This window comes from Lontra canadensis, unplaced genomic scaffold (assembly GCF_010015895.1).
Source record: "Lontra canadensis isolate GAN:19392208 unplaced genomic scaffold, GSC_riverotter_1.0 scaffold56, whole genome shotgun sequence".
Taxonomy (NCBI): Eukaryota; Metazoa; Chordata; class Mammalia; order Carnivora; family Mustelidae; genus Lontra; species Lontra canadensis.
The window spans coordinates 4,412,980-4,485,068 of record NW_022631050.1 but is presented as its reverse complement, the minus strand read 5'-3'; positions in this window follow the sequence as shown (position 1 = coordinate 4,485,068).

The window sequence follows — 72,089 nt, the reverse complement described above, 5'->3', positions numbered from 1 at the left end:
GTGAGCGTGTTGTATTACACAGCAAATGGGAATTAAGGTTGCAGATATAATTAAGATTGCTATTCAGCTGACCTTGAGATGGAGAGATTATCCTGGATTATCCACATAGGCCCAATGTAATCACAAGGGTCCTTATAAGTGGAAGAAGGAGGTAGAGGAGAGAAAACCAGACAGACTGAGTATGGGAAGGTCTTGACCTAAGATGGCTAACTTCAAAGATGGAGGACAGCCATGTGCCAAAGACTATGGGTAGTCTCTAGAAGCTGGAAAAAGCAAGAATATGGGTTCTCACTTAGAAACTCCAAAAAGATTTATAGCTCTACCAACACCTTTATTTTAGCCCAGTGAAACACATTTCAGACTTCTGATCTCCAGAAAAATAAATGTGTTGTTTTAAGCCACCAAGTTTGTGGTAATGTGTTACAGCAGCAAGTGAAAACAGATATACCCTAGGAGAAATTGACAGCCTTCTTACCATTGTAGTAGAGAAAGAAGAGCAGAGATATTAAAAAAAAAAAAAAATTAGGCCTTTGGTGTTGTGTTTAGTCACTGAAGCTTACCATATTTCTGGGGGAAAAGGAATTAATATTCCCTACAGAAGGATTCCAAATAATAAATGCAGAAGCAATGAGGGAAATAGAAAATCAACTTTAAAACACCATAGTAATAATGGCTACAAACAAGATCAAGTGATGAATGCTAAAATTAGTTAGTAAACTTTAATGAGAAAGAGGATATTTAGATAGATTTAAAGTATCCATACCCCAAAATATTTATTAATGTAGTGGTTTTAACATATGTCCTCAAATTCTATAGATACTCCTCTCTCTGGGTGGTGGAGATTAGCCTACCTACCACTCGAGTCAAGACTGGCCTTAGTGACTTCTCTGTAAAAATGGAGTAAAAAAAGAGGAAAAATGTAACTTTAGAGTGGGGAAACCCCAACTGAGTAACATTCTACAAAATACCTGACTAGTACTCTTTAAAAGTGTCAAGATCATGAAAATAAGGAAAGCCTAAAACCATTACAGATTGGAGGAGTCTAAGGAGACATGAAAATTTATGCAGTGTGGAATCCTAGATGAGGTACTGGAACAGAAAATACTATTAGTGGAAAAACTAGCAAAATCTGAATAAAGTCTATTCTAAATAAAATACTAGTTAATTGTATTGTACCAGTGTTAATTTCCTAATTTTGAAAACTGTACTGTAGTTATGAAGTAAGAAGGAGAAACTGGTTAAAGAGTAATAGGAATTCACTGTACTCCTTTGTAACTCTCCAATAAATCTAAAATTATTTAAACATAAAAACTTAAAAATAAGACAAACAATTCAAAGGCAAAGAGTGAACTAAGGAAAATATTTAATATAGCTGACAGAAAAATGGTTGACAACCTAACTACAAATGGGCTTTTACTAACACATTTTAAAGTAGGCAAAAAAAAAAAAATAAGTAAGCAATTTATAGTGAGAAACACAAATAAACATATGAGAATAATCAAACTTACTAAGAATCAAAGACACGTAAAATAAAATCTTGTCCCTTTTTTCAGCCTATCGAATTAAGTTGAATATCGAATATTTAAAGAGGGTTCTTTGAGGCTATGAAAAGAATAGATATTCTCATATAGTCCTGTTAAAATATAAACTGATAGAACTTCTGCGGATAAATTGTCAACACATAAATAAAACTTTTAAAACACACAAATCTTTGAGGCAGAGATTCTGCCTTGTGTGATAAGACTGAGTATATACATTATTATTTTTTTATTTCCTTCTTTTTTGTGTGTCTGATTTGTTTTTAAACAATCAGCATGTGTTACCTTTAAAATTTTTTTTAAAGTTATTTATAGGCTTACTTCATTTTATTGTACTTCACTCCATTGAACTTCACAGATACTGACTTTTTGTACAAATAGAAGATTTATGGCAACTCTGCATCAGGTAAGTCTCTAGTCCCCATTTTTCCAACAACATTTGCTCATTTCGTGTCTCTGTGTCACATTTTGGGAATTGTTACAATATTTTAAACTTTTTCATTATTCGTATATTTGTTATGGTGATCTGTAATAAGGGATCTTTGGTATTACCATTGTAATTATGTTAGGGCACCACAAACTTCACCCACATAAGATGGTGAACTTAATAAATACTATGTGTGTTCTGGCTATTTCCCCATCTCTCTCCCTCTCCTTTGCCCTGATTATTTCCTCATACACAATAATATTAAAATTAGGCCAGCTAATAACCCTTTAATGGCCTCAAAGTGTTCAAGTGAAAGGAAGAATTTTATGTCTCTCACCTTAAATCAAAAGCTAGAACTGATTTAAGCTCAGTGAGAAAGACACACTGAAAGCTGAGTTAGATCTCTTGAACCAAACAGGTAGGTAAGTTGAGAATGCAAGGGAAAAGTTCTTGAAGGAAATAAAAAGCCCAACTCCAGTGAACACACAAATGATGAAAGCAAACCAGCCTTATTGCTGATGTGGAGAAAGTCTGAGTGGTCTGGATAGATTATCAAATCAGCCACAGCACCCCCTTAAGCTAAAGCCTAATCCAGAGCAAAGTCCCAACTCTTCTCAGTTCTGTGAAGGCTGGGAGAGGCGAGGAAGCTGCAAAAGAGAAGGAGAAGTCTGAAGCTAGCAGAGGTTGGTTCATGAGGTTTAAGGAAAAGAAGCCGTCTCCATAACATAAATGTACAAGGTGAAGCAGCAAAGTCCTGATGCAGAAGATGCAGCAAGTTATCCAGAAGATCTAGCTAAGATAATTCATGAAGGTGTCTATGCTAAATAATAGATTTTCAGTGTAGGTGAAACAGCCTTCTATTAGGAAAAGATACCATCCAGGGCATTCATAGTTGAAGAGGAGAAGACATTGCCTGGTTTCAAACTTCAAAGGACAGGCTGACCCAATTGTTAGGGGCTAATGCAGCTGGGTGACTTAAAGTTGGAGCCAATGCTCATTCACCATTTCAAAAATCCTAGAACCCTTAAAATTTATGTTTAATCAACTCTGCCTCTGCTCTTGAAATGAAACAACAAATCCTGGATGACAGCACATATCTTTACAATGTGATTTACTGAATATTTTAGGCCCACTCTTGAGACCTGCTGCTCAGAAATATCCCTTTCAAAATATGACTGTACATTGACAATACACCCAAGAGCTCTGTGGAGATGCACAGTGAGATTCATGTTATTTTCATGCCTGCTAACACAACATCCATTCTGCAACCCAAGCCTCAAGGAGTAATTTCAATTTTTAAGCCTTATTATTTAAGAAATGCATTTCATAAGGTTGTAGCTGCCATAGATAGTGATTCCTCTGGTGGATCTGGGCAAAGTAAATTAAAATTTTCTGGAAAAAATTCACCATTCTATATGCCATTAAGAACAGTTTTGATTTATCATAAGGGGTCAAAATGTTAGCATTAACAGCAAGAAGTTGATTCCAGCCCTTATGGATGACAGGGAGAGGTTCAAGACTTCAGTGGGGGAAGTAACTGCAAGTGTAGTGGAGATAGCAGGAGAACTGGAATTAGAAGTAGACCTGAAGATGGGACTGGATTCCTGCGATCTCATGATAAAACTAACAGATGAGGAGAGCCTTCTTATGGATGAGCAGAGAAAGTGGTTTCTTGTGATGGAATCTACTCCTGATGAAGATACTGTGAAGATTGTTGAAGTGACAACAAAGGATTTAGAATATTAATAAATATTCTAAATATTTATTTAGATAGAGCAGCGTCAGGGTTTGAGAGGACGGACTCCAATTTTCAAAGTTCTATTGTGGATAAAATGCTGTCAAACAGCATCACATGCTACCAAAACATTGTTCATTAAAGGAAGAGTCAGTCAATGCAACAAATTTCATTGTTATCTTATTTTAAGAAATTGCCTCAGCCACCCCAACCTTCAGCTACCACCACCCTGAGAGGTCAGCAGCCATCAACACTGAGGCAAGACCCTTCGCCAGCAAAAAGACTACAAGTCACTGAAAGCTCAGATAATGGTTTGCATTTTTTAATAATAAAGTATTCTTAAAATATGAATATTTTTAAAGACATAATGTTATTGCACACTTATGGGCTACAGAATAATATAAACATAACTTTTATATGCACTTGAAACCAAAAAATTCATTGGACTTGTTTTTTTGAGGTATGTGCATTATTGTGGCAGTCCAAAACTGAACCCACAATATTTCTGAGGTATGCCTGTACTTGAAAATAAATAAATACATTGCATTTAAGAGACTGAAAGGTCAGGGTTCCTGGGTGTCACAGTCAGTTGAGTGGCCAACTCTTCATTTAGGCTCAGGTTGTGAACTCAGGGTCCTGAGATCGAGTCCTACATAAGGCTAAGTGCCCAGCACAGAGTCTGCTTGAGATTTTCTCTTGCTTTCCCTCTGCCCCTCCCACTTGTGATCATGCACAGGCTTGCTCTCGCTCTCGATCTCTCCCTCAAATAATTAATAAAATTAAAAAAAAAAAAAGAGAGACTGAAAGGTTATATTCCAAAATGTTAACTGTGTTTACTTTTTGTATGGTAGGATTATGTGATTATCATATTTTTCTTCTTCTTTGTATTTTATGTAAGAAACATAGATTGCTTTTTGCATTAAGTTCTTCCATAAATAAATGAAAAGTGGAAAAAGAGAATTACAGTTAGTATATCTAACTAGTATTAGTTACTTATCATAAAGATCATTTCCAGATTACCCATCTATATGTGCTGCCCTGCTTGTCTTCAAGTTTACAGCACCATCAACCTCTATGTCTCATAGTCTTTGGTGATCTGCTTTTGAAAAGAACATCTTTGATCCAGGCCCACAGCCATAGGGAGTGGACTTTGAGTTGATGTTGGTTATGGTTAGAACAAAAATAAATCTTTTTTGGAAACACCACTATTTTTATTGACATAGAGAAGACCTTAAAAAGATAATAAGCAAAAGATTCATATCAAGATTAACGGGCGAGTGGAGACACCTGTTTCATTTTTCAGAAACATTTCAAGAACCATTGTTCCGTCGCTCCTTGTAAAAGAGCTCAGCCTTAGCTGATGAAATACAAGGCAGACCAATTCATTTGGATACAGGGGAACATTCCGCCAAAGAACTCTCTTGCTAATGCAGGCCTGGGTACCTATCTCAGCATTTTGGTGGCACATCTGACTTTTACCTTGGCCTCGGTGTTCTTACAGACACATGTCACAGAAGCAGGGGCTGGAGGAGAGATATTCTAAGACTATCTGCACATAAATGTCTAACTCTTGATCGGATCCTGTTAAATCCCGCATCTTTTAAAATTACATCCAGCCTTTTCCTCTATCCCTTACAATTTTTAAAGTACTATGTAAAAGACAAAAATTGTAACTGAGGGTTTTAATTACATAATCTTCTGTAGTAGTGTTTGAAAACAGTGTGTTTACCTTTTCTCTTAAACAATTACTGAAGCTGCCTCTGGCAATGATCAGTCAGGTAAAACATGCACAAATTCAGGCCCAAACCTACAGTCTCCAAAAGGAAAACGTGGGAAAGATGATATTTACATTACATAAATGATGCTAAGGCAAGCCCTGTTCATCTAGGTGGAAAATATGAATAAAACCCTTGGAACAGGCCAGCAGCAAAGATGTGTTTCAGAAACAAGGACAAATGCTGTGTGCCAAGCACACATTCCTACTTTAGGGTCTCGTCCTGAGTTTCCTCCCAGAGACAGGTGAGGGCGCCCCTCTTCCCAACTTCTCCCCACTTGGGTAAGGCAGAGCTGTCTAAAGGAAAACAGGTAAGCTTCAAAGTCCACCACAACTGTGTTGGAAACCTGTCACCATTAGCCACGTGGCCTCAGGCAAGTTAGTAATTACCATTTTGGTTCTCAGTTTTCTTATCTGTAGAATGAGGAACAGTAATAAATTCTTAAAATGTTCTAAGGATTCACTGTAGTCCCTATGTAAAATGACAGGCACCCTTGAAATGGTAGTGATTATCATCATGACCTTCACACCCAAAGACTGTCTCTCCATCTGAAAATATGGTTCTTGATACCTTGCCCTGAAATATTTAAAAGGAACCAGTACAGAGCTGAGGACAAGTATCTTTTTCTCTATTATATAAGCAGAAAGAAACACCAGAATATAAACAGTGTCAGCAGCACTAACACATCCTAATGATCTAGTGTTGTCTGGCTAAAGATATGGAAAATTCTTAGTAATGAATTTTTAAATTGAAATCTGACTTACCTCTTGTGTTCTGCTGCCTTAAATCCATTTTGGAAACAGGCAGGGCATAAATAAATAAACAGTCAACTCTTCCCTGGATGTTTGGGTAGAAGCAGGTGGCAGTTGAGAAGCCCTGGGTCAATGTGTGTGTGAAAGTTAGAAACAAACGTCTTATGAGATGAATAACTTGAGCACTAAGAATGAAGATCTTTCTTGAATGGGAACCAAGGTCACTTGGGTATCTTTGCTCTGGAAGCCTCTTTGTTCTGTTGTCAACATTAAAAGTAAGTTGCGAAGCATTCCTCCTGGCTTAGTGACCTTCTCTGTCCTTCCTTCAACCATTTCCCACCCCATTCCTTTATTGTGCATCAGGATTTTCTCTCACATATGTCTTTTCCTGCCACAATCTTTGCTCTTCCCTTCCTTTGCTGGCCCCCCGGGTTGCACGTAAGCTCTCACCCTAACTTGGCCCTAATTCTCACCATCTTTTGTTGGAAAACAGGACAGAGTATCCAATGTTACCCAAATGTCTTCCCTTTCTGCTCTCCACACCAGCCTTACATGTATCCTTCCCAACTGTTAGCCTGAGGGGTTGTTGAGGGCACCCTAGAAGATATCGTCTGTTAACTAAGGGTCATTCCCTCTCCTTAACATCGCTGAAGTTTTGAGCTCAAAACTTGTATTTGGATGACTGTGTTGAGATGAAACTTTCTTCCCCAAGTCATCTGCTCTGTACTCCCAGATAGTTACAGAGTTCATGGTATCCTGTATGGTAATAAATGTGTTTCAAGAGCTGTGCCTCCCTCTAGATCAGTGCTGGATTATCCACAGGCAAATTAAATATACAGTTAGGGTTCTGGCCAAACAGAGGCATTAACAACTAATTATAACTCTTGTTATGAACAATAACAAACAAACAACTAAAAACACCAACACCAAAAACAAACAAAAGGCTACCATATAGAAATGGCCATTAGAAATCCTAGAAAGAGGCAATTTTAACTTATAGAACCTCATTTCTGTTTCTTTAAAACATTTAAATCATATTATGAATTAGCTGGACACTGCAAACATTTCAGGATTTAGAATCTGCTCAATTCATACTGCATTTGGACTTGATGAGGACTGGGATTTCCTTCAGTCACCTGAAACCTTTGTTTGTGCATATGGACATTTTTTCATGGATGAAGCCAAAGGCTCTTAGAGCTAGAACTGTTTAAGAACCACTACTGGTGTGAGCTAGAGAGAAGGAATGAGTTTGCTTTGTCTTTGTACATCTGGGGCAATGGCAGTGTTTGCCAAATGGGCACACAGTCCTGGTTGATATGCAATGGGTCTTTCTCAGCACTGAAGATTATTATTTTTTGACATTTTATGTATCAAGGAGATGTAATTAGTGGTTTTGTGATCCTACTCTGTCGTGGTTATTTAACATTTTGGTCTACCTGGATCACACACACACACACACACACACACACACACACACCTTTTTTATTTTTAAATTATTAGTTTCTAATACTTTGCAAGCATAGAATACCCCTAGCATTGAACTTGGTAAAAGGGTCATTTGCTGTGCTTTAACATTGGGGTTTTCTATTCCTTAAGTCAAAAGTGTTTTTAAGTACTACATCTACTCATTTGTCAATTTAAAATCAACCTGTTATTGTTTTGCTTTTAAAATTGGCAGATATTGCCCAAAAGCAAAATAAATTCAGAGAATTTCCCCCCTGTTTATCAGAGGTTCTCCCATATCTGTGTTAAACCCGTGGATTCCAGAGCCCCACCCACAAAGATAACTGGTCTGGAATCTACTTTTATTTTTTTAATTTATTTTTTAAAAGATTTCTATTTATTTATTTATTTATTTATTTATTTATTTGACAGACAGAGATCACAAGTAGGCAGAGAGGCAGGCAGAAAGAGAGAGGGAAGCAGGCTCCCCTGCTTAGCAGAGAGCCTAATGTGGGCTCAATCTCAGAACCCTGGGATCATGACCTGAGCCAAAGGCAGAGGCTTTAACCCACTGAGCCACCCAGGTGCCCCTGGAATCTACTTTTTGACAAGGGCCTCAGATGATTCTGAGGAGGGTGCTCTGACTCTATGTTCTATATTAGCTCACTCTCCCTATTAATATTTATTGAGGTTTAAATACAAAGTTGTGGGGAGTAATGAGCCTGTATCACTCTTGAAACTTTCCTTTGAGTCTGCATTTCCATGAGACTAAGTGAATGTGGAAAACTGCTCTAGGGGAGAAGCAACCAGCCATGTTTGAGACTTGCAGGGTTTTGTTTTGTTTTCTTTTGAGCATGTGGGTAATTTCTAAATGAATCAGTGAAAACCTAAGGAACACAGTGGAAAAGCTTCTCACTTTATTATCTGCTTCATCTTTGGTGCTACAGCCTACTAAATTTTAACACGGAAACTTAGAAGACCCATAGCCAGTGGATTCCTGAGGATGATAATAGAGGTTTATGGCACTCAGCCACTCTGTTTGTTTGTTTGTTTGTTTGTTTTCACTTCATGCAGCTACATCCTAAGTGTATTATAGCTATTTATGGAGCTCTGACCTGTTGTTACAGATAAACATGTTGATAGTATACAGCCTTTCTTCTCACACACACTCCTGACAAAGGCAGACTGTGCTGGGTTTCATTTTGTTTGTTTTGAGAACATTTATCAAGTACTTGCATGTGAAAACTACAGATAGTTGATTTTTAATGTTTCATGTAGTTCCCAGAATGTCTGCAAGCTAGGGCTGTTGCTGTTACATCTATGGTATGTTATTAAGATGACATACCACTTACTTGTGGAAGGAGAGGAGAAGGGAGCTGGGGGAAATCGGAGGAGGAGACAAACCATGAGAGACTGTGGACTCTGAGAAACAAACTGAGGGTTTTGGAGGGGAGAGGGGTGGGGGGTTGGGTGAGCCTGCTGGTGGGTATTAAAAAGGGCACGTATTGCATAGAGCACTGGGTGTGGTACAGAAACAATGAATTTTGGAACACTGAAAAAAAATAAAATTAAATTAAAAAAAAAAAAAGATGACAAACCTAGTACCCACTTGATCCAAGGACTGTAGTCCCAATGTTCTGCAGAGCTGTCTCCTTGTTTCCTGCTGGAGCACCACTCGAAGGTGTGAGGTGAACACCATTTCTTATATGCAATAATAATAAATACACTAATTTTTTTTTATTGAGGCATAATTGACATACAGCATTATATTAGTAACATATACATGTATATTATGTATGACATAATATTTCAGTATTTGTATATATTGCAAAATGATTACCACAGTAAGTTTAGTTAATACCTGTCATCGTACAAAATGTCAAAATTCTTTATCTTGTGAAACTAACTTCCAAGATTTACTCTCTTAGCAATTTTCCAGTAAGCAGTACAATGTTATTAACTATAGTCACCATGCTGTACATTAGATCCACAAGAATTGTTTATTTTATAAATGGAAGTTTGTACCTTTTGGCCTTCTACACCCATTTTGCCTATCTGCGCCTCCTCCCAATGTCTGGCAACCACCAATCTCTTGTCTCTAAGTTGGGTTTTTTATTTTTATTTTATTTTTTTTAGATTTTACACATAAGTGAGATCAAATAGTATTTGTCTTTTTTTCTGTTTGACTTATTTCACTTAGCAAATTGCCTTCAAGATCCATCCATGTGGTTGTCAATTTCATTCTTTTTTATGGTTGAAGAATAGTTCATCATGTGTATGTGTGTGTATCACATCTTTTTTTATCCATGGACACTTAGATTGTTTTAATATATTGGCCATTATAAGTAATGGTTCAATGAACATGAGGTACATATATCTTTTCAAGTTAGTGTTTTCATCTTCTTTGGATAAATACCCAGAAGTGGAATTGCTGGATCACACAGTAGTTGTATTTTTGATTTTTGAGGAACATTCATCCTGTTGGCCATAGTGGCTGCACCAATTTACGTTCCCACCAGCAGTGCACAATACACATTAATATTTTAATTTTTTTTTTATTTGACAGAGAGAGAGAGATCACAAGTAGGCAGAGAGGCAGGCAGAGAGAGAGGGGGAAGCAGGCTCCCTGCAGAGCAGAGAGCCTGATGCGGGGCTCTATCCCAGGACCCTGAGACCATGACCTGAGCTGAAGGCAGAGGCTTAACCCACTGAGCCACCCAGGCACCCCTCACGTTAATATTTTTAAACAAACAAATAAACAAATGATTCCACAGAGGAGAAAGTTGAACTGAATGGGGTTAAGTGACTTGCCCAGAGTTGGAGTCAGTAACTGCCATAGTCAGTATTTGGAAGCCTCCACCCTGAGGTTTGCAGAGTTGCTCAGCAGATAGTGTCCCAGGCCTGTTATAGATGTTTGTCCATGGCTGGTCACCTCCCCTGCAAGACAGAGGAGAGGGTATCTTCTAGAGAAGTTTCCTCCTCTGCTCAGGAGGAGAGGGTATCTTCTAGAGAAGTTTCTTCCAAGTGGCATAGGAGACCAGGAGCTCCTTGGAGGATGCAGCCTTACCTGTCTTCTTTGTCCCTTATGTGTGTGACCCAGTATCTAGGATAATAAAAGCTGGTTTCTCTACATTCATCTAAATGGATAAACAGGTGCATTTTATTTTTTTTAAGATTTTATTTATTTATTTGATAGAGAGAGCAGAAGCAGGGGGAGCAGCACAGGGAGAGGGAGAAGCAAAGCTCCTCACTCAGCAGGGAGCCCGATGTGGGGTTTGATCCCAGGATCCTAAGATCATGATCTGAGTCGAAGACAGACACTTACCTGACCAAGCCACCTTGCACCCCTAAACAGGTGCATTTTAATATATTTCATGTGTTTCCTTAATTTTAGAACCTGAGTTAGTGATGGCTGATTTTCCTGGAGTGCTTGTCAGTTGCTTAGAGACAGCACCTGTTAGGGGCTAAATGTTTGTGTCCTCCCTCTCCACCAAACCAATTCATATGTTGAAGCCTAACCCCCTTGTGATGGTATCTGGAGGGGGAGCATTTGGGAGATGGTTAGGGTTAGATGAGGTTGTGAGGGTGGGGTCTTCACCCTGAGATTAGTGTCTTTGTAAGAAGAGACCAGGGAACTTGCTCTGGTTCCCTGTCTACCATGTGAAGACACAGCAGGAAGATAGCTGTCTGCAAACCAGGAAGAGGGTTCTCTCCAGGAACCTAAGTAACTGGCACTTTGATCTTAGACTTCCCAGGCTCCAAAACTGTGAGAAATAAATTTCTGTTCCTTAAACTGTGCAGTCTATGGTATTTTGTTATGGCAACCCAAGCTGACTAAGACAGTGCCCTATGAGCCAATACTGAGCTGTAGAGAGCTGAGAGAGTTTCTTAAAGTCCCACAGCTGGGATTTGGACCAGGCTAGTCTGACTCCCTGAGGGAATGTTTGTTTCCCTGTGCTAACCTGTTTTCCTACCCCTTGAAGTCTGAAGAGGCACTGAAATATAAAGCAACAGCCTGTTTGAGAAGTATCTGAGTAAACAAAGGTCATAAATGTGTTAGTTATAATGGGAGGGTAAATTAAGGTACCAAAATATGGCCAATGCTACTGTGAAAGGAAGCTCACAGGCAGAACTGAAGACCTCATATTGATTCATGGATATGCATTGATGCTACCATTTTCCATCCCTCCCTCCCCAATTCTGATCACCAATTTTGGGGAATTGTTGTAAGATAAAACTGCTTTCAAGAAACAGCAGATTCTGAGACATGGACAAGAACCCTGGCTACCAAAATGTCTTGCCTGGTCACCATCTGGTCACAGATGACTAGTGACCAAATCGCAGACTTGAAATTTAATAGCTCTGAATGCATGTCCACCCATCTGCCTTGTTTTCTGTGTTTTTTTGGAAAGCTATAGTGTCTATCGCAGATTGCTTATTTTCAAATAAGAAATAATACTAGGAGCCTGCCTCAAGGAAATAGCCAAGATGAGCTCCTAGAAATGACTGGAATCGAGGTGCAGTTGCAGAGTCCTGTAGCCACTAGAGAATGAATGTCAGACAGAAGAGCTCTCGGGTAGGAAGGGTCCAGTGTCAGACCTGGCCTCTCCCACTCTGTTCTGCCACTTCCCAGCCTTGTGACTCAGGGCCCATTGCTTAATTGCATCTGTGCCTCAACTTTCTTGCGCATAAACCAGGAATATGAAAACCTGCCCTTAAGCATTGTCATAAGGGTTAAATGAGATAACTTTTACCTGGCACATACCAAGGCACAAATAAACTTTTCAAAGGCTGTTTTGTTTTTTAACTAGACAAAGATGATTCTTCCCCACTGACATATTTTTCTATAGAAAGATAACAGTATATGTTTTTAACGTAAATCTATATCTGGCTTTTATATAATAATGCACAAGATAAGACACCAGAAATCTTTTAGAGTTTTTTTAAGTGAGCTCTACAAGTCTGCATTAAATAAGCAAAAACCTTTCACTACAAACTGAGAAGGAAAAGGAAAACAAAAAAAACCTGGCCCATTTAAACAATGAGGGATATATGTATATAAATTTTTGTCAGTATCTTAAAGAGGCCTCTCTTATACAAACAGGAGTATTTGCTGGTCAGTACCCAGATTTTTTTTTCTTTTGATGTATATTAAAAAAATTAAAAGGAATATTCTTAGAAAGACATCTGTGCCTGGGGTGACTCACATTTGATCAATCCCTGTGAACCGAGCTTTTCAGGGGATGTGCAATTATTTGCTCAGTTAGGCTTAAACTTTTTATTTATCTAATCACCCCCCTGTTATGCTTTGATCTGAACTTCCAAGGCTTATTTTTCAACCACTTTAGCTACATATTTTAAGTCTTATGGTCTAATCAACCCCAGCCCATAAAACATGCAATGTCCTGTTTAATGCATCCTATTAGGAAATCAGCTGCCACATGGATTTTGAAATCTCCCACTTTGTGACTGGGTGAGCTGTTTGGAAGTGTCATTAATGTCATTATTCTGGGAGAGCAGGAGAGAACCGGCAGCCAACTTGCACCCTCTGCATCCCGGTGGCTTCTCTCTGCTAACACTTGCTGAGTGACTCAGAGGTGAATCACCCATTTCTGCAGGTGTATGCTTGGGAGTCCTGGAAGCCCTCCACAGCCCAGCGGGGGCACATGTTTGCTTCATTAGTTCACGAGGTTACTCAGTACTTCCAGCTAACTTAGTTTGACTGTACAATCACATAAGAAATATATGTGTCTGTATATTTGTGTGTGTATTTACTTATATACCAAGAACACACTGCAACTTAGAAATTGGAAAGTAAAACCTGTCATTAATTAGAAAGTGTGTTCACTTGAAAGCTTTGGAAAGAAAAAATAATTCCTGTGTATGTAATTTTTTTTTTTTTTTTTTTTTTTTTTTTGCACAGCACACTTTTGGTGATGATACTCCTGCTTTTTCTGTCTCCCTAGTTGGGCCATGGTAGGGGACTAGGGCCCATCAAGGACTAGGGAATTAGCAGACTCTCATTTCTTCTTCCTCAGCCTCAAGGCTTATTTAGTTGAATATCCTCACTTTAGCAGATCAGAGACTTTTTCTTTTTAAGGAAATAACACTTGGGTTTTTTCTGTGACAACAAAAATATAAGCATAAATACAAAGACAAATATATTTCTTTACTTTGTTAACCTCTGAGCGAACCTTACTTTCATATGGTAGCTGTGCCTAATGAAGATACCACCATCAGTTAAATAAAGAAACTAAGTTGAAGAATATTGCAGCACAGCCACAATGCATAAACTGGCCAAACACCAATGGTCATTAATCGAGTCCTATGACTCAATATAGTACACAATGATGATACCTAATGTTTCAGTCCTTCCTGTGTTCCAACACCATTTAAAATATGCTACATAGGGACACTTGGGTGGCTCAGTCAGTTAAGTGACTGACCCTTAATTTTGGCAAGTCATGATCTCAAGGCCTTGAGATTGAGCCCTGCATGGGGGATGGGGGGAGGGGGTGGAGGGTGGGGAGGGCTGTCCTTGCTCAGCGGGGAGTCTGCTGAGATTCTCTCTTTCTCCCTCTCCCTCTCTCCTGGCTTGAGTGTGTTCTCTCTCTCTCTCAAACAAACAAATAAATAAAATCTTTAAAGGGCTAATTCTTTTAATTACAAGAGAAACGCTGTGATGTTGGTGCTATTATTGTCTCCATGTTACAGGTGAGAAATGCTAGGCTGAGAGAGTTAGGAACTTGACTAAGGTCGCACACAGATAATAAAGAATGAAGCCAAAACTAAAAATATATATAAAAAGTGAAGAGTATTTAGAGCTCTAAATCCCCCCCTCCCCTTGCCTTGGCTTGGCAGATGGATGCCATGTCCAATCATGCCCAAGCAGAAATCCAAGGTTTTATTCTCTGGAGAGGTCTCTGAACTCTAGGATACCAGGCACATACCCCAGCCCTAACACTAACACTAACACTAACACTAACACTAACACTAACACTAACACTAACCATAACCTTAAACCATAAACCCCAAACGTCTAAGCCCTAATGCTAATTCTAACCATAATCTTAACCCTAACTTTTTATAGAGTTCTCTGAACTGCAGTATACAAGACACATACCTTCATCTTGACTCTAATCTGACTACTTACCCTTTCCCTATGCCAAACCCAAACCCTAGTCCTGGTGCTGAGGAGAATACAAAAGGAAGATGTGGTATATATACATATATAAAGTGGAATATTAAATATTACTCAGCCATAAAAAATACGAAATCTTGGCATTTGTAATGAAATGGACAGAGCTAGACAATATTATGCTAAATGAAATAAATTAGAAAAACACACCATATGATTTCACTCTTATGTGGAATATGAGAAACAAAACAAATGAACAAAGGGACAAAAAGGGAGAGGCAAAACATGAAACAGACTTTTAACTGTAAAGAACAAAGTGATGGTTACCAGGGGGAAAGAGGTAGGGGGATGGGGAGAAACAGGTAATGAGGATTAAAGAGTGCACTTATGATGAGCTCTGGGTGTTTTATGGAGGTGTCAAATCACTATACTGTACAACTGAAACTAATATTACACTGTATGATAACTGGAATATAAAGAAAAACTTAAAAAACAAAAATAAAACTAGCCAGTCAATCCCAGAGTCTGCATCATAGAGCACTGTGCTATTATGATCTAATGACAGGTTTTTAAACAAACACAGCAGAATCTATATATCCAAATGGATCCTTCCCACTTAAAAGTTGTTAACTTATGTGTACTTTGAGTTATTCCAATGTTGCCATGGCTCAAGAAATCTGGATCTTTCCCTCTTTCTCTCTCCTTAAAAATATTTTTAACAAACAAAAAAATTCTCTCAGAGTCTATGACTTGCTGTTCTAAATATCACCAGTAAAACCTTTACTCTTTGACATCAGATTTGTGTTTTAGAAACCGGTCAAAAGAAATTCAGAAACCAGGTTGGCAAAGAGAGGAGAAATCAAGTTTGGTAAGGAGACTATTATAAGCTCTCTCCAAAGATGATTTTCAAAACATAGGTTCTAAAATTACAAACATATTTTGTATAGTGGCAACATAATTTTAAAAAATTTGCAAAGGTCATCTGAAAAACATTCAGTGAAGAATGAAAATGAAATGAATGAAAAACATTCAGTGAAGAGAGAGCAGTAGCATAGATCTGTCTGATACAGTATTCATCTGTACAGTATGTACAGTATTCTGAACATATGAAACCACAGTAGTATGTCATGATTCACTAGTTAATACTTGGTCACCTGATCTGTCATAAGCCCTTTAGATTTATTTCTGTATCTAAGTATGCATATCTGTATCTATGTATATAGATACAGATATACATATCCATATGTCTGTGTGTATATATATATATATATATATATACACACATATATATACATATATTTCAAGATCATATTGAGAAAGCAACAACCACTCAAAATGGATAAAGGGACGATGTACAAAGTTACTCTCTTGCTCAGTTAACTCCTGCTGATGCCCCATTGACCAAACCCCCATGAATCTAGACAGCAAAGAATCTGTTAGACCATAGAGTTCACCTTTTTGGGGCACAGGACATGACAGAGATTTCAGAAGGGCAAAGGACAGGTAGCACTTTTACTCAGGGGACTGTCCCCGAATATTTTAGCAACAGTCCAAACTTCCTCTTTATTCTCAACCCTGCCTTTCATCTGGATCACACCTTTCCTAGAAAAGAGGACATGGAACATGGTAAAGGAGTTTCATGTACAGATAATTTTCTGGTTCCTAAACTGGCCCGAAGGATGGGAAAAGAAGAATCTGTGTTTTATTGAGTGGCTGTTATGTGCCAGGAATTTAACCTATGTTAAAAAAAGAAGACTCGGGGCGCCTGGGTGGCTCAGTGGGTTAAGCCTCTGCCTTCGGCTCAGGTCATGATCTCAGGGTCCTGGGATCAAGCCCCACATCGGGCTCTCTGCTCAGGGGGGAGCCTGCTTCCTCCTCCCTCTCTGCCTGTCTCTCTGCCTACTTGTGATCTCTGTCAAATAAATAAATAAAATTAAATTAAATTAAATTAAAAAAAGAAGACTCATTATTAGAAGATAGTGTCACTTTACCTGTGTGTGGTCTTCCTCCCACAAACCCACACCTACAGTTGAATTATGAAAAAAACTTCAGACAGGTATCTCTTGAGGGACAACCCTCAAAATATGTAAGCTATCTTCACAATATGTCTAAACTCTCAGGGTCTTCAAATACAAAGATGTCTTGAGAAACTGTCCAGGTTTCCTGGAAGAGAAAAAGGAAAAAACTATGGGAATCCCAAGAAAGGGTAGACTTTGGCCCATAATAATGTATGTATATTGGTTCATTAATTGTGACAACTGTACCATACAATGTAAGTTGTTAATAATAGGGGAACTGGGAGCTGAGCAATAAGAATTCTCTGTAATAGCTTCACAGTTTTTCAGTAAATCTAAAGTTCTTCTAAAATAAAAATTGTATTAAAAAAGAAAAAAAAAACTAGCTCTTTGCTTTACTTGGGGAGTTAGAATGGGGGGTGGGGCAGGATAAGGGAGAGGAAAGACTCCATTTCTTGGCCTCCTTCATGGCCATTGCTCTGCACAGCCAGCATGGGGCAGTTGGGGAGTCCTGCCATTTCTTGAGTAGGCATTCTAAGCAAATGCTTAATTAAATGTTTTCACCTTATGGTGTGAAATGTTATATTTTATTACCGAGCCTAAAATTTCTGAGACCATAAGGCCTCAAAATTTAATATGAAGGACACCAATAATATCTCTTAAAAACTCATCTCTCCCTCTAAAAGAGGCAAAAAAGAAAAATAAAGGGGGCATATACATGGTAAAAATAAAGTAAAAGCACTTAAACAAGTATTATATCAACTTATATCAATTACAACATATATCTGATTTTAATAGAAATAATAAATTATACTCCTGAGAAATAGTAAATTCTACTCTTGAAGATTTACCAGAAGAGTGTTCTCTGTCTTCTAGTGATGCCAATCACTCATGTCTCTAAAAAACATATAGGACATATGTGTGTATATCAACATACACTATACCATGAGTCATATGCTATGAGGTGGGTGCACGTAAGATATAAGAGAACCACCATTTGGTGTGCAGGTCTCTGGCCCACCATCGTAGTCCAGTGGTCCTGTGAAGGCACCCTATATCTTATTTTACTTTGCTCTGAATCTGAGTCTCTCTCGAGACTGAGCAACATGTGTTTGGAAGGTCCAAGGCAGAGGGAGTACCTGTTACCCATCAAGCTTGCCTATACAAGGCAAAGTCCCTGACAGATAAGGATGCTCTACAAGGCCTGCCAGTACCTTCTCAGCCAAGCTGGGATCTCTCTCTTATCTTTAACACCTTCACACTGTCCACCTTGCTCTGTCTTGTGGCACTTTGTGCCTGGGCCCTCTCTCACTTTGAATGGTGCCCTGTGGAGACCTGTGAGAAGGCGGGGCAACACTGGGTGGAGTGAAACGCGCGTAAGGACTTTGCAGCCTGCAGAACTGGGTGTGGATCTGCAGCGCATCCTTGGGTCAGCCCCCTAATGTCAATTTTCTCATCTCAGAAATAGGGATGTGAACCAGAGATAATGCCTATAAGGTGTCTGACCCATGAGGAGAGTTCATTAGATGGCAGTTATTACTGGCAACTGCAGACATGGTCTCTTGTGTGAGGCCATAAGGATTGTCATTTTTCTTTCTAGAATCCTGAGCACGTATTTGCCCTAGAGTAATGAGTAGCCCTTTTCAGTTAGGTATTTAGCATTTCACTTTTCTCAGGCTTCTTTCCTTTTACTAGACTGAATCTGAGGATTCTTTGAATCCCCTACAGTTGTCTAGAAGAGATGCACATGAGGTATGCTAGGAAATATTTGTTCAATAAATGAATCAATGAAGCTTTTGAAGGCAATTTCACAGCACATGTACATGTGAATGCAAATGTGTGTGTGTGTGTGTGTGTATGCACACATGTACACAAACAGACCCACACCCACAGCATCATTCTACACTCACACACACACACGCACACACACACACATACACAGCTCAACAAATACATCCTTATGAAAAGCAATACAGGCATATTTATAACTTAGTGAGCCAAGCCACAAGCTCTCTGATTTCAAATGGTTCTTTGCACCAACTTAAATTAATTTTTAAAATGTGTGAGTGAATGAATGCTCTGAAACTGAATATTAAAGCATTCTACCAAAAAAAAAAGTGCCAAAGAATAGCTACATATATCCATGCACAAATTTCCAACAATAAGTGGGCTTTTGAAGTTGTTAGGAGAACATTGTTTCCAATGCCTACTTCAAACATGAAAGGGAAGATGTGCCAAATTCTGAAGTACTCTTCCTACTTCCATTAATGGGAATTCAATTCTGTCAAGATAATGCTATTCTAATTGCTCACCAAAAATAATGGCCACATCATATTTATTATTAGTCCTTTTGAATTCTAAAGATTCCATTTTAAAACATTAGGTTCACGTTACATTTCCCAGCACAGACTTGATCAGCATTTTCCTTCTTCAGTTTGGGGCATTTTTTCTGGGTGCAACAAAGATATACACATGAAGTATGTCTCTGATACACCTCTCCATGTCCAGAAAGTTCCCCGAAAGGCATGTAATGTGAAAAAGGAGGAATATAGAATTATGTGGTTTGCTTTTTAAATTAATAATTGACATACGATATTGTATTAGTTTCAGGTATACAACATAGTGATTCAATATTTATATACATTATGAGATGCTCACCATGATAAGTCTAGCTACCAACTGTCATGGTAAAAATGTGTTACAATATTGTTGACTATATTCCCTATGCTGTACATTATATCCCCTGTCTTATTTATTTTATAACTAGAAGATTTGTACCTCTTATTCCCCTTTACCTACTTCATCCATCCCTCACTTTTGGAAATCATCAATTTGTTCTCTGATTCTATGAGTCTGTCTCTGTTTTGTTTTGTTTGTTCATTTGTTTTGTTTTTCAGATTCCACATGTAAGTAAAATCGTATAGTATTTGTCTTTCTTGTTCTGACTTACTTCACTTAACATGATGTCCTCTAGGCTCATCCATATTACAAGTAGCAAGATTTCATTCTTTTTAAGGCTGATTTAATATTTCATTGTGTATATACATCTACCACATCTTTTTTATCTTTATCCGTTCACCCATTGATGGACATTTAGTTCACTTCTATATCTTGGCTATTATAAATAATGTTGCAATGAATAATGTAAGATATTATTTCAAACTACTGTTTTAGTTTTCCTTAGGTAAATATCTAGAAGTAGAATTGCTAGATGACATTGTAGTTGTATTTTTTATTTTAATACTTTTTTCATAATTTTAATAATGTTAATGCACCACTTTATATTCCCACAAACAATGCATGAGGGTTCCCTTCCCTTCATATATTCACCAATATTTGTTATTTCTTGTCTTTTTGATATCAGCCATTCTGACAGGTATGAGGAGTTTAATTATTGTGGTTTTGATTTGCATCTCCCTGATGGTGAATGATGTTGAACATTTTTTCATGTCATCTGTACATCTTCTTTGGAAAACGTCTTTTCAGATCCCCTGCTCATTTTTCATCAGATTTTTATTTTTTTGTTATTGAGTTTTATGAATTCTTTATATATTGTGGATGTTATCATCTTATTGGGTATATCATTTGTGAAAATCTTCTCCCATTCAGTAGGTGGCCTTGTCATTTTGTTGACTGTTTCCTTCACTGTGAGAAAGCTTTTTAATTTGATATAGTCCCAATTACTTCTTTTTGCTTTTTTTGTCCTTGCCTGAAAAGAAAAACCCACAAAATATTCTTTAGACAGATGTCAAAGAACTTATTGCCCATGTTTTCCTTTAAGAGTTTTAAGGTTTCAGGTCTTACATTGAAGTCTTTAATCCCTTTTGAGTTTATTTTTGTGTGTGGTGTTAGAAAGTAGTCCAGTTTCATTGTTTTGCATGTAGCTGTCCAGTTTTCCCAACACCATTTACTGAAGAGACTGTCTTTTCCCCATTGTATATTCTTGCCTCCTTTATTAAAAATTAATTTGACCACATAAGTGTGTGGTTTTATTTCTAGGCTCTCTATTCTGTCCCATTGATCTATATGTCTGTTTTTGCCTCAGTACCATACTGAGTTTGTAGTATGCTGAAGTTTTGTAGTAGAGTTTGAAATCCAAAAGCATGATACCTCTAGCTTTGTTCTTTCTCAAGATTGTTTTGGCTATTTGGGGGTATTTTGGGGTTCCATATTAACTTTAAGTTTATTTGTTCTAGTTCTGTGAAAAATGACCTTGGTATTTTGTTAAGGATTGCAGTGAATCTTTATATCCTTTTGGGTACTATGGACATTTTAACAATATTAATTCATCCAATCCATGAGCATGGTTTTAAGGAAAGCAAAGCAAAGACCACTGACTTTGCAACCTAAACATGGCTTCATTATTTAACAAGCTGTGTGGCCTTGGGGAAGCTATTAACTTCTCTTGTTTTATTCCCTCAGTGGCAAAACATATCTCATATGGGTCATAGACCCATATCTCATAGGGTCATTAAGCAATTTAATTGAGATGATAAACAAAAAGCTGTGCATAGTTGGAACAGTTGGAACACAAGAAGTTGGGGTTACAAAAATGGATAATTAAAGACCCAAAAAAAAAAAAAAAGCTTATAAGAAAGAGTCTTTCCTTCTTTGGAGAAGGTAAAGCTGCCTGCCATAGGTGCTGTGTGTGAGGCTAATAGCTACAGTGACCATTAACCTCCATAATTTCCCTATATTCTGAGTCACCAAGAGATGAAAGGTCTGATTGTGTCACATGTGAGTATTTATTGACAAGAGACACATGGTCTGCTCAGGAAGACCATCCTCCTTCCAAAAAAAAAAAAAAGAAAGCATTTGACAGACTTCCACAAGCCAGAATTCCCACATCACTGATGTCCTTACTATGGGTTAGAGACACAACTATACCCTTACTATCTCAATAATTCTCACATTATTCTTTCAACCTCCATTATCTGTGTTTATACAGATAATGCCCGGCACAGAAGAGATCTTCAATAAAGAGGAAGAATCTGATGGAAGAAGGAAATGAAGGAATGAATGGATGAACTCTCTGTCCTGGTCTTCTCTTTGTGTCATTCTCTATGTTTAGTACTATACCTATCATTCCTGCTCCATTCAGGTCATCACTCCTGGCATTTACTTATCCTTTGGCAATACTCACCTCCTTTAGGAAGCCTTCCATGATATATCATACCCTCACTCCCAGCCCATTGAGAATCCACTGCTTAATCCTTCTTTGCAGCTCAGAATATGGCATTTGGATAATGCTTTTGCACTTGTGCTGTCCCATGTTTTTATTTATCATCTCCCCATCAAACCTTTTTAGGGCAAGAATTATCTTCAACATCTTGAAAAATGATTTGTTTGTTTGCTTGTTTTTAGTGAATTTTTAGTGTGTTTAGGTAAGGGCCTAAATACTATGAGTTTTATTGATACAAAGTCAAAGTAGACAATCGTCTTACCCTCAGAATGTTTAGTTGGCAGGGAAGGTGAGACCTAGAGCTGTAAAGTAGGAAATGAAGAGTGCTGAAAGCCAGATGGATGAAAAGTGGCAGGAAGGAAAGTGTCAGGTACATCTCCCAGATGTCAGAGTCAGGGTGGACTGCTGGAGAAGGCACCACTGGAGTCAGGCCAGGAAATATAAGAGGAAAGCCACTCCTGGCAGAAGAGAAAATGTGCACACAGGCATAGAGGAGATGTGTGGCAAATATTGAAATCATACGTCACAGTTTTCAAAGGGCCTATTCTTCTCTTAAGGGTTCTGCACAACAGCCAGGTGAAGACGACAAGACAGAGGTCACCTGGCTGCTTCCACAGTGGTGGGTGGAAGGGTTGCAGAGAGGCTACAGAACTTGCCTAGACCAGTGACTGAACTAGGATATGACGTAACTGTCAGTAGGACAGCAGACTGACTCCAGGTCCACAGGGAAAACTCCCTCTTTGGAAAAGCAATGACCCCCATGAACATCAGTCAGTTCTTGTTATTGGTGACCAGGGGTTTGGAGGGATGCAAATAAATGATGCACCTCTTACTTCTGGGAGGGCAACTACCCAAGAGGCCTAGAAGGACCTGAAGGCACTGGGTCTTAGATCACAAATACTCATCTGGGCCAACTCTGAACAACAGAGAATTATGTGAGGCAGATGACACCATTGGGGATGGAAAGCATCCTAATAAAAATAAGGAATAGCACTAGTGAGCCTTCACTGTGAGCTGAGCATGATGCTCTGTGTCTCAGATGATCTCATATGATTCTCCACAACAAACTTATGAGGTTCTCATTCCACCTTTAGAGACTGGAGAAATTAAGGCTTGGAAAAGCAAGGAAATGTTTCCTAAGTACTCAGCTGGTAAAGCATGGAGTTAGAATTCAGATACGAGGGGCGCCTGGGTGGCTCAGTGGGTTAAGCCTCTGCCTTCGGCTCAGGTCATGATCTCAGGGTCCTGGGATCGAGCCCCACATCAGGCTCTCTGCTCAGTGGAGAGCCTGCTTCCCCCTCTCTCTCTGCCTGCCTCTCTGCCTCCTTGTGATCTCTGTCTGTCAAATAAATAAATAAAATCTTTAAAAAAAAAAAGAGTTCAGATACGATGGAACTGACTTCTGGGGGTTCTTAACTCTGTGCCGTGGACCCTTTGGGCCATCAGGGAAGCCCATTAACCCATTCCTAGAATAATGCCTTTAAATGTATATAATAAAATATGTAGGTTTACAAAGACCAATTGTGTTAAAATTTACTGAAATATTAAAAAGCAACTTTGTATGTAGTAATATTATGTGATTCTTTGTCAGTAGATAAGTGATAAGAGATTGCAGCAGGTCATGATTTAGAAGTCACGCTGAGTGCAAACAGCATGTTGAGATAAGAGCAACTGTAATGGGATATGAAAATATCTGTGATATCACCTGATTTCACAAAGGCCTGAGTATCCCTAATACCACACTTCTGTTCCATTCAAAATGGAAGAAAATGCTATATTTCAGTTAAAAGTTAGTGAAAATTAAAGTATGTTGTTTCCATTCCAAGTTTATAAGCTCCCTGAATTCTCTTCAGTAATCTTGGTTAAGAACTTCTGGGCCAGGTTACATACACTGTCTTGTGCCCTCGACATTGACTGGCAGGGTCCTTGAAGCTCCAGTTCTGCCTCGATTGATGGGGTGAGGGCTCTAAAACATCTCCTGTGAAGGTGTGATGCCTAGGGTGTCACAGGGTCACTCTCTAGAGGAGGGCAGGGAAATGCACAGGTGGGGATGATAGGGCCAAACCAGACTGAAGAGCTGAAAAGGTAGACACAGGAGAGTGATGGAGGGGGGGGAGCGGAGCGGGCAGAAGGAAAAGAGGCTCCAAGGATGGTGGAGGGTTAAGGAGCTCTGCAAGAATCCTGTGCACCATGAGTATCTGGTGCCCAGAGGGCAGGGGCTAAGGGGAGGGGAGGAGGGGAGAAGTGAATGGCAAGAATATCCCCCCTTTTCCTCCACTGGAGGCAACATGAAAGAACAGGGAATACGAATCAGAATCAAGCGGGCCAAATCCTGTTGTCCTCACTTTGTAGTTCTTTGGCCTATAAGGAAATCATATCCCTGCTCAGAGCCCCCATTGCCTTATTTGTATGGGAGGAGCAGAGACATCAAACCCTCTGGTCATTTAAAGAGTTCATGCACAGATTGGCACTGGGGAAAGATCCTGGCACATGGTTACTGCTTAATAAAATTAGGGTGAACTATATGAGATTGCTGGTTTTGTAGGTCAAAAAATGGTTGAAAATAGGTAGATTCATATGGTTCCAATTATAGTGTGGTGATTTACTAGTAAACAGGGGAGCTGATGTGAACATACCCAGGTCCCTTTGGTGTGTTCAGTCTTAATATGGGATTAAGGGATTCCAATCACCCATACTCCTACTCCATCTCCTTCAGGGATGGGTGTTATTGAGAAGTTCCTTCCCCACCTTCCTCCCATGATCCAGAGTAAATTTTGTTAAAGGATGCTTATGGCAGCTGTCTCCTTGGTATCCTAGGAAGTGATAAATCGCGAATCACAGGACGGCATAAGAGGACTCCTGTGATCTGTTAGTGGATGTAGACACAGACAGAAAAGGAGAAAAAAGGACTTTGCATTCCTTAGACTAGACTTTTTTTTTGGTATGACTTTTAAAAAAGCTCAGAGTGAAAAATCCTGTGGGCTGGACTTGGGCTGTAACCATGTTCCCTACTTACCACTTACCTGCTTATATGACTTGGGCCCATCAGAGCCACCTTGAATCTCAATCTTCTCATCTGTAATAAGGGAATATTAGACCAAACCATCTCCAAGATCCCATTCAAGGGTAACTTTGACAATGGAAGGTTTGATTTGCTCCTCAGCTCTGTACTAGGAAGCCACAAGTTCATTCAGTATCTGTTCAGCCAACAGCTCAGCAGAGTAATAATAATTCAACCTGTAAAATAGGGCTTAGAGAACCCAAGTTTAGAGGTGCATATGCAGACCTGAGTGGATGTCTGGAGAGCCATGTGGAGGGGTCTTGCCATGAAGCAAAATGAGACCCATTAGAAGCATCCAGGTTCAGTGAGGTCAGGCAGAGGAATAACTATTGAGGTTTATTTCAGAGTATAGTTTTTCTGAAAGCTCAATTCATATTAAATTATAAGAACCTCATGGAAAAGTGATTACTAGCTCCTTCTGCAGTAATAAAACAGCCCGTGGGGCAAAGAAGCACTAAGGCTTAATACAGCTAAAAATATCTTATTTTTCTGCAGCTTGATTGAAACTGATGTAGGTGTGCTCGGCATTTGACTTGGGGAGGTCGTGCCTTTTTTCTTCTTTTAATAATACTCTTTGGCAGCTTTTCGCTCTATCTTACCACGATCTTTGCCAAAACTTGAATTTACTTCCGTCAGATTAACTGTCTCCAAAAACAAACTGGCATTTCTTCTAAGGGCTCCGATTAAAAGGATAAGCTTGAGTGACACTCCCTTAAATGGCTGGATGTTCTCACAGAGCTAGGAAATCAGAACTGGAAAAGTAAAAGGGCTGAATTTAGTCACAGGACAGCAAAGGCCTCTGGATGGTGAGAGGGGCTGCCATTCAGAAACAATGGGTGAATTATGATTTTGAATGCATACCTCTCAGAAAACTGTGACAAGAAATTCTTTCAAATCTCTCCACCACTGCTCTACTCTAGGTCTCAAACTTTCAGCATTTTATTTGATTTAAATATCACCTTCAATAATTTTTATTGACTACATTATGCTGGCTTCTTTAAACCACCAATGAAATAAAGTTTCTTCTAGTTGCACAGCTGACTGCATATGGAATTTGAATGAGTCAACCATGTAGGGGCCAAAGAACTTTCTTTCTTCAACATTCCAGTGGACGGGGAGGAGAGACCAGGAAAAGGAAAAGCAAGAAAAGATGAAGGAAACATTCTCCAGTTTTCTCCTCACTCTTGTCTATAATTTGGTCCCTCAAAGATAAGAATAAGAGCCAAATAATTTCCCAAGCAGATATTTTTCTATTTTTAGTTCGTTGTTGCTTATTCACTTCCTATTAAATGTACATGTGTTGAGGAAAAAATAGGGAATGGCAAGGGGAGAAAGAAACCCGGTTACTGATTTTCTTTACAAGCTACACATATGAATACCTAATAAATACAAAACTCAAGTGAGATAGCCTTTCAAGAATTGAGTTGAAATGTGGCTCCTGACCATTCTCTGGCCTCCCTTCCCCTTTCACAAGAATCTGCGTTCATCAAAGTCACAGTATATTGAACGAACAGGTCCCATGAGAAAGCTGTGGGAAACCCCAAGTCAAATGTTAACTTCTTTAATCCTGTATAGATACTAACCATCCAAAAATGTAGGAAAATAACTATTATTGTTTTTTTTCCCTTACATTCATTACGCAGCCTAAGAAGATGTAAGATCTGTAAATAAGACATTTAATTCATTCTGAGAAAAGACATTTTGCTCAGATTGCTATATATACTTAAACTTTTTTTTTTTTTTGCCAACATCAAAATTTCTCTGTTAGAACATTTTTGGCTTAAAAAAGCAAGGTATGTTGTATTTCTATTTTATCTTCTCTCTCTCTTTGGATCCTGAAAATGAGATTGCTCTCATTAACTTAGATAAGTTTTGCTGAGCAGAAGTCAGAAATGGACGGTCACCAGCCTCAAAATCATTAAGTTACTAAGACTTCACCCATTTTCGATATGAGGACAAAAGACAGTGTTAGCCCAAGGATCACTGGATAACTCCTCAAGTGCCCTTGGTTGTGATATAAATATCCCATTAAGAATAGAGTTGTTCTACTGGGTGTTTACCCCAAAGATACAGATGTAGTGAAAAGAAGGGCCATCTGGGTCCCAGTGTTCATAGCAGCAATGGCCACAGTCGCCAAACTGTGGAAAGAGCCAAGATGCCCTTCAACAATGGATAAAGAAGATGTGGTCCATATATACAATGGAGTATTATGCCTCCATCAGAAAGGATGAATACCCAACTTTTATATCAACATGGATGGGACTGGAGGAGATTATGCTGAGTGAAATAAGTGAAGCAGAGAGAGTCAATTATCGTATGGTTTCACTTCCTTGTGGTGCATAAGGAATAACATGGAGGACATTGGGTGAAGGAGAGGAGAAGTGAGATGGGGGAAATTGGAGGGAGACACAAACCATGAGAGACTGTGGACTCTGAGAAACAAACTGAGGGGAGGGGGTTGGGGGGATGGGTGAGTCTGGTGGTGGGTATTAAGGAGGGCAGGTATTGCATGGAGAACTGCTTGAGGTGCATGAACAATGAATTTTGGAACACACACACACAATTAAATTAAATTAAATTAAATTATTTTTAAAAGAATGGAGTTGTTTGTAAAGACCTGTATACACTGAAATGAATAAAAAATATATCTCAGTCCCCACTGACAGTTATCTCATTAAAAGCCACTTAGTGTATTAGATTGACAACCAGTGGTTACAAGTGCTTTTCCTGGGACTTCCCATGTATTTTTATATCTGATCCTTGAAACAAGTGGTTGCCAAACTTTTTTGATCATATATCCCCCAAGTATCATAATTTGGAACATAGAGCCCTCAAAATATGCATATTGCCTTTTTATTATGTACATTTACTACACTACCATATTGCATACATTATGAAATATGCACAAAAATGGAAATTGTAAAAGACTCAGACGAACATGAAACAAACATTATTTTAAATAATACCTTTAGTTCTTTTTTTAAAAAGATTTTTATTAATTTATTTGACAGAGTGAGAGACACAGTGAGAGAGGGAACACGAACAGGAGGAGTGGGAGAGGGAGAAGTAGGCTTCCAGCTGAGCAGGGAGCCCCATGCGGGGCTCAATCCCAGGACCCTGGGATCATGACATGAGCCAAAGGCGGACGCTTGACAACTGAGCCACCCAGCTCCCCTAATTACTTTAGCTCTTAATGGCACAATTTTATTTTGCTCTCAATAAAAATATAATCATATTTTAATGAAAGCAATGTAATTTAATGTTTCATGTTCTATGAAAATTTTGACTTAACAATTTCTGATTCAAAGAACTGACTCTAAGTTGGCCTTATTTTTATGCTTGTTATTAATGATGTCAAAGCTTAAACATATTGTCATTTTTTTAGCTAAATGTGGTTACTAATGATTCATAGTAGGGGAAGAAGAAGTGTCAGCTTTTCCATTTCTTGTTCATTAGTATTCACATTATAAAATTAATTTCAATTTATGGTTTCATTGGAGGGAACTTCCAAAGGCATTAGTCCATTTTGTGAGGGATCCTGCAGTTAAAACTAGATAATGTAATTCACAATTCCATTTAGCTAGCATGTGATAACTTCACTGTCTTAAAATATGCTGAAAGCAAACTAATGGGTGAAGAAGGTGTCTGGCCAGCCCTCTGGGATGTGGTCCTTCCATCAGGATCTCTCCTGAGCTGTGTGAGACTGATGGACATCTCACACAGGAGACAAGCAATCCATGCATTGGGCATTAAGGTCAGCAGAGTTGTAAATAAATTAATATATTTGTATATAAAATTGTAATGCATAACATATATATATATACATATACATACACACGTACATAATGGAAGTGCATCATTTTTTTTTTCTCTTTCACCTGCTAGGATGAGCATATCTGATTTGGAGGCCATTTCTCAAAGTAGTTTACATTGTAAAATATATATTATTAATCCTTATTTTACTGATGAGAAAAATTACACTGCTAAAGGTCACAAGTCAGTAACACTTTTCTGCAGCCTGTATTTTCCCAGGAGTACTGGGGGTGGGGCGGGGAGGAATAATAGCAGTCAAATAGTTTAGTCACCACTGTTTTTGTCTTTCTTTTTATTTTTTATTTATTTGTTAAATTAACATATAATGCATTTTTTGCCCCAGGAGTACTGGTCTGTGAATCATCAGCCTTACACATACTTAAAAATAAAATCTTTAAAAAATGATAATAATCAATGCTTCATTATTCTTATTGTCTGGTTATTCTGAGTCTTCTCCCTTCCCCCCCCTTTTTCCTTCCCATCCATCAGTTATTTTATATTCAAATGATCCTCCTCACAAGCACACCTACCAACTAAGGGTCAGCCTTCTTTTTTGGCACAGGCTCAGAATGTTCATGTCTACGTGTAAACTAACTTCAGCAAAATGGAGGAATGATTTTAAACATTATCTGAAAATATGACTCAAACTCACACTTTTCATTTTACATGAAGCTTTTTATCTTATTAAAATAATTTATATTTGGTATATACAAATTTGGAGAATATAGAAAATGAAGAAAAATTACTCATAACTCAGTCACCCAAAATAATTATTGTTACTATTTTGATGTATTAACCTTCTGATATTTTCTCCTAGTTTTCTTTTACATAGTTGTAATCATACTGAATATACAATTTTGTACCCTGCCTTTTTTTTGCCTTAACATAAATATGATAAATATTATCCATGTTTATCAATTCTTATAAATAAATGTAAGTTTCTGTGGAGGCATAATAACCTAGCAGGTGGACAGCAGCACACTTTTGCTTATATAACAATCCTTAAGGTAGGAAAGATAAGTACATGTTGCAGGCAAGTACTGTCAGCCCATGATTCTGACTCTAATGGGAAATATAAATAGGCTAAATAATTGAAAACCAATTGTATTTTCCTTTCTTTTGGTGACTAATTTTGTTGAGACCAGTTGAAAGATATTTTGTGTTCCTCAAACGTTTGTCTTCATATAGGAAAAGGAAAGTGAGCCAAGAATATAGTAACTGGCAGAGGAAAACCAAATTAATAAAAAAATAAAGATCATATATAAATTGTATATTATTTCACATTATATTAAGTATTATGTAAGAAGATTAATGAAAGTTAATTGTCTGTACAATATTTGACTTAAGTTGAAGTTTTTCAACACCTCTAATAATATTAGTGTTGGTTACCAACATGAAAGGTTGGCCACTATTTTATAAATACATTTTTGTACCAGTGAAGATGATGTTAAAAAGAAAAGGCTGGGGTGCCTGGATGGCTCAGTCAGCTAAGTGTCTGACTCTTGATTGTGGCTCAGGTCATGATCTTAGGGTCATGAGATGTAGCCCTGAATCCGACTCCACACTCAGTGCAGAGTCTGCTTGAGATTCTCTCCCTCTGCTCTTTTGCCCCTCCCCCCACTCCTACATGCTTTCTAAATAAAAAGTAAAATCCTTTTTAAAAAAAGGCTAACTTTTACATGACAATTTCCACTTTTTAAAATCATAAATGCTGTAAGTAATGAAAAAAGAAACAGGAAGCATTCATGAAACTATTCTTGACATGGACAATAACCATGTAAGAACATGGCATGATGATCAGCTATGGAAAGAGTATTACTAATACAATTTCTGTTTTCTCCTATGTACATGTTTAATAAAGGTGCCTGTTTTATGATAAGGTTATAATTATTTTAAACCAGATAACAAAAAAAAATTTGAAGAGGTGTTTTTCTATGTATATATATGTGCGTGTATATATATGTATATGTGCATATGTCTATTTGTTGTGTTTAATACAAAGGCTTATTTTATGAAACACATTTTATGAACCAAATTTGATTACCTCTATATATGAAAATAAAAACTACAAAAACTTTTAAAACTTAGTCAACTAGATATATAGTTCCATTTAGACAAAGATGTTTTGATAATTTCACTGCATTTGTTTTAACTTTCCAGAAAATGCTTTCAAATGTTTCTGGCTTTTGAATAAAACCAGTCCTCTGCCTTTCAACAACAGAATATATTAAGATCTGAGATTTTGTGTGGCTGCAAACTGTTTAAGCCATTTGAGGCCTTCTGTACAGTGCCACTTCAAGTACTTGAAAAAAAGTGAAAAATTTCATCAACCAGGTGTTAGTTTAATTATTTCTTTTCTTTTTCTCCCTCCCTCCCTCCTTTCCTTCCTTCCTTCAAAGTCACAGTGTATGACCTTCCTTCCTTCCTTCCTTCCTTCCCCTTGTTTTGAACTGAGTTTATGGAATTTCAGACTATTCCAGGGTCCTGTAGTCAAACTATAGACAAATTGTTCATACTTTTGTCTTCTGGAAATTTCTCTAAGTATATTTAACAGAGATTTTAAGACAAGCTTTTGAACATTTACCACTGGATTGGTAATAAAGCAATCACTTCCTAATCAAAGAACTTTTGAATCCCAGAAACGATAGTGTCCTTCCTCCGGAATTAAAGAGAGCATCAGTTCTCAGGTGCTTTGGTATCTGACAAACAGTTGTAACCCAATTAACTTCACTGAGCCTCAGTGCCCTCATCTACAGAATCAGAAAGCAAACAGTACCTGCATCAGAAGGTTGATGTACAGATGAAGTGAAAGGGCATTTCAATAGCACTTGGCAGAGTGCTTGGCATATAGCAAGTGCTCAATAAACAGTAGCTGTCATTTATTTAATGTATCATTTCCTTATGTGTGCGGTACAAATTGTACTGTATGTGGAGTGATTGCCCAAATGCTCAATTATGTTGCTCTAGGTAACCAAAAGACTATTAGAGAACTCAGGGTAAATACATTTAATTCTCAGATGGCATATTTGTTGATATTAACCATTATATATAAATTACAGAAATAGGAAGACAAGCAATTATGTCTAGAAAATACTAGAGCTGACTACAAAGACTCAATTTATGAGACATATTTTATTTGTTGAATGTGGTCAGGAACTAAACAAGAATCAAAGACCTGATAAAAGATAAAGAAAATTAAAATGAGCTGTGAAAAGGAAGCCCACACAAACACTCAAAAAACACTTTACCAAATATTGTAAGCCCTGGCATGATAGCATCTGAGTTTTTCCATGTGCTTTGAGGGCATTTTAATGATCTAACAGAATTTCACTTATACCCTTAAAAAAATAGCATAACACCTGCTGTATGTTCAATCATTTTTGGAAATCAGTTAAAAGGGCCATATGCAAAACAGAAAGCAGATATTAAAACAGTGCTATACTACAACTTAAAATTATAGTAAGAAAAGCTCTGCCAGATAGGTTGGAAACAGAAAAAAACAGGGATATTTCATATGGGCCTGTTTATCTTGTTACCTGACTTTAAAAAAAAAAAAAAAAGGTAAAATGAAACAGTAACAACCACCAGTACAACCACCACCCCAGCAGTATAACCCCAAATTGTTATCCCATAAACTGTTGAATTTATTTGATGACTACTGAGTGACATGGAATCCACCAATGTAATTCATCAAAATAGAAGCCAAGGAAGATTGGAAAACAAATTGAAATTCTAGGTTAGACTGACTATAATTTCTTTAGAACCATCTAAAACCATAAATTTCATTTTATTAAAAATGAATTTTTTTAGTCCGCTTTTCTTAAGGGGAAACTACTCCCTCAACCTTCCTAATTTTTCCACCTTTTGTTTTATGGCAGAGCTTCATGTTTTAATATAGTAAATAAGGATGTGATTGGGAGTGAGGGAAGGTCAAGGCACACAGCTCGCTCTTTCTTTCCCTAAAGATCTTCTGGGGGTTCCAATCAATTCAGTCAAGGGCAAAATGAATTAATTAGTCAAAAGTGATATTTCAAATAAAACAATTAACACTTTAATCCAATTTTGTAGGGGGTGGGGACGTCACCAAATCTCCTGCCTTTTATTGAAATGAATTCCATTTCAAAGTTAATTTTAAAAATTGAAAGTGTGCACAACCTTGAACCCCAACAGAAATATTTAACTATTTGCAGTGTGTGCAATTTTAAACTACCCCTGCTGAGTGAATGGGAGAGTTTAAATAGATTTCCTCCACCACTTTATTTAGGAAAGAATGGTTATAGAGAAACAAACAAAAATGGGGAAGGGTATGACCTATCCTGCTGCAGTCTTCAGAACCATTCTGAAAACCTTCTTGGTATTCTATAAAAAGCAGAAATTATAGATTAGATCTACATACATAATCAAAATGAGATGCACGAGAAAGACAAATCAATACGGTTTCAGGTATATGTGGAATCTAAATAAAAAACAGAACAATCAATCAAACAAACAACAATAACAACAACTAAAAAGAATCAGAGAAACAGACTCATAAATACAGAGATCAAACTGGTGGTTGCCAAAGGCAGGGATGGTGGTGGAGGTTGATTATCAAGTTGGGTTAAGGGAAAGGGGTTAAGAGGCACAACCTCCTGTTATAAAATAAATAAGTCACTGAGATGAAAAGTACAGTATAGGGAATATAGTCAATAATACTGTAATACACTAATTGTGGTGAGTATTTGTAATGTATATAATTGCTGAATCATTATGTTGTACATTTGAAACTAATTTAATATCATATATCAATTATACTTCAATTAAAAATAAAAATATACTATAACTGATTAACAAAAAATGAGTAGCCATCTTTCCTATCCCATATGGAACATAAACATTCTACCTTTATGTTGTAATTTTATGAAATTACATATAATATATATTCAATAAATTGAAAAAAGCATGAATAATAATGTTATTTATGCAGTGATGCTGAGCTGTGGGAATTTTTTTCTTAATCTATAAAAAAGTAAATACAATTAGCACAATAAGGTATTTGCTTTTATAAAAAAGAGAAGAAATAAAATGGATTTTTAAAATAGCATTTCCTAGACAAAAATTACTTCATCTTTGATATCTGGGAAAGCTAAATACTATTAAATTTTTAATATATATGGTGTAATTTAGCAGAGCACTTAAAAAGTGCTAAGAGAAGTTTAATGGAGGCAAACCAGGGCACTTGTGTGCTGGGCGGCTCAGTTTGTTAAGGCCCCAACTCTTGATTTTGGCTCAGCTCATGATCTAAGAGGTGTGAGACTGAGCCCCACGTGGGATTCTACACTAGGCGGGGAGCCCGCTTAAAATTCTCTTCCTCTCCTTCTGCTTCTCCTCCCATTTGGCACATGTGTGTGTGCGTGTGTATCCACACACACACTGTCTCTCTCTCTCTCAAATAAATAAGTAAATAAATAAATAAATAAATAATTGAGGGATACCATTGAGTATTATTGATCTGCCCAAGAAAATGAATCCTGTGACTAAACAAAACTAAACAGCGAGTACCAACTATAGGTTAAAACTGAGCTTTCCAATGTTATATCCCATGAGCTCCCGCTGAGACAGAACAGCAGGGAGACCAATGTATGTCAATAGGAGGGAGCAGACAAGTTTGATTTTAAATCCGATTGGCACCTGTATCTTGGACAGCCATTTTCAACCATGCTTCCACTTGAAAATGCCAAAAATCTGTCCCACACAAACTTCAGTAATGATCCTACCCACCACCACCACCATCACATACACACACAATAATTAAGAAATGAGTAAAGAACAAATAACTTTTCAGGGAATGGAAACTTTCTTACTTGAGAGCCATTTCTAACACTGCTTGTCCTACACATTCCCTGATGAACAACTTTGATAAGAGCATTTTTAGCCACATCCCTAATTGGTCTACTCTTACTCTTTGCTTTAATTTAAAACCAAAGGGGGAAAACATGATTTCAAAAGCACCTACAATCTGACATGTGTGAGCAGAACTAAAAGTATTTTTTCCCAAAGTTGGACTAATTAGCATTATCAGAAAAACAAAAGGAACAAAGCCACCAGTAAGTAGTGCATTAATCATATTGCTAGTAATTAGTGCCACAATAGAAATACAAGACAAAGCAAAGAAGCTGGAAATAGTTCTGAAACTAGTCATATTTTGTAGGTATCACTAGCTAAGAAATAGACGCACTTAGACATGCAGAGAGGACAAGAATAAAATAGAATCTCAAAGATCACATAAAGTTGAAAGACTAGACTGCACAAATCCTGAGCCCCAAAGAAACTGAGAAATTGATATATTTATAGTGTCTAATACGCAGAGTTATAAAAAATAGGAAAGAAGGGGATGGAGGAGGATGGGAAAGAATTGGAGAAACAGACTGTATTTCCATTTTTAAAAGAGAGTGAGCTTATGCTATTGTAACAAAGCTGATGCTAGGTATAGCCAAACCTCAAATATGCAGGATCATTTTGAAACACAGAAATAGTGAGATTACTTTTCACTTTAAATATATGATTAAATGACATTGGGGAAGGCAAAACCTTCCTCTGAATGCTAAAATATTAAATTAATTATAACTTTTTAAAGAATGGAACAAATCATAGGGTGATTTTCTTGGCCTTTGATTTTTCTATATCAGAGTTTATTCCAAGAATCCTTTATAAAAAAAAGTTTCATATGAAAATACTGATTTGTGTTGATTCATTCTACAAATGAAAATTGGGCCCAGTGATGTCCAGAAGAATACAGATGAGAGGAAGAGTAAAATTTTTCTTCTGGTTCTGAAAAGCCAATATTAATTCATTCACTTTTCTGTGCTCCAATTTCCTTACCTAGAAAAAGAAAATTGGCAAGATAATCATCTAATCCAAGTGTTACCTCCTTGAAGATGGCCTTCCGGGGGGCATGTAGGACAAAGGACTTTGTTTCTCCTATTAAAAAAAAAAAAAAAAAAAAAGAGCTCTGCATCCGAAGATGACATAGCGACAGGTAATGCTGACTGGAGTTGATTTTCATCTCAAGCCCTGAACAGCCATAGAGATGGGAAAGAAGTCTCCTAGGAAAAACTAAAGTGAAGAGTGAGATTTGACTGGCAGCTTCCCCTTTTATACTTCTTCTGGACCTTCACTACATATCTTTCTAAGTCTCTGTGCTTTTCTTTTCAACATTCCCATCCTTCCTTCTCACTATGTCTCTCTTTCCTGTTGGATTATCTCCTTCCATTCCTTACTTATTCCTTGTTTTTTCTTCATGAATCTCTTCTACTTTCATATTTTATGTTAATGCCTTCTCCAAGTGAGTCTGGGAGTCAGTCACCAGCCAAGTCCCACTTTCTGTCACCTCTAGTAAGTTAGTTTTCAGGGGCACCTAGATGGCTTAGTCAGATAAGTGTCTGAGTTTTTATTTCAGCTCAGGTCATGATCTCAGGGCCTTGTGATCCACATCAGGTTCTGGGCTTAACAGGGAATCTTCTTCTCTCTCCCTCTTCCTCTGCCCCTACTCTCTCTATCTCTCAAGTGAATAAATAAATAAATTTCTTTAAGAAGTTAGTTTTCAATACTTCTCTATGTATATGAAGAGGATAGCAGCACTTATTATCTTAAGCATCCTCAACCATGCAGATAGAAGAAAATATATTCAATAAAATTAATTGTTGCTTGATTTTGTTAATTAAGTAGCTAATATATTAATTTAATTGAGTTGCAATGTTGAAAAGAAAGCCTGTAGAAAAATTTTTTTTAAAGATTTTTTAAAATTTATTTATTTGACAGATCACAAACAGGCAGAGAGGCAGGCAGAGAGAGAGGAGGAAGCAGACTCCCCACTGAGCAGAGACCCACCCCCCCCAAGACCATGACCTGAGCTGAAGACTGAGGCTTTAACCCACTGAGCCACCCAGGTGCCTCAAGCCTGTAGAAATTTATCTTCACGAAGTGTCCCTGTGTAAAGTATAAATATGGCATCAAATATCTAGAAATTATAAAAGAAAAGGTTGATAACTCTGATCACATTAAAATAATTGATGCTTGTATAGGCAAAAAATAAAGTTAAAAAATAAGAATATAGTGGGAGGAAATTTCTCCAATATAAATGCCAGAAAAAGAGCCAATTTAATAAATATGCAATCCTTATAAATTTAATAAGAAAAATATAAATCATGCAATATAATATGGACAAAGTACACAAATAGGTAATTTTTAGACAATAAAATACAATGACCAATAAATAAATAAGTGTTCATCTTCTCTAATTATTGTAGATATTCAAATTAAAGTAATAACGTACAACTTTTCATCTACCAGATAAAGATTCAAAAAATTCAACAATGCATCAGGGAAATACAAATCAAAACCACAATGAGATACCACCTCACACCAGTCAGAATGGCTAAAATTAACAAGTCCGGAAATGACAGATGCTGGCGAGGATGCGGAGAGAGGGGAACCCTCCTTCATTGTTGGTGGGAATGCAAGCTGGTGCAACCACTCTGGAAAACAGCATGGAGGTTCCTCAAAATGTTGAAAATAGAACTACCCTATGACCCAGCAATTGCACTGCTGGGTATTTACCCTAAAGATACAAACGTAGTGATCCGAAGGGGCACGTGCACCCGAATGTTTATAGCAGCAATGTCTACAATAGCCAAACTATGGAAAGAACCTAGATGTCCATCAACAGACGAATGGATAAAGAAGATGTGGTATATATATACAATGGAATACTATGCAGCCATCAAAAGAAATGAAATCTTGCCATTTGCAACAACATGGATGGAACTAGAGGGTATCATGCTTAGCGAAATAAGTCAATCGGAGAAAGACAACTATCATATGATCTCCCTGATATGAGGGAGAGGAGATGCAACATGGGGGGTTAATGTGGTAGGAGAAGAGTAAATGAAACAAGTTGGGATTGGGAGGGAGACAAACCATAAGTGACTCTTAATCTCACAAAACAAACTGAGGGTTGCTGGGCAGAGGGGGGTTGGGGGGGGGGGTTATGGACATTGGGTAGGGTATGTGCTATGGTGAGTGCTGTGAAGTTTGTAAATGTGGAGATTCACAGACCTGTACCCCTGGGGGAAAAAATATATATATATATATATGTTTATAAAAAATAAAATTATAAAAAAAAAAAAAATTCAACAATGCTATTGTTGATAAGAATATGCAAAAAAAGGTTCTCGTTCACAAATACATTAAATAAATACTTACTGGATTCTACTCTACAAAACTGACTAGGGGATTGCAAAATGCTGCAATCTTTTAGAAGGGCAATTTAGAAATACCTAACAAAACTTTTAAATGCATACATTTTTTGATTTAGGATGTATCTACATAATGAATTTATTGCAGCAACACTTTAATAACAAAAAAAAATTGAAAACAATCCAAGTGTCCTCCAGTAGGAGAGAGCAGTTAAATGTATCATGTCATTTTCACACATACCATACATGCACAATGCATTACATTATATAGGTGATAAAAGAAATGGAATAGAGCTATATAAGCTGATAAAAAAAGCTATCCAAAATATATTTTAAAAATTCCTAGAAGGATACAGAAGAAACTGTTACCAGTTGTTAGCCTTGGAGAATGGTAATAAGGGGTAAGGGAAAAAGGCATGTAATATTTTCACTTTATATTCTGTCCTATTTAATTTTTGTTTTTCCAGAGAGTATGTGCATTGCTGTTATAATTTTAAAATGAGTTTACAAAATTGGTCATAAAAATGAACTTCCCATCTTTGTAAAAATTCATTTCAGACAGAAACAAGGAACTTTATTGGTATACATAGTTTTTGGGAAAAAAATTATGAATGGAGTCAAAAACTTTTTTTTCATAATCTATATTTTGTACATAGATAGGAATACTATAGGAATAATTAAAAGAGACTATAAATGGATATTCATCAAATTTGTCTGGGACAGCCATTTTGTCTATATGTTTGGATTTGTGAAATTAGGATCAAAAACTAATTGTAATAATTCTGTCAAATAAAACAAAAAAGGATAGTAGTTTCTTAGTCTTAGCAAAACCAATTTTCACCATTCTTTATAAATTACCTTACAATTTTAACAAGAAAGATTTTATTTAAAATTCGCTTTAAATAAGACCCAGAAGTTACACAATATTGAAGCAAGGGCAGGTGACTCCTGCATTAGCAGAACATTTAAGAGCTGTCAAGCAAATTGGAAAGAACTTGGGCTGGGGATACAGACTGGGTTCTATTGCAGCTGGGCCTCCTGAAGCCAAATACTTCATCTCTCTGGACCTTGTTATTGTTGTTGTTGTTGTTGTTGTTGTTGTTTAAATCTGTAAAATAGAGATAATAACACCCACCTCAGGAACTATGCTTGTGAGGGACGTAACTTGTTCCATGAAGGCAGCATGACACTCTGTAAAGAAAGCGCAGTTTGGGGTCAGTTCTGATTTTGAAATTATCCTCCAGCTCTACTAGTTTTGTGAACTTAGATAAGCTAATCTATCTTCTCTCAGTTTTCTCATTTAGAAATTAGGTATAACAATAAATATATTTGGTATGGTGAATGGCTTCAAAGATTTAAGAGGTAAGTTACATAAGACATTGAACATATCTTGGCACCTAGTTAATCCTAAGTAAATTTTAGCCTCTAATTCACATAGAGTATCATAAAAAGAATGTTGAAATGATAGAATTAGAGTCCTTTCTTTAATCTCAATGGTCTATAGAAAGAGCAAAGGAGAAAAGAAGAAAGGGAACTGTGATTTTTCCATATCTGGATTTATAAAGACTTCTTTCGAGAGAGAGGACAATTCCTCAAAACTTCTTTTGCACTTCTGCTTCTGGCCAAGATAGAGTGACAGGAATTGGATTTACTCTCCCACCTGAAAGAACCAAAAACCAGTTACAATATATGGAAAAAAACCCCACAAACAAACAATTATCAAGATGCTGACATCAGACAATGAAGGACAGTGATCCCTGAGAGATGAAAAAGAGATGGGGTGGGTTCTGCTACTCTACTGCCTTGAGCAAGCCACCAGGCCATGGCACGGAGAATGAGAACCCAGGTATAGTCTAGCAGACTCCCATAGTTGAAGAAACAGTGCTGAGCACCTGAGAAGACTAAAGTTGCTAGAAGTGACAGGACAGAGTACAACAAAGGGGCAAGCTCCTAGAGGGAAAATTCTGGACATCTGCAGAGGATCTCTCTCAAATATTCAGCAAAACACTGGTTAACACATGCATATAATGAAGCTACCTGAGGGCTGGGAACAATACACCAGAAAGGATTGAGGTAAATGTCTTGTACTGACAGAGTTTCATAATGCTGCCTGTTCCCATCAGCCAGACTGAAAAACTTCATGACTTGCAGGGCACTGGGCAGAGTACACAAGAGAGTCTTAACTCAGTAGTAGGTAATAAGTAGACATAGACTTAATACTGCTCTGGTCTTGCTTTACAAATCTTGAATGTAAATTACAAAAAAGGTAAAACTGATTCCAAGTAAATAAATTATACCTGAAAACGAAATTCCAGATTATATTTAAGAGTACAAAAATAACGGTCAACTAATCTTCAACAAAGAAAGAAAGAATATCCAATGGAAAAAAGACAGTCTATTCAACAAATGATGTTGGGAAAATTGGATAGCCATATGCAGAAGAATGAAACCAGACCACTTTCTTAAACCATACACAAAAATAAATTTAAAATGGATGAAAGACCTAAATATGAGATAGGAATCCTTCAAAATCCTAGAGGATAACACAGGCAGCAGCCTCTTTGATCTCGGCCACAGCAATTTCTTGCTAGACATGTCTTCAAAAAGTAGAAATGAACTATTGGGACTTCATCACAATAAAAAGCTTCTGTGCAACAAAAGAAACAGTCAACAAAACTAAAAGGCAACCTACTGAATAGAAGAAGACACTTGCAAATGACATATCAAATAAAGGACTAGTATCCAAAATCTATAAAGAATTTATCAAACTCAACACCCAAAAGACAGACAATCCAGTCAAGAAATGGGCAGAAGACATGAACAGACATTTCTCCAAAGAAGACATACAAATGGCTAACTGACACATGAAAAATGCTCAACATCATTCATTATCAGGGAAGTACAAACCAGAACGACAATGAGATACCACCTCACACCAGTCAGAATGGGTGAAATTAGCAACTCAGGAAATGCCAGTTGTTGGTGAGGATGCGGAGAAAGGGGAATCCTCTTACACTGTTGGTGGGAACACAAGCAGCCACTCTGGAAAACGGTATGGAGGCTCCTCAACAAGTTAAAAATAGAATTACCCCATGATCCAGCAATTGCACTACAAGGTATTTATCTAAAGGATACAAAAATAGTGATTGAAATGGGCATATGCACCCCAATGTATATAGTAGCAAAGTCCACGATAGCCAAAATATGGAAAGAGCCCATATATCCATCAACAGATGAATGGATGAAGAAGATGTGAAGAAATCACATATATATATACACACACATATATATACACATATATATACACATATATATATACACACACACATATATACATATATACATATATCTATCTATATCTATATCTATATCTATCTATATCTATCTACACACACACACACTGGAATATTACACAGCCATCAAAAAGAATGAAATCATGCCATTTGCAATGATGTGGATAGAACTAGGGAATATTATGCTAAGAGAAATAAGTCAACCAGAGAAAGACAAATACCATATAATTTCAGTTGTATGTGGAATTTAAGAAACAAAACAAATGACCATAGGGGAAAAGAAGGAAAATAAAACTAGATAAAAACAGAAAGGGAGGCAAACAATAAGAAACTCTTGTTTCCTAACAAGCAGAGGGTTGCTGGAGGGGAGGTGGGTGGGGGATGGGGTAACTGGGTAATGAGCATTAGGGAGGGGACTTGATGTAATGAACACTGGGTGTTATACACAACTATAAATTCTACCCCTGAAACTAATAATACACTATGTGTCTAAATTGAATTTAAATTAAAAAAAATTTTTTTTAAAGAGTACAAAAATATCCAGTACCTAACAAAGTAAATTATAATGTCTAGAAACAAACAAAAAATAACCAAGCACACAAAGAAGCAGGAAAGAATGAAGGGGGAACTCAACCTATTAAATTTGACCAAAACTGATGCAGTTGATAGAATTAGCTGGTATTTCTTTGCCATTATCCAGAGCTAACTCCCTCACAGTCCACATCTTTTATGATTATACTACCTGTGAATATGCCTTATTATGTTTTCATTCATTCATTCATTCATTCATTCAACAAGTATTTATTGAACTACTGTGTGAGAAAGTAGTATGCTAGGCACATACTTTGCCTCCTTAACAGTCTTACAAGGTTTCATAGGCTATTAATACAATCTGCATTTATCTAGGACAATACTGGTCCAGTGAGCCTAAGGAACTTGCCCAAGGTCATCTTTGGTGTTAGCTGAAGTGTTATATCTAAACTCCTGTTGTTCTGTTTGTGAGTCTTTTTTTTTTGTTGACTCTGACCCACTGTGGGTTTTCCATATGTATTAGTTCACTTTTCCCTATACTTGATTATCTTAAAAGTAATGGCCTTTGAACGCTCATGATCTTGGGATGTCACACTTCTAGTTATCTAAAACCCAGATGCCCCAGTCTGGGTTTCCTGGTTTCCTGATGCAGCCACACCTGAGTTACTTTGGTGATGAGAAACTAATGGCTGCCATACTTCTCAAGCTGTCAGCATGTCTAGGAACACATCTCCATGTGCAATGTCAGCCTTCAGAAAGGATCGTGGATTATTTAAGAATGATGAAGATGATGATGATAATAGTAAATAGTAATTTCATGATGAATTACAGTTTATAAAAGGTTTTACATATGTGATTGAAAATGTAGTTTTTACAACAAAACCTATTGTAAAATGTTATCATTTAGCATCCTTGTCTCCATTTTACAGATCAGAAAATAGAGAGAAAAAGGAATCTTTCCAAGATCAGCAGCTTTTAAGTAAAGGTCAGGAGTAAAATTCATGCCTATCAGATGCCAGACTTCATGACCTGTACTGATAGCTGCGGTCTGCCCATTTCTCATTTAACAGACTGTTTTAAATGGAGCTGAGAATATCAAGGTCCAAGCTTACTCCCAACTTTATAAATTGAAAATCTACCCTTCTTATGGGCTATCATGTGTAACTGCAAAAAATTATTTTCCCCCATGGAAATCTGCTCTTAAACTCTTTATAATTTAATCAGCTACTGATGAATGAACACTACGCCTTCATATTTTCTAGTTAAATGCAGATTTGGAAATTGGGTAGACTTTTTTTTTAAGGAATCATAAAATCACATTTGTATTTTATGAAGCCAAACGGGCTATAAAATTAAAAAGGATTAGCAGAAGTAAGACTTGGAAATGGAAGTGTTACCAACTTTCAGTCAAAGGTGCTCCTCATTGCAAAGGAAAGAAAATTGAAATTCCTTTCTTTGAAAGGGTTGTTTTGTTTGCCCCAGACCTCTCTTTTCTCCAGTGTAGGCAAGACAAGAGAGCCACAAAATGAAGAACACAGAGTATAAGGAAATTTGTACTAAAGTCATCCTGTTTTTGAAAAAAATAAAATAAAATAAAAACATTTGAGGAGGCTTTCTTTGCTTCTTGCTCATCTCTTATCCTACCTCTCCTCCTACCCACTGAAGAGACTTAATGGGCTTGTTGAAGTATAGCCAGGTTCTTTTACCCATTGAGTTTAAACTTGAGATTGGAAGCATAAAGCTGTCCAACAGGGAATTTAGAGTCAAGCTCACAAGGATCCCAGAATGTTCCTCTAACCCTAAGGAGAACTTGGCCAATAGTTGCTGCAAATAATTCCCCTCTTATAATATCATGCAAATCCAAGTTCTTTCATACTGAAAAAGTGTTCTATATAGAATGAAAGAGAACTGCATCCTAAGTTTTCTGGGCAACACTTTGGGATATAACATAGCCAAAAGACAAAACTTTCACCATTAACAATAACAATCCAAAACCAAGGTAGACAGTATGAAATATAACCTTCAGGAAGTCATGTCTCTCCATAGAGCTCAGTGTCTTCACCTGTAGAATGAGGAGGTTGGACGAAGATAACTCAGTTCTAAATTATTGTGACTAAGACAAACAATATAATAAATAAAATGAAAGTAATTATAACAATATGATTCCAAAAGATATTTTCTCCAGGGAAGGGAGAAGAAAACACTAGCGTGGTCTGATTTCACCTTTGCAAAATGTCACTGATTTTTTTTTAATTTAATTTAATTTTAATTTTTTTGTGTGTTTTCCAAAATTCATTGTTTATGCACCACATCCAGTGCTCCATGCAAAATGTGCCTTCCTTAATACCCACCACACCCAAGTAGGAAAAAGCATTTACTGAGAGGACCCAGCATTTGCAAGAAATAATGCATCACATCCCAGTGGGAGCCAGTGCCCTTCTTACTAGTGGGAGCAGCCCCTTTATAATAGTGTCTGCAGAACTGGCAATTCCAAAGCCATGCTTGCTCAGGCAGCATTCTGTAGAACAAGTCTTCCTAGAGATTATAGAGTCAGTTATTGAATTTCTATAGCATAGATTAGAGTAACATTGAGCCCATTTAGAACCAGGGTTAAATTTACAGTTGCTCTTCAGATTCAAACATTTTCAGTGTGTTCACTTTTATACCCTGAAGACTCTATCACTTATTGATGTTGCCACCTCCTCTTATCTTATCTTGCCCCATCTTACCTTTCTTTACCTTATCTCATCTTCTGAAGTCATTACACTAATATTAAGACACCTTCATAACAAAAGGCTTTTGTTCTCAATAAGACCTTTCTAAGTCTTCTTTCCTCTCTACCCTAACATAAAACACTGCCCCTTGATTCTTTTTTCTTTCTAAATTCAGCATTTAGATGGAAGCAAGAGAGAGAGAGAGAGAGAGAGAGAGAAAGGAACCAAGCAAATATTTTGTTGGACATGAGCAGATACACAAGTGCACATATACCCAATCCCAAACCAATTAGAAAAGCATGCCGCTGTGAATAGTATGGAAGGCAGGGGAGCTTACGCCTTTTGTTTAAGCAGGTGCTTGGGAACAAGCAGACATCAGCCAGATTCAGGGCATCGTGTGAAGATCTGGCTTCACTCATCGCTTGTTGTTGAGCACTGGGAGCAAAAATGTAGCGAATAATGCAAAGAAAATCCTTCTAAGAGATCTGGGCCCAGAAACTAATCCAGGCAAGTATGACTTGTGTCTCTGTAGTTTTATAAGGGCAGATTGCTTTGGTATTTAATTAGTGAATTGGTGGAATCTGCACATTGAATTGAAGAAGAAAACATTTCACTTTTTAGTCCCTGGGAAGTCATGAGCAGTCCAGAAAAGATATTGAATTGCTGAAGGCAATTCCTCACAGCAATCACCACAACGTAGATGGCATTTCTTGAATACTAGCGTGCACCAGAATGCAAGAGGATGGAGCATGGCATTCGGATGAGAGGCTTCTATCTGCAAATTTGACTGAGAATTAAAAACAGACTGGAAAGAGATGGTAAGCCCTTGGTGAAGATTATCCATCTCAACAGGTGTGTGGCAGGAATAAAAAGGGAGGGGAGATGTTACTAGCCTTAAGCTTTCAATTTGTTGGCAGATGGTGCCTGTCCACTGTCACTTGTGGTGTATTAAAAATCTACAGGAATGGGGTGCCTGGGTGGCTCACTGGGTTAAAGCCTCTGCCTTTGGCTCAGGTCACGATTCCAGAGTCCTGGAATCGAGCCCTGCATCGGGCTCTCTGCTCTGTGGGGAGCCTGCTTCCTCCTCTCTCTCTGCCTGCCTCTGCCTACTTGTGATCTCTGTCTGTCAAATAAATAAATAAAATCTTAAAAAAAAAATCTAAGGAAGAAGGAAGGGCAACTAACATGTATTAAACATCTGCCACATGCCTACACCTATAGCACTGCTTGAGGAAGACTGGTTTTTGGCTGCGAGGAGGGCCTTGGAATCAGGGGCAAATTAGTGTTTTGTTGTTGTCGTAGTTGTTCCAACCTTACTTAGTCGAGGGGCAGGGGGAGCACATATTCCAGAGCCAGGCCCTCCAGACTTAAATTCCATTCTGCAACTTACTAGCTATGTGAGCTTGGGAAATTTACTCAACCTCTTTGCCTCATTTTCTCATCCATAAAATAAGGATGGTTATATCTCCCTCCTTGAGTCTGTGAGGATTACAGGATATACTGTGTATAACACAGTAGGACAATACCTGGCATCCAGTAAGTGGTCAAGGTTTTTTTTTTTTTCCTTTCTGTTTTTAACTATTTTCAGGCATAACAACCTTACTTTATAGGTTCTCTATTGTCAGTCTTAGAGAAAGACTTTGGGGCACCTATTTTTTTCTCAAAAACTATTTCTTGGTAACAGCTAAGGGATATTTATATCCTTCCTTCTTTATTTTTTGCCACAGTTGGTTCTTTCTTAGGTTGGAGAGAATTATCCTGTAGATTAATAATAGTTCCCTGAATTTATATACCAGTCTTCTCTGAGTCCCTGTGGCTTTTTAGATCAGGTGAACTATGTCTGAATCTCCTCCAACAGCATGTGGGAACGGTGGCTGGGTCATTACCTGCACTCAGGCAAGAGGGATATGACTCATAGACAGCAGCTGGAATGCGATGCCCAAAATTGCATAGGACATTGAGGGTGTTTAGAGCCTAGACCCTGGCTCTCCACTGAACACATAGCAAATGCATAGCCATCTACACCTGCCATGTCCTGAACTGTCACAATCTAAAACAATAATAAGAATGACTGATTTCTATTCTTTTTTGTAAAGTGTTTGGGTACGGTGGTGATAATGTTACCTACATGTCAAGTGGAAGGGGAAAAAAAGCATCCAGAAGGCAGAAGGTAATTTCAAGCATGCAAAAATGGGGTTACTCACATGGAAATTCAGTGATATCTAATCCCCATTGTGCTGGCATTATGTAAATACATATGTAGGAGGAATTTTGTTAAAAACATTTCTTATTATTACAAACTACCATTGCATTTTTAAGATCAAAATTTCCAAGATGTTTTTGGGAAAGCCTTATCTTATAGCTAACAATATTTTCTTGGCACCCAATCATCCAAAGATTTGATTTGCTCTTGGATTTGTGACTTGAAATTGACCATAAAATGTATAGCATTTGGATACACATGATACATGGTGAAATCTAGAATTATAGGATGTGAGACTTAAAAGAGCTATTAGAGGTAATATAGTTTGGTGATATCCCCACTCTACTCACCCATTTTTAAGATGAGGAAACCGAGACAGAGATATTATTTATGCAAGTTTGTATCAATTATTAGTTTTTATAATAACTACTATTCCACAGTTGGGTTGCCAGATTCCAAATCCATTGATCTTTTCATTTCATTATATTAAGTTGATGGAATTGAGTAAGTTAAAATGTTAGCAGGGGTAGCTGGGTAGCTCAGTTGGTTAAGTGTCTGCCTTCAGTCCAGGTTATGATCCCAGGGTCCTGGGATGGAGGCCCCAGTCAGGCTCCCTGCTCCGTAGGGAGTCTGCTTCTGCTTCTGCCTGCTCATACTTCCTCTCTCTCTCTCTCTCCCTCAAATAAGTAAATAAATAAAATCTTTTTAAAAATAAGATAAAATAAAATGTTAGCACTAGCACTAACAACAGCACTACTTAGGAAAGCTCACCCCCATATTATAACTTATTTCCAAGTTTATGTATCTGGGGGGCTTCACACATTCATTCACTACATGTCTATGGCCAATTCAACATTTTATAGATTATGCAAACAGCAATTTCCTTTTAATCCAACCCTTCAGACAAGTATTTTGCTTTCATTTTTCCAAAAATAAAATTTAAGATTTTGAGAAGATCTTTGAACCTAGGCATTATATCTACACACTTGATTTCTGTGTTTTTATAAATATTAGGGTCTTTGACAGCCCTCTGTATCATACTTTTTATGTGGAGGTTCCCTGAAACTCATTCTCAGGAGGTGCAATCGTCCATCCCTCTGCATCCATGCCATAGTGCCTTTCTCTCTTTTAACCTATTGGAAAGTTGTTATTAATTCCCAAACCAATTCACATGCTTTATTTCTCCATTTCATTTAAGCATTTTCTTAAGAAAGGTGATTTCCACTTATCATATGCTCCTTTTTTTCAGGTGATTTCTTTAATAAACAAAAATTTTAAAATCATGCCCTTACCTCTGAGAAATCAAATTTTTAATTTAATTTTCTAAAAGAAGCAATATTCACAAGTAAGGAGCCATCAAAGGGAAATGGTGACCGCATGTCACATCCTCTCATGGAACCTCACGAAGCCCACGCTGGTTCTGCTCACCCAACACACACTGAAGCATTATTGGGATCACATTTATGTGTGTGTGTACAGGTGTATATTTTGTGCCATTTTCACTTTGTCTACATAGGCTAAAAGAAATAATGCCATGTTTATTCCTCTCTAATTTGAAGTTGCTTTAACTATTCTCTGAACTGCATTTTCATCTGAGTGCCCTGTTCACTTTGATAAGAGATCATTCTCCGGTTTTCATATCTCACTGCCAAAAGGGACTTGCTGGTTATCTCTGATTGCAGGCAATTCGAACTTTAAGTAAGCCTGTCTTTATCAACTACTGTTTTAACAGCTGATTAATTAGTGCTGCGGAGATCCAGGGGAGGCCTTTATCTGAAGAGTAGTTCAACCATTAGCAAAGGAAACTTCCTTGTGCACCAGCAGCTCAGATAACAAGGTAAGATAATAGTTCACAGTCCTTCCCTGGCTAATGCAAACCGGAGTTCTCCCTCTTATCCCCATACCACGGCCAGATAGAAATGCTCAGCCAAATTCTCAAAATACTATGATTTCACTGGCAAAAACTAGTCATTTCTGTGAGCACTTTTTAGAATGATGCCTTGCAAGGACACAGAACAGCCAGCACTTAGAAGCTTGAATAATATTGCATAGCTACTGCAAGTCATAGGAGTGAATCAGGCCCAAAAAGGATTTGGCCATGAGCATGGTGGGATTTATCCTATCAGTTGAGAAGGTCTGTGGGTCTGGAGCCAGGCCTCTTGTTAGCTATGCACTCTTGGACAAGCCACTTACTCTCCCTGTAACTCAGTTGCCCTATCTGTGAAATGGAGCTAAGAATAGTACCTGGCCTTACAATGAGAATTAGGGGAGTCAGCACTTACCAGCGTTCTCAGAATTTATCTGACACATGACAAGCGCTCAGTAAATGTTGATGTTATTATTAAGGTAGGAAAGGTGCAAGAAATTCAGGTTCTTCAAATCCTAACAGAATTAACCAGAGGTAATTAAATATAATCAGAGAGGATCTGGGGCTGTGATTGGGCACAGACTGTTAAAACTATCACTCCACCACCACCACCACCACCATTATAACTTTTACTCACAACAACTATAACTCCTATGAAAAGCATTAACCATTATTCTAAGCATTCTATGTAGGTTAATATATTCAACTTCTGCAATCCTGTGAAGCAGGTATGATTTTTACTCCAACTGTACAGCTGATAGAATTGAAGCCCAGAGAACTGAAATAACACATCCAAGGTCACACAGCTTACAATGCTGGGAGAGATTTGACCTCAAACAGTTTGGCTGCAAACCACTTGCTCTGAACCACTTGCTACTACAATCACGTTATGATTATTCCATCCTGCTTGCAGATGCTCAAAGGCCAAGCGACTTATCCAGGACCCAAAGCTAATAAGAGTTGAGCCAAATTCAAACTAGATTTGCCTCAACTGTTTTTCTTGCACTAGGATACCTCTTCAGTGTGGAAGTTTGGGGGTAAGGGGTGGTCGGGTTTAGGTGGAGAAAAGTGACCCTGCCTGGGAAACCAGGAATGTGGAGTTGACTCATTTGATCTTCTACCCCTTGGGATTCCCTCAAGAGCTCCAGTTTTTGTTCTGAACCTGCCACTCCCATCACTCATTCATATTTGCACCCCAGCTCCTAACATAAGCTTAGTATATAGTGGGAAGCACTAGTGTAGCACCCAGTAGGAGATCAGTATGGGGGAAGGAGATTTTTTTTTTTTTTTAAGATTTCATTTATTTATTTGTCAGAGAGAGAGAGAGCACAAGCAGGCAGAGTGGCAGGCAGAGGCAGAGGGAGAAGCAGCCTCCCTGCTGAGCAAGGAGCCCGATGTGGGAGTCAATCCCAGGACTCTGGGATCATGACCTGAGCCAAAGGCAGCGACTTAACCCACTGAGCAACCCAGGCATCCCAGGCGGGAAGAGATTTTATTGAAATTAATCAGTACAGAACATCCATGAGAGCTGATTTAAAAAAATATATTACTATTCCTAAGAGAGAGAATACGATTTAACACTTCTAACAGATGAGAACTGAGACTCTTTTAAAGCTAACACAGGGAACAGCTCAAGGCAGCTTTTTGAGAGGGACAGAATAAGCCAAGCAGATGTTTAGAACTACAAGTTCGTCCCATTTAAAAACAGGCAGTATGCCATTTGTGCTTTAGATCATCTTTTTCTTTATACAATATTGAATGGTCTCTAGAAGTAAGTTTAGCAATACTTTTCTGAATATAAAAACTATAATTAATTTTGGGCGTCAAATATCAAGTCATTTCTAGAGAGCATAGACTGGTACAAGCCCCAGCTTCTTAACTCTTCTATATCCACCTAGGAAATTCTAAACCATTTGACTGCCAAGTTTCTCAAAAGACCCACCCCCGGTCACCTGATGGTGGACACATCAAAGGAACTAATTGAACCCTTAGGACATATCCCCAAACTCCAATCCCTCAGCTGGGAAGGAAATGCACATCAGTTATGGAGGGAAGTTAGCAAGGGACGGGAATTAGGACTGGCTGCAGGACTTGGAGATCTTGTTCAGCTATTGTGTAAACATTTATAGAGCACCTAATGTTGACAAGGCCCTGGGGGATGCAGAGGTGAGACTCAGGCAGCTTTTTCCTCCAGCAGTATCTAGTTGTACCATATGTAACAAGAAGGTAGAGGGTGTTAAATGCCATAAAAAATGTGCAGGGAAATTGCTAGGGGGATGTAAGGAGCACAGAGAAGGCAGTCTATCCAGGTTCTGTTGCACTGTCATTAACACTTTCTTTCTGCGGTTTTTCCTAAGAGTGGGAACAGAAAATTCCACACTAGAGGAAAATGTTTTCTGAGCAACACCAGGAATAAGTAATATATGGGTGAAAGTGTATATTTGTGCCCAAGATGTTTATACCAGCACTGTTTATAAATACCAAAAAAAAAAAAAAACTTGCATAGAGTATTTATTTGGTGAGTTACCATGCAGCTATTAACAATTACATAGAATAATATTTAACAAGGGAAAAAGTCATGATATATTACTAAGGTTTTCATGTTTGAAAACAATTAAGTATATGTTACAACTTATACATATACATACATCAATATATATACTATATATAATACACACACACACACACACACACACACATATGAGGCCTCGTGTGCCCAGATATTGCCCTTGCATGCCCAATATTTTTATATATATATATATATATATATATATGGTAATAAAAGTATATTTTAAATATATATAAAATATACTTTTATTACCATATATATATATATATATATATATATATAAAAATTAGGTAAATAAAAGTTTGAAAGCATATATTCGACCAAGAGGTCAAATAGTGATGGTTATCCCTGAGTGGCAGAATAATGAGTGATCTTTTTCACTGTGGTTCTCTATGTTTTCCAAGTTTTCTGAACAAGCATTTATGATTTTCATATTAGAATTAAAAATAAGTGAATTTTTATAAAAAGTCACTATATCCATCCCCAAAATTGCCTACTCAGAGCCCACAGACTTTGGTCATTCAATAATAGCATTCCACTAGATTGATCTCACTTGTTCTTGAGAAACTTCCTCCTTTTGGATTGTCCTGCTCTCTTGGCTCTGACAGTGACTGAAACCAGGCTGGAAAAGCCTTGTTTTGCTGGTTCTGCCTCCATGTAATTTGAGTTTTTAGTAGTGAATGTTTCTTATTTGGTTTCTCATGGGAATTTTTTCTCTTCATTCTGTTTAAATATTTGTATGTTTATGTCATAGTTGCCAATCTTGTTTCCCCAGGGCACCTGTCTTGGGGATAACCAGGGTGTGGATGGCGATGGTCACGGTACCTGACTACAGCCTCAGCCCAGGGATGTTCCCAGGATGTTGGGCTGTCAGGTCCCTCACACTGGTGCTGGTTCAGGAGGCTTGGGTCTCTGGAAGGCATAGTAGTAATGACCTGCTTTGCTTCTGTGACCCTTCCCTCTGCCTCTTCCTATGCTACTATCCTTTGCCTTACCTCAACTCCATTGGCCAAAGCTCAACCACTGGGAGTTCTGAGGGGTTCTCAGAACCGGCAAGAGGTGGGAGTCACTTGGTTATTTGATCCTTTTTAGTCAACTTTGAATCCTTTGCAGGACGAGCTTCATGGGCTTATGATCTGGGCACATAAGGCCTCATAATCAGCAGGACCTCATGCTTGGCTTATTCTTCTGCTCTTAAAAATCTTAATTTCCTTGTTTGGACAAGGAGAGTGGAAAGAGCATATTTGAGGGTAAGCAGTCCCATGTTTGAGTCCCAGCTGTACACTTGGCTGTGTGATCAAGTTCCTCGATCTTTGAATCTTAATTTTCCCATCTATAAAATAGGTATGGAAGCACCAGCTCCACAGAGCTGTTGTTAGAAATGAACACGTGTAAAGTTTCTAATATATACTAGACATCAAATAATACTATTTTATTTTTACTGTTGAATAATCATAGCATCAAGATGTTCTTCCCCTTAAATGTAGACTTGCTCTTTATTTTTTTTTTAAAGATTTTATTTGTTTATTTGACAGAGAGAGAGATCACAAGTAGGCAGAGACGCAGGCAGAGAGACAGGAGGAAGCAGGCTCCCCGCTGAGCAGAGAGCCCGATGTGGGGCTCGATCCCAGGACCCCGGGATCGTGACCTGAGTTGAAGGCAGAGGCTTTAACCCACTGAGCCACCCAGACACCCCTAGCCTTGCTCTTTAAGACTACAGGTTGCTTGATTAAGGAAAGTTAAATTGGTTTTTCTAATGCCCAGGATGGATAGTGTCCATACATCTAGTACAATCTTGTGCCACCCTGAACTGAAGGACCAGGACTGAGCCATAGGGACTCAGCATGTCTCCCTGATATCCTTGCCATGAAGGCTGGGCTGATCTTTGTCTCCCCAGTTTTTCTGGAGTGTCAACCCAGGGACTGCCTGAAACTGCCACACTACCCTCCTTCCTTCCTCAGGTGATAAGGAGTCTCTCTGCAAACAGAACTATTGGCGGACCACAAAATTCCTGAAGTTCATATTTAAGTTCAGTCCCTTCCCTATCCTTGCTCCATACTTGCTTTCGGGACACACTTGACCTCAGATCTGCTTTTGCTCCATTTCCTGTACCTAAAGCTCCAATGGCAAGAGTACTTCTTGTACAGTGGCTTAGATTTTAATAGAACTTTATCCCTTTCAAGGCATTCATGTCACTTTCATGCCATGTGATCCTTGAAACTATATTCAGAAGGGATCAAAATGATATCATCATTTTCTCAAATGAGAGAATGAACACCAGCAAAATAAAATGACTTATTCAAGGGTACCCTACAAGCTGGTAATATGCCAGGTGTACAGAGAGTGTAAGTCCTATTCATTCATTCATTCATTCATTCATTCACTAGGATGAATTCACTAGGATGAATTAATCCTATCTCTCTTGGGCTTTGTGCTAGGGAGACACTGGTAACAAAAGCAGACAATAGCCCCTAACTTCAGGGAGCTGACAATCTACTTATGAAACACAGATATTAAAGAAATAATCACAATAAGAAATAAAAAGTTTCACTTGTGGTAAGTGTTAAGAAGAAGAGGCACCGGGGCACCTGGGTGGCTCAGTGGGTTAAAGCCTCTGCCTTCGGCTCAGGTCATGATCCCAGGGTCCTGGGATGGAGCCCCACATTGGGCTCTCTGCTCTGCGGGGAGCCTGCTTCCTCCTGTCTGTCTCTCTGCCTGCCTCTCTGCCTACCTGTGATCTCTGTCTGTTAAATAAATAAATAAAATTTAAAAAAAAAAAAAAAAAAGAAGAAGGAGAAGAAGAGGAGGCACCCAGGGCCAGGTTCTGACTGGTACGAAAGTCCTTGATCAAGCTACTTCTCTGAAAAAGAGCAATTTATAACTCTAACTTTAGAGACTTTTATTTATTTGCCTGTTTATGTGATACTTTAATATACAAATGATTTCTTTGGAAGCAAAACAATTTGTTTCCTTGGGTATATATTAACAACTTTAGAGTCTTCTTTGCTTTAACCATTCTTAACACTTATGTTTCACCAGGGGAGTATGCTGTGGTTAAAGAAGTCTGAGTTATGTGGATCTACCTGGGAACCTGAGAATTTAGAAATATTAGACTGTTTTTATCCTTGGGAATTATTAGCATCAGAAAAGTTTGCCATCTGCACCTACATTCTCTATCTAGAGCACCCTGCCCCACAGCACCCACCTGCTGGGCACAAAAGGGAGGTGCGAGCACTGGCATTTACACGCAGTGCCGGGGACCCTCCTTGCTCACTGCCATTCTGATCTTATTCTGCCATTTATTTATTATTTACTTATCAAAAACTATTTATTCATTTATTTATTAAAACACCTTCCTTGGGGCACCACAAAGGACACTGGAGACTGCCTAGAAACAACGGAGGATGAGGCCCCTGGTCTGAGAAGCTTGCTGTCGTCAGACACGAAACAAACAAAAGAAGGAGGAAAAGAATGAGGTTGTTTATCAAGTGAGCTTCTCTGAAGACAATGTGACAAGTGGGCTGAGACGTGAAGAATAAGATGGAGTTCATGCAAGCAAATCGAAAGAGGACCACTTTTCCAGGCAGAGGGAACCTAGGCAGACAGGCACCAAAAAAGAGAAGGACAGAGAGAGAGAGAAAGACAGACAGAAAGTGCACCTGATATGGTGGTTATTGGTGGCATTTCACAGTAGCCTAAATCAAACGCCAACTAAATACCTTAATTCAAGGACACCATTGCATTTCGGATATCTTACATCTCTCTGGGTGTATGCAGTGTGACAGATGGCTTCTTTGCAATGACTTGTGACCTGGCAACAATCAGAAAGTTTTCTTCTCTGTGGTTTGCTCCCATTTATGCATTATTAAGTGGTTTGAACATTGAAGGCCACCTTCCTCACTTTTAGCCTATATTTGTAGTGTTGTTGTTGTTTGCCCATACCAATTTTGTGTTCTGTATTTGTGGTACTGGTCTCGGAGGCAGAATGTCTGCTTTCTGTCAGGTGGCAAGACAGGTCACCATCACTCTCCTGATTGTCCAAAAGCTGTGCCAAGGGATGGCTTCTTTCTCTTGGCCCAGCGAGTGTTGCTTTAATGTGGCCCTGAAAGCAGTTTTATAATCTGAAGAATAAACAGATTACTTGTCAAATTCTCTTTGTCTGCTCCACTGTGACCTACTAACATTTACATTGCTTTGCAGAAACCTGGTAAAAGGGTTGGTTGCCTACATCAACTATTGTCACAGCAGGAAAAAGTGATGAGGCCACTTTCAGGCCGGGGATGCCACCCCCGTTTCAAGGCCATCACCAACCAAAGACTATGCGACTGAGTGCTCAGTAGGTATTTGCAACTTTGAATTATTTTAGAAAAATACCTTGAAAGAATAGATACGTGGATGAGACTTTTTTTTTTTTTTTAAAATAAAAACCTTTCTCTCCAAAGCTATTGTTTTGGGACTCATTTTTTCCCTTATTGTATTTGGATAGATGTTGAATATGCATTTCTAACAATCCATGGTTTTTAAATTACAAAAGCCATGGGCATGGGGAAGTGTTTCTTAGCAATAAAGGGAAGGGTTTTAGAAAACTCCACAATGGCATTGAGAGGTCAAATAGTGCACTGCCTGATCTTGGCTTCATTCCCTCTTCTTTAGGAACATCTCCAGCCACAGGGACCCTCTGACTCAGCCCATTACATATTTGGACAGCTCAAATCATTAGACAATTCGTCCTAACATGGAATAAAAATCCACCTTCATTTTCTAGCCATTGTCTGCACGGTTCATCTTCACAGGGCAACACAGACACATACTCTACTGAAATACCACTGAGGAAAGAACAGTGAACTCAATTTCTCCATGTAACTGCTTTGAATTAGCTATTTCACAAATCCTTTTCTGCTGACACCAAATTTCTTTATAATTAAAAACAAAACACATTTTCACTTTAAAATCAAATATTCTCCCATATCTTTATGTAGAGAACGTTTCAGTGGTTTCTTGTTCTTGGGAGGCAGTTTCTTTCTAATGGCTTTAAGTAGAAAATTAACTTTTTTCTGAACAGAGTGATTTTTTTTCCCTTTTCATAATAGCATGTTGGAATTTTAGGAAAATATTGTGACTTAATAGAATGTGCTGGAGTGAAGAGTGGAAACCAATGATCTCTGCTACCTGGAGACCGAATGCCACCACAGCTCTGCTCCCCTTTGTCAAGCCCCACTAGCACAGTCCATCCCCAAAGAACCAGGGATTGCCGGTCCAAATAATTACTAGGCTTAGCTGCCAGATTCATTCCAAAATTGCTGGTATTGTCTTCTGTAAAATGATATGTCCCCATGATCTCTCTCTCTTTTGAGCAAACCAGAATGCTGGATATAATTTGATCTTCATCACGAAGAGGGGAGCTGAATCAGATAATACAAGAGCTGAAGAGTTTCAGTAACAGGGGATCAACCTCACATTCCCCATCCAGCTCTGTACCCCCAACTGAGGGACTTGTTTGTGGCTTAAATTAATTTGGTAGGAACTGAGAACAGAATATTTTGTGTCCAAGACCTGAGGCTAAGGGCTTTCCCACTCCTGGGAAACCCCCATCCCTGAAATCTACCCAAATCTTAGATTTACATCTCACAAAGGGAGATGCCAAGACTGCTTCTTTGCACAAGTAATGCACCTCTCCCGCCTGCCTCCAGGAGCCTATAGGTAGCAATTTGCCACATCCTCTGCATTTGACAGAGGGCTAGGAATTAAAGGAGGTGTTTTGCTCTTCTGTCACTTGTCTCCTCATGGTATAATTATCTGAGTTCCTAGGTGCTGCTGTGATATGTGAAGAAATCCAAAGAAGAAATACAATATGTCTTCATTGTCTTTCATCATTAGCCTTCAATTAAATATTTCTTACCCTGGGCTAAGGTAGCATGGGGTGGAATGAGCCATGGGCTGCAAGCCAGAAGAGGAGAATCTTAATCTCTCCTCCACATGTAGAAGCTGTGTGTTTTCAGTCAAATCACTTACCTTCTCTGAGGCTTGGTTCTTTCTTCTATAAAACCACTGAGAGTAAACTGGATTACTTCTGAAATTCCTCGTGGGGCTGATTTTGTTTTTTTATTCTCTAAATATAATTTATACTCAGTGATGGAAAAAAAATAGTCTAAATGCCAAGAGAAGGTGGTTAAAATCAGGTAATCTGATGATCTGTTGAGGTTTCCTTCATAAGGTAATTTTGAATTTTGTCTGCCTATTTGCAGCACCTGGTAATGTTAGGGAGGAGGCAAGAACTCAAGCAACATTTTTTTTTTTTAATCTAAACACGGTACTTTTTTTTTTTTTAATTGAAAGCAACACTTAGGAAATGTTTTGAAGCCATGCATGCATTTCACAATCTTTATAATTAAATTCTGAGAAATTTGCTTGCTTTAGGAACATATTTATCAAATCTAGATATATAGTGAAACTACTTTCTAGAGAGGATACCCAAAGAAGTCTCATTGTGTGTCATACATTGTGTCCTCCTTTCTGCAGAAATGCTGGATTTTGAGAATGGCTAGGATTTAGTAGGTCATTTATTCCTTAGACCCTTGCCCTTTTGTCATCTACAGAGAAAGCAAGTAAAAAACAAACAAAATACTTCCACAATTAAATTCAAGTCTTATGTAATAACGTAATTTTATATTTGAATGGGGCTTTAAAATCGTTAAGGTGTTTTCATGTATATTATTCTATTAGCTTCTCCCATCACCCTCATGAAGTACAGAGGAAGATAATAGCCCCATTTTACAAGTAAAGAAATTAAAACAAGGCAGTAAAAGTTAAAAAGGACAAAGGAGACAGGGCACCTAGGATCTGGTATTGAAGCCAGAGTATACCCAAATGCAATTTCCTTCAGAAGACATGTTGGTATTTATGAACATTGCATTAGCCTTGCTTTTCCTAAATGAAAAGCCATGAAACAAATCTGAAAGGAAAGCTCCTTGCATCTCACGTGGCTACTGCATGGGGTCAAGGCATCCCCAGTCTCTCTGCTTAACAGAATTTTAAAGGGGATTTCTTGTAAACCTGACTATTGCTAACAACTACAGCCTGTAGTATACACATAAGAACACGTGATCCACAACTCTGAATGAGCTTCTAGAAATTCCACGAAAATCCTAGTGGATTTTGTAGGTGGCTGACAGTCACTAAAATCACTATGGACTTCCTAAGAGAAGATTCTGTTGTATAACATACATCTTTGATTCACTCAAATGTCTAAAAACTTTTTTGAGAATGGGTTGCCTTTTCTGCTTGAATTTTGGATTGACAAATGAATGACATCGTGAAGCCTGAGTCTAAGTTGGTTTGGAATCTCTTTCCCATCTCCTAAGATCCCTGGACTTGAGCGGCAAGAAGGTCAGAGTGGCAGTCACATTGTAAGAGCTTGTAAGTGTAATCCAGCAGCCAGAAGAGACATCTCATATCATTCGAGTGACCCCTTCACACCTCCCGCAGGTCACCTTACACTTCCTAGCTTGAGGCCTTTGCAGAATCTGTACAAGCTGTGAAATGATTCCTTTCCATGAAGCACTGGAACAAAGAAGCTCACTCTGCTTTCTGGTAAGCCTTGCTGAGCTATCTAGAATTGTGGTTTAGCTCCATAGCCTTGGACCTTTTGCAAACAATATCATTTCTTTCAAATGAAGATAATAGCAAGTAAGGCTACTATCATTTTTATTTTCTCTCTTACTCTTTTTTTTTTTCCTCCATGAATGTTTCAAGTTTTTGGAGGTGGAAAAAAAAAATCCAGGTTTGCAGGTCAGTAGTAACAACTTTGGACAAAACTTCTTCAATAAAGCTTCACACTATTTGATTTAGCCTATTAGAAAGCAATAACTTGCAGAGACAAGTACCATCTTGCAAAACCTGTTGGCTGGCTGTTCAGCTTTGTCATCTGATTTCTTAAAGAAAATACCAAGTAGTTTTGGATTTTAACACCCTCTGTTTCATGGCACCTTAGTAAAGTAAAATATTTCAGTAAAGTTAAGTCCAAGGAGAATCCAGTCTTAAAGATTTAGTTAGTGAAAGAAGATATAATTCATAAGGCAGAGACAGAGGTGCATGAATAGAGTCTGAACTTCACCATGAAATCACTCAGTTTCAGAACCCCCTAAGTATCCATGGCTGGGGAAAATTTAGATTGATTTAATTTCTTGGAATGCATCAAACTGGTAGAGACTTGTAGTAGAAATATGAATCACAGCCTCCAAAGTTAAGAGGTTCAATAGGTGTCTTCTAGTCCAACCTCCTATATAATATAGGAGTCTCTTCTATAATCTCACAATCTCTGCTTGGATATCTCCCATGATGGAGAGCTCATGTCCTCACAGGCAGCCTGCCCCATGTTCTAATTTTTAGAAACTTCTTTATTGAGCTGCAATTTTCTTATCTTTTAACTCCGTCCAGTTCTGGTCTTTGGAATATGGTGAAAAAATTAATTCCCTCTTCCACTTGACATCACATTTGGAGATAAATATGATAGTAATATTGAGTTTGCCTCTCTTAGATAAATTTCCTTCTAAAATATGAAAAGTTTCCCCTAGGATAGGGCTATCAGAACTTTGATTAAAAATAAACACTTGGGTAATCTGAAAGACATTCAATGTTCTTGGGCAAGATTTAATATGTTAAGCATGCCATGTCTCCCTATGGTAATCTGTAAATTATATATGATCTCAATAAATAAATATGTAAATTATAAACAATATGGGTTTTGTTAGTTTGTTTTCTGGAGCTATTAAAACATTCCACTTACTACGGACTTTACTATGTATTGGGCAATAATCCTGCTGTGCCTGTGTATACATTTACAAGACAGATAAAATCACTTACTTGTGGTATACCTGGGTGGCTCAGTCAGTTAAGCGTCTGCCTTTGGCTCAGGTCACGATCCCAGGGTCCTGGGATCAAGCCCTACATCGGATTCCCTGCTCCCCAGAGAGCCTGCTTCTCCCCTTGCTTGTGCTCTCTCTCTTTCTATCAAACGAATAAGTAAAATCTTTAAAACAAAAAATCACTTACTTGTGGGGTTTATAGCCCAGTAAGAAAGACAGAAAATACTTATTATCATTTAAGAAAGCTTTAGGGGAGATGGAGAAAATATAATAGGGCAGTAAAGTAGAGAGTGAGTGGGGTTGTAGGTATGTTGGTAGGTGTGTTTGGCTAAGGAAGATGGGGAAAACTTTTGCAGAAACAGCATTTGAGTTGAAACTTTAAGAATAAGAGAGTTATCCCTATAAACCACAGGGAGATAAATCCTCCCCATAGAGGGAGCAGCAAAAGCAGAGGCCCTGTGGCTTCCTACTGTGTTCAGGGAACTGCAAGGAGGCCAGGCTTGCTGGAGGGGAGAGAGTCAGGGAGAAGATGGTGAGTGGGTGGTCAGTCAACCCAACTACAGTCAGTTCCTATAGAGCCTACATTTCATGTTAAGTGGCTGGATTTCATCAGAAAACTTCAAGCTGCTCAGTGACAGGGTCTGATTTGAAAATATTACCCTGTTCATTGTGTAAAGAACCAACTGCAGAGAAGTGGGGAAGCAAGAGTGAAAATGGACCAGTTGGGAGACCAGGACTAAGGATGGAATGAAGGCTTAAGTTACAGTAGTGGAGGACATAAGGTCTTGGTTTGTCTTTTGGAAGTAATATTGCCAGATCTTGCTGATGGATTGAATAAGGAACTTGAAAGGAAGAGAGGAACCAGGGACAATGTTAAACTTAGCAAGGGGGTGAGGGTACCTCTGGTTAAGAAAAGGGGAACAGTAAATGGAAATTGAGCTCAGGAAAAAAGAGTTCTGCCTCGGACATATTGAGTGGACATATTGAGTGTGCAGTGTCTATCTGATGTCTGAGCAGGGATCATGTATGGATCATCAGAGACAGAATTGAAGCTCAGAGGAGAGATTGACCTTGAAGGAGTAAGTTATTAAAAGCTCTAGGACTGGATAAGATCAAGCAGATGTAGGCCATGAGGAAAGAGTAGAGCATGGGAGAAGGAAGGAGAAGTGAGGGAAAGAGAGAGGAAAAGAGGTGAAACAACAGGGAGAGGAGAAGAAAGGTCTGAAGTGCTCTAATGTGTGGAATTAAATGGAAGAAATTCAATAACAGAGGACACTAGAGAGTGATTGGTGAGGCTGGAAGAAGTGCAGGAGAATGTGCTTGTCCCAAAGTCTCAGAAGAAATGTATCAACAAAGAGTAATCTCTTGTGTCAAATGACAGGGAGAGTCAAGTAAAATGAGAACAGAGAACTGACCATGGGTTTGCCAAATGAAAGACATCAGTGACCTTGATAAAAGCTACTTCAGGGGAGTAGTGGAGAGGAAAGCCTATGGAAGTGATTGAGGAAGAGCTGGGACATGAGAGCAGAGACAGCTCAAGGATTCCTGCTGAAATGGTGAGCAAAGAAATGGGGCAGAAGCACTGGAAAACAGAACCAAGAGTTTTCTTTTTCCTTCTTCCTTCCTTCTTCCTTCCTTCCTTCCTCCTTCCTTCCTTCCTCCCTTCCTTTTTTTCTTTCTTTTCTTCCTTTCCTTTTTTCCTTCCTCCTTCCTTCCTTTTTTCGTTTTTTTCTTCCTTTCTTTTTTGTGAATGGGTAATTTAAATTTTTTTTTATTATATTCAATTAGCCAACATATCACATCATTAGTTTTTGATGCAATGTTCAATGATTCATTAGTTTTGCATAACACTCAGTGCTCATCATTACATATGCCCTTCTTAATACCCATCCTTCTGTTACCTCATCCTCCCAGCCCCCTCCCTTCCGTAACCCTCAATTTGTCTCCCTCTCTGATTTCTTCCCATTTGGTTTTCTGTCAGTTCTCCTGCGATCCTCCCCACTATTCTTTATGTTCCACATATGAGTGACACATATGATAACTGGTAATTTTAAATGTATATTTAGATGTATAGTTAGCACATAACAAAGGATAAATGAAAGAGAAGCATAACTACTAGATCAAAAGGGACTGAGGATCAGAACCCCATGAGAGAGAGACTTCAGCTAGGCATAGAGATCCTTCTTTGCTGTAATAGAAAGGCCAAACAGAAGGTTTTGCAAAGGTTGTGGTGTTTGTGGTGGAGGGATGTTGTTATTTTGATCTGATCACATCATTTAATACAATTTTACCTGGAAAAATAAATATGCTTAAGAAAAATGTGTTGGGGGGCACCTGGGTGGCTCAGTGGGTTAAAGCCTCTGCCTTTGGCTCGGGTCATGATCCCAGGGTCCTGGGATCGAGCCCCACATTGGGCTCTCTGCTCAGCAGGGACCCTGCTTCCCCCTCTCTCTCTGCCTGCCTCTCTGCCTACTTGTGATCTCTGTCTGTCAAATAAATAATAAATAAAAAATCTTTAAAAAAAAATGTGTTGGAAGGTATGAATGTGGTGGAGGTATGAACTCTACCAGAAATTAAAGCAATTGGTACTATATAAGAACTGAATAGAAAATTCAGAAATGGGCACAGTGCATACGAAAATTTAGCCTTTTACATCACCAGGGTAAAAATGGACTCATCAGTAAATGACATTGAAATACATACCTAGTTATTTGGGGAAATATGAAATTTGATCTATGCTCCACTCTTTAAACCAAAATGAATTCCAAATGGATCAAACACTTAAATAAATAGAAAATGCCATAAAATATTTTAAAAATAAGGAATTTTAAAAATATAGTCTTGGCATAGTGAGAGCATGGTGCAAAAATCAGAATCATGAAGGAAAAAATGGGTTAAATTGAACTAAATAAAAATTCAATTAAAAATATGAAATAAAAATTAAAACTTAAAAAATTAAATTAATGAAATAAAACTACTATATGAAAATAACCCATGAACAAATTAAAAGACAAACTAGAAACTAGTAAGTAATATCTGTAATATCTATGGCAAAAGACTGGTTTTCTTAATATGCAAGACTCTCTGAGGTCAGTAAAACAAAGGAAAAAATAAATAAGAAACAAGTGAATTATATGAATAAGGAGTTCACAAGAAAAGAATACTAATTGCTTATAAATGTATGGAGTAATAATCATATCCATAAAATAAGAAATACAAATTAAAATAACAATAAGATCACATTTTTCACCTATAAAATATTAAAATTTACAAATGCCTAGAATTGGTGAAGGGTTGGAAAAACAGACAATTCAACAGGGGCAACTTGGAATTGTTAATAGGAAGAAGAACAACAAGCATGGATGTGCCCTTTGGCCCAGTAACACCATTTTCAGGGACTTAAACTGGTTATTCTTGTATGGATGTACAATGAATGATCAAAAGTGTTTATTGAAGCATTACTTGCGATTTAAAAAAAGGAAGCGACCTAAATGTTTATCAAGAGAATATTATTAAATAGACCATGATGGTCAAAAGAGAATTATTAATCAACTGCCATACATTCATGCTATACAATATCATACAACAATTGATGAGGTATAATATGTAGATAATATGGAAACATAATCAAAGCATTTTTAAGTAAAAAATGTCAAACTATACAGACTTGATCCCATGCATATTTAAAGAAATATACCAGCCTGTGTTAGTATATGCACAGAAAAACTCTTGAGTATGCACACTGCATTACTTACATTAGTTTTCTCTAAAGGATGAGATTAGGGTGTTGGGATGATGGTGGGAAGATTTACATTTCACCTGATACCTGTCACTGCCAGGCTATTTGCTTTTGCCATTTTTTTTTTTTTTTTTTACTATGGGAATTTATTACTTCTGTAAGAAAACTAGTTAATTTAAAAATTTTATCTAGACCCAACCACTATAATCCAGATATTGTTTAATATGTGCAGAATACAGTTTGTGGCTAATACTTCCCTTGATCTGGTCACTCTTTTAGTATCTTTCAGTGGAAGCTCTCATCTTTCCTCAAGTCTTGATCTTCACTAGATGATTCTAGTTTATTTTATCTCCACTAAAATGATAGGATCCAAGACCCATCCACAGTCTAGGTGCCCACCAGCAGAGACACTTTGATTTATTAAACTTAAAAAAAATCGACCGTATTTTTTAAAAGATGGTTAGATCCAAACACAATATTGCAGATCCTATCACAGTAAAAAAGACAATGGAAATATTACCTGCTTTATTTTGGACATTATATTGCTTATGATGCACACTGAGCTTCTGCTTTCTATTTAGGGAAACTATGATATACCATTAACTTACTAAATTTAAAGTTAACCAAAATCTCCAATTTTTTGGACACCCTCTATTATGTTATATTTGTAGGGCTTTCTTAAAACTCAAGTAGTAGAGGCACCTGGTGGCTCAGTCAGTTGAGCATCCAGCTCTTGATTTCAGCTCAGGTCATGATTTCAGGTCCCAGATCTAGACCCATGTCAAGTCCCAAGCTCAGTGGGGAGTCTATGAAGATTCTATTCCTCTGTCCCTTTCCCTGTTCGTGCTCTCTCTTGCTCTCTCTCTCTAAAATAAATAAATCTTAAAAAAAAAAAAAACAAACTCAAGTAGTAGGTTGGACATTTATTCCTAGTAAATTGAATTAGTTCTTCCCAATAATATATACTGTCAAAACATTTTTGAATCTGTGACACCCAAGTCTTACTCCATTGCCATTTCATTTGCATTAATTTGAATGTCTTGGATACAGTGGTTCACCAAGCTATGAAACCACTTCTTGAGGTCAATGTTCAAGGAACATTTGTTAAATAATTCGGATTATAAATCTCTCCGTCAGTGCAAATGGAGCCAGATATGTTTCTGTGACTACTGAGAAACCAAGATGAACTGGAATTTACAAAGCCTTGACCTAGCGGGGATCATGATTTTGCATGTTCATTCATTTTATATAATTACTTTAAATTGACCTCTTTGTCCATGTTTTCAGGCCTCTTACAAATGGATTTTTTTCAACCATGAAAATCACGAAGTTTTAGAGCTTGGAAAAAAAATGGATTCTCTGGCCCCAAAATCAGTCCTTTACATAAATCATTTAAATGTGATGGAGAAAATCACTTTAGAAATATTTCTTGAACAAAACTGGAACTCAAGAGCTTGCTAATTGCAGTTAAGACTTGTGTGCTCAACAGGAACATAGCACTCTTCTATTAAAGGCCATTCAATTAGCAGCTTAATCATAAACAGATGCTATGAGGAAAAGTTTGAGGTTATGTCTTCCAAAGTGTCTTTTTTTAAAAGCAGAATTTCAATTCCTTAATAGAATTAGTTGATTTACTGAGAATTTCAAAGACAAAAAACTAATTAAGAAAGAAAAGGGATAACTGAAATAAAAATGACTACCAAATGTATATATATTTCCAGTTTCCTAAAGAATTCTGCTCCTTGTCAGTATGATTTTTTTTTTAGATATGAGGAGGGGCAAAGGGAGAGGAAGGGAGAGAATCCCAAGCAGACTGCATGCCCTGCATGGAGCCTGAGTCAGGTCTCGATCTCACAACCCCGAGATCATGACCTGAGCTGAAATCAAGAGTCTGATGCTTAACTAATTGAGCCAGCCAGTTGCCCCTAGAATTTTTCTTTAGAAAGCTTAGCCAAAGGACAGACCCTCAATGGGTCACATTCATTTTCTGTCTTATTACTTTTTTTTTTTTAAGATTTTATTTATTTACTTGACAGGCGGAGATCACAAGTAGGCAGGGAAGCAGACAGAGAGAGAGAGAGGAGGAAGCAGGCTCCCTGAGCAGAGAGCCCGATGTGGGGCTCCATCAGGACTCTGGGATCATGACCTGAGCCAAAGGCAGATGCTTTATATAACCCACTAAGCCACCCAGGTGCCCCCATTTTCTGACTTATTTCTAAGTCCACCTTTTTCTTCCTTTCCTCATTCAGGTACCTTGAATTTTCTATCACCTCCTTCTCTAGCTCCTCTCCTCTCTCCATTCCACCATAAAACCTTACCCAAATAAAAGAGTTGCTATTGGTCACTCACTTGCACTTTAGTATGAATTTTCACCATTTTTCTTTTCCAAAATATTTGAATTTAGGCTATTAATAGTTATTACGGAATGAAGTTCATTACCCTTATCAACAGATTCCAAACAGAATTATCCTAGAGCTAGAATCTCCTCCCAAAAGCTTGCTCTTTTGTTAGCACCAACAGTGCTTGGGCAATCAGCTTTAAAGGTGGGTTGCTTAGGTGTCTGGAGCTAGGTAATGGTTAACATGCACACTATAAATTTATTTAACATGAGAGGGTAAGAAAGAAAGAAATTCGGATTTAAGAATTTTCCCCGGGAAAATTTGCCAAGAGAGTGTAAAGAAAGATGCTAAGATCCTTAGGAAGCACATCTTTTCAAGTAGTATTTAAGAGTAAGAAAAGCAAGGAGGCCGAAAGCAAGAGCTGAAAGGAGCATTGGAAATCACCATGCCAAACATTTTCATTTCATTAGTGACAAAACTAAGGCCAGAGAGATTGAATATTTGTTCGTTGACATATAGCTGTTAGTGACAGAATTGAAACCAGCATTCTAATCTCCATATTGGTTTTTAGTTTGCTCATTCATTCATTCATCAAATACTCATGGAGGGCCTCCTGGGCCCCAGGCTGTCTTGCAATTCTGGGGTGCAGTCATGAATAAAGATCCTGTGTGAGGGGCGCCTGGGTGGCTCAGTGGGTTAAAGCCTTTGCCTTTGGCTCAGGTCATGATCTCAGGGTCCTGGGATCAAGACCCGCATCGCACTCTCTGCTCAGCAGGGAGCCTGCTTCCCTTCCTCTCTCTTTCTCTGCCTGCCTCTCTGCCTACTTGTGATCTCTGTCTGTCAAATGAATAAATAAATTCTTAAAAAAAAAAAAAAAGATCCTGTGTGAGTGTCACTGTTGATCACTTTGTCATATCTGTATAGGTCAAGAGCTGTTCCCCAGATCACTACACAAGAACCTGATTGACCTGCAGGACATGGCAATGAACAAACTCCCCTGATTAATTACAATCAGCAGAGTGCTTAGCGGGAGCTTAGCAGGAACGGACATAAGTACTTTCTCACCACAGATTTCAGGGGAATTTCAACCTATGTGTTTCTGACTCACTGGGGGCCTATGGGCTGTTACGACAGGACGACTGGATATCCTAGATATTTTTTTTATCACAGCTAGGACTTGAAAGTGTAAAGACCCTTACATTTTACCAATAAATAAATAAAGTTATAATAGATTCTCTTTTTTAAATTAAAACCTATAACATTTTAGCCAGTACCAGTTTGGTCCTCCAACTTTGCAAAGATCGATCAGAGTACTATTATACAAGAGTACATTTGATAAAAAGAATAACAAAAAAGCTTCCTTCCTGCCGTATGTACCTAATTTCAGATACACGAACATTCAAAAACAGATTTATATATTGCAGAAGAAAGACTAAATTTTCCTGAGCAACTTCTTTTGTGAGGCATTGAAATTGGTGATTTGCATGTTACTTAACTTAATTTCCCCTTAATGCCACAGGAGGAGCTGGATTTTGGATTTAGGGACCAAGGCTTAGGTCCCTGCCCCAACATTAATTATGTGTGTTCTCAGTAACAGGCCTAAACCCCAGGTTATCTGTAAAAGACTTTCTTTTCCTGCCTCGACCTCACACAAAGTTCAAGGCCCTCATGTTCCAGGAAGCCTGGCCTGGCCAGCCCAACCTATTCTACAGCCTGCCAGCTTTATGCCCACTCCTCATCCTCCTTAGATGGATGCTCCTATCATTAAATTCTGTATGAGCTTATTACATATATCCTAATGGACACTGGGTTCCCATGAGGGTCTTTTCCAGTGACTTGCAGTGACTTAGCCATAGTCACTGTAAAGAGAGGACCATGTACACAAATGCCCACACTACATTATTACAAAAAGGAAAGCAAATTGCAAGATGATATGCTAAATATAATTTCATTCTGAATTGTAAAATATCTATCTAATCTATGTGTTTATACAAGTGTAGAAAAAATTGGTAATTGATAAACACACGAAAATAAAGTGTTTATTTTAGTGGGTAGGATTGGGAATTAAAGAATAAATCAGGGGTATTACTTTTTAGTTAACTGAACTGGTGTGTTATTTTGATTTCTCTTACAAAAATTATTTATGGTGGCATCTGGGTGGCTCAGTGGGTTAAAGCCTCTGCCTTCGGCTCAGGTCATGATCTCGGGGTCCTGGGATCGGGGTCCTGGGATCGGTCCCGGCATCGGGCTCTCTGCTCAGTGGGGAGCCTGCTTCCCCCCCCACCTCTCTCCGCCTGCCTCTCTGCTTACTTGTGGTCTCTATCTGTTAAATAAATAAATAAAATCTTTAAAAAAATTATTTATGCAACAAAAAATTGCATTTCAAAAAATATAATGAAGAGAAAATGTGTGTTCAGCTTTAAAGGACCTGCGATTAGATGTCTGAAATGTTTTTAAAACAGGTAACAGAATGATTTAGTCTCTCATTAATATTTTCTAATGATAAAATCATCTTGCCATTTGGCTCATTGTGTGCAGAGATATCTTCATTTAGATTATTTGATAAACACAATCTGAACTCATATCAATTAAATTTGGAAGTGACCATTAGCATTACAATTCCTGCCAAGAGGAACCTATGCTTGAATTTGATTATAGGTAATTCACAAGCCAGAAAGTATGCAATGTAAAGTTGGACAATTTAAAGTATTTATTAGAAAGTACCACGTTCAAAATGAAAATAAAGCATCTTTAGATTTGTGTGCAACACATTCTTACAAAACACATTCTTACAAAATACTAGTCATCCTCTTATGTGCTATGCATATTTACCTATATGTTCTTCATTAGGGTCTCAAAACAACCTCGTAAAATAGACTGTGCTAACCTCATGTATAGATGGGAATACTGAGGTTTGGCACAGAGAGTACAAATGATTTGCCCAGGATCAATCAGCTAATGGCATCAGAGTCAGCACATGAATCCTGCTCATTTGACTGACAGACTTGTGCCCTCTGCTTGGCATCACACTGCTAGTGAAGATACTCTGACTTGTGAATTCCTAGGAATACATAGGCAAGTCACAGAGACTCCTGAAATCAACAGTATGCTTTTCCCCTTGGGCTGTGGCATACCCTCTGTCTACCATTGTAGCCATCCTTACCAAATGCCTATTTGCATTCATCTGCAGCAACCCTATAGAATTAAAAAAAAAAAATCCAATTATTACTGAAAGCTTTCTCCTGTGTCACCAAAGCCAGTACAACACTGGTTAATGACAACTTAGAGACAATAACATCTGCTGTGTCCTTTTCAGTAAGCTCTTTGACTTAAATTAGAACTTCACTATGCTTCTTTGTAGTTAAACAAAACCTGCATCTTGTTGTAAGTAATAGAACTTATTTATACTTGATATACTTTGAAAAGTGGTGGCACTTCAGCAACTCAAGCAGAAAGTCTTCCCTAATTCTTCCAGATGAAGTGACACATCATTATCAGATAGCAGCATTGTGAATATTTAAATATTGGCATAAGCCTATCTGTTCATTTCCAGAACTGTTAAAGATCCACCAGGGGAGACGAATTGGTGTGTGTCTCTTGATTCCATTCTCAGTGTTTGGAGGAGATGTATAGTACCAGAAGGATCACCCAGGCACCAGATCCTGCACCACCTGTTTGTTTTCTGTAGCTCCACGATGAGTTTGCAGTTAGGCATGACATTTCTCATTGCCAAGATTTTGGCCACCATTTCTTGCATATCATTCTTCACTCTTGTCTTTACACTTTGGGTGACTCATTGCCATATTGCTAATGAAACTTCCTGGGCTGAAACTCGGGATTTCTTTTTCTGTCATCCCAAACAATCCTATTGGGTAAGTCTAACCTTTAATTATGTTGTTGGGGTTTTTTGTTTGTTTGTTTGTTTGCTTTTTACTAATTTGGAGATACCTACAAATGCCAGCCCTAAATCCAGATGTAAACTGTGTTTTCTTTTGCATAAGAAAGTCCTAACTTCAGGGAAACAGTTAACAAAATTTATACATGATCTTTGAGTCACCTTTACTCCCCTCCCACATTCAGCACACACACATTCCACCACTGGTCCTAGGTTCGTACCCTTGATCTAGCCCAAACATGATGTTGAACAAGTCACTCCCTTTCCCTAGGCCTCCGTTTCGTTTTCCATAAGATGAAGGTTCAGGTCTGTCATAGGCAGACTTCTTGTCACCCCTCCAGAGCACATGGAAGGCATCATGAGTTGAACACCATACACATTCCCAATGAGCCTGGAAATAGCTATAGGATCCTCAATACAATATCCTCAATATACACAGGTAGATGATATATCATCAAAATAACTTTCAGGTATACTTTCCCTTCTCAAAACCTCTCTGTCCAAGTTAGACACTTTTAGAGGATATTTGGGTTTCAGATTTCAGATTTCTAGAAGAGAATAAAAGGAGCATCAATGATTAGCACTCTTAGAAAATTTCCCTCATGCCCTGGACTTGTGCCAGTTACCCTGGTGGAATTTGCAAAGAAAATCACATTCTCAGAGGACTGGATGAGTCTGATGACATTTTTATAAAGTTGACCTGGAAACCTTATGGTTAAGTGCTGATTGTACTGGGGGAATTACTTTGTTATCTTATTGCAAAGATGAGAAATGATCCTTAAATATTTGATTAATTTTCTGAAACATCATAGCACTTACCAAGTACCATGCTCTCTCTCTTCTAAGCACATTTCAACTATGAAATCATTTACTCATCACAACAATCTTAGGATGGAGGTACCATGAAAACCTTCATCTTACAGATGAGGAAAGCAAAGCTCAGACTGGTTAAGCAACTTACCCACGGTTGCAGAGCTGGTCAAAGGTGGAGCTGAGATTTAAACTCATCTTTCCACCCTTGGATGAAATTTTCAACCACTGCACCTTCATCAAGACATGGAAACTCTATGAGACCTGACCTACCCGCTGGGGAGGGCATTCTTGACTAGAGAGGAGGTTGCCCTCAACCAGTACTACCATACCAGAGTAATAATACTGTAAGAATCACATTACATAATACATGCAAAGGATCTGGCACACTGAGGAGGTATTTGATCCAAGCTCCTGCCTTCTACTTTGCCTTTCCCTATCAGGAAGATTGCAAATATATGAATCCCAGAGAAAATCAAGAAGTCGTGTTCTCTGTACATTAAAGATATTTGTAAGACTCTATCTAAAGGAAATTTTTATTATAATTGCCAGTGTTGAAATTGAATAAATGAATACAACCAATGATTTGAAGAAGACAAAAAATGAAGAGAAGTCTTTCATCAGTTAGGAGAATTTCATGGGATGCTTTATATTTATTCTATGGTAGTATTCTAAAGCCACCAGTTTACTGACTTTGCTGTATAAGAGATGGAACTTCTTACTCCTACCCGTCTTCTCATGGCTCCCTTGTCATTGAGACAGAGACACTGAGATTTCTTCTTATTTGACCTGATATTTATCAAGGTCTTCTCACTTCAAAACACTATTCCATTCATCCCTTTCTTGAAAGGCAGTACTGAGGTTCTAAGAGTTCAGAGGGTCTCTTGACAACGAGGGAAGTTTCTCCTGAATTCATTCTGGCCACGCTTTTCACTCAAATGCCGTTGAAGGTATTTAGTAGTTCACTCCATGGATGGTATCATCCATTGATTGGGATTCCTTTGTAAGTAGTCCTACTGAGCACAGAACGTCTTAATAATGTGATTTCAACATGAAAGTCAAAGAAAAATTTACAGAGGAGGCTTGAACAAGAGTGGGATTTTGAATAAGAAAAGAAATCTGAATTGTGAAGGATGAAGGAGCATGTGCA